This window comes from Acinonyx jubatus, chromosome D3, assembly GCF_027475565.1.
Source record: "Acinonyx jubatus isolate Ajub_Pintada_27869175 chromosome D3, VMU_Ajub_asm_v1.0, whole genome shotgun sequence".
Taxonomy (NCBI): Eukaryota; Metazoa; Chordata; class Mammalia; order Carnivora; family Felidae; genus Acinonyx; species Acinonyx jubatus.
In genome coordinates, this window is record NC_069392.1 from 79,218,800 (window position 1) to 79,269,725 (window position 50,926).

Consider the following 50,926-nt stretch of genomic DNA (forward strand, 5'->3'; position numbering starts at 1 on the left):
AGAACACAAGCAGGGGAGAGGGACAGAGGGAGAGGGAGAGAGAAAGAATCCCAAGCAGGCTCCATGCTCAATGTGGAGCCCGATGGGGGGCTCAATCCCACGACCCTGGGATCATGACCTGAGCAGAAATCAAGAGTTGGTGGCTCACCTGACTGAGCCACCCAGGCACCCCTTACTGATAAATTATTTTATGCGCAGTGTTCAAGTCTTCTGAGTATATGCACAGATGTAATTTGTCAACATGAAATCAAGCAACCCTTAAGTGCATTACAGCAAGACCCAAAAGTCTCTAAATACGTGTATGTATCTATGTATTTCTTAACTTACTGTTACGTGACTTAATCTTGTGACCAGTACCCTTCAAAAACATATAGTTATTTTCCTTAAAGATGGACATTTAGCTGGTTTCTGTTTTTCTGTTAGAAATAATATTATTGTGGATATTTCTGTACACTAATCATTGCCTTTATCTGTAATTCTTTCTTTTTTTGTTTTGAGAGAGAGAGAGAGTGAAAGCAGGAGCAGGGAGGAGAAAGGGAGAGAGAGAGAGAGAGAGAGGAGAGAGAGAGAGAGAGAGAGAGAGAGAGAGAGAGAGAGAGAACCGTAAGCAGGCACCATACTCAGTGCCGAGCTCAACTTGGAGCTCAATCCCATGACCCTGGGATCATGACCTGAGCTGAAATCAAGAGTTGGACCCTCAACTGACTGAGCCTCAGGCGCCCCTGTAATTATTTCCTGAGAAAATTTTCTAAAGGCTGTATTATTGGGCCAAAGGAGATGGACATTAAAAGTATTAAAAAGAGAACATCCTGAGCCCCGTGTAGGTAAAGGGAAGTTTTACTCTCTGACTTTACATCTAAAAGGAACATTAGGACAACAGGTCCAACCTTTGCCTCTTTTTTACACTGCAGGAGCCTGAGGTCCAGAGAAGCTAAGTTTCTCGCTGATGATTAATACTTACTGAGCCATGAGTGTGGCTCAGAATCGACTCTAAGATGAATTGAATTCTCTTTCCCACACTGTCACCTTCTTTTCCTCTACATCCATCAACCAAATGCAAATGATTTGATATTGAATTTTCTGCTTGGATATACCTTGACGCTCAGGATTAAGGATTATGTCACTTATACTATTTCCCTTCACTTTTTTCAGTGTTAGGTTTTTTGTTTTTTGTTTTTTTCCTGTAAGTTTGCATCTTAGTAGAAATTTCATGTGAGTGATTTTCCATTACAGGCCATCATTTAATATAAAATTCCTTCTAGACAGAATTTTAGGCTTCTCAAATGCCAGATATCGGTAAGTTGAGCCCGAAAGCCTGTTAAAGCTGTTGGACTCTTGAAATGGACATACTTTGGGTAAAGGATTATACATCTGGGGTTTTGAACACATGGTTTTGTATCTCAGTCAGAAGCTCTAAGGTAAAGTTGCCCTAACCATCCTGATTCAGTGTCTCCACATGTGAAAAGGAGGTGACAGTCCTCAGTGAGTAGCTGGGGGCCTTATTGTGCGATTCTGTGAGTAGTTGGAAACGAGCACGCTTCTCTGTATTCCTCTGCTGTACGCGAGAACTGTCGTGCCCATCGGTGGGAATCCTACCCACCAGCGGTGAAAAAGCACAACAAACACAACAAAACACTGATGATTTGGGAGCATACTCAAGAATTTGTGGCTGAAATTTGTCTTCTTGGAAGAGAAGAAAGAGGGAGAGACAGACAGACAGAGTAATTTTAAGCATGCTATAACAAAGCTCCTTTGAGAAGCTCCTGGGAGTGGCGGGGTGTGGTAAGCCAGCCCTCAGCCAGAATGCTGAGTCATCAAGTTAATAATGTTCACAGGGTTTCAGCCTATAGGTAAGAAAAGGCACACCAACCTACCAGTCTCCTAGGTTATTAAATATTTGGGCCGATGATTGCTTTCGTTGAACTAGAGAAAATTATGTTTGATAAAATTGTATGATGACTGAATGGATAATTCACTCTTTAAGCTGTGTTTTTTCTCCCCCCCCCTGCAAATATGTACCCTTCAATGGACAGCAAATAACATGGTTTTTGTGGCAAATGAAAGAGAAAGGGAAGAAAATTGTCGATTATTTAGGGGAATTAAAAAGCAAATGGTGCTTCTTACAAACCGGTGTATCATTTTCCACTAAATATCTTCAATGGAGTATTTATTTCCGACAGAATTATGGTCGGGCTTCCTCGGGCATTGCTAAATTCCTGTCACTGGAAGCATTTCCTTAATAAAAAAAATTTTTTTAATGTTTATTTATTTTTGAGAGACAGAGAGACAGAGCATGAATGAGGGAGGGGCAGAGAGGGAGACGAGGACACAGAAACCGAAGCAGGCTCCAGGCTCCGAGCTGTCAGCACAGAGCCCGATGTGGGGCTCGAGCCGTGTGATCATGACCTGAGCCCAAGTCGAAGGCTTAACCAACTGAGCCACCCAGGTGCCCCTCACTGGAAGCATTTCTGTTCAGGTTTGACAAGCACTGAGCAAGAGTATTACAGAGGGATTTCAAACACCAGAGGGGGGAATGGACAAAGCTCTCTGATTCAAGTGCACGTCTCTTAAAATCTTTGGGTCACAGTGGCAAGCAGGTAGCAGCTGCTCAATAAGTTATTGTAGAGACTAGGGTGTGAATATTCTGCACCAGGCTTTTGGCCATTATGATTATCCCCTGAGCCCGTGCCTGAGGAATAGACAAAGTGGTAAAATAATATCCACCGTAGTTAGGAGGCACACGCATATGCCGACACTTCATGTGTTTTCTGTCTTCATGAATATGTGTGTCTCATTTCACAGATGAGGACACTGAGGCTAGAGAGGTTAGGCACTTGGACTAGGATATCTCAAGCATCGAATGGTACAGTAGGTTTCTAAACGTATGACTCTGCCCCGAAACCCACATCTCCCCACTCCAGCTGGGGATGTAAGTTTTGAGAGGCAGCCTGCCCACCTCACCCTCTTAGGACCTTCTTGCCTCCACTTGCTCCTGAGATTCTCCTTTCAGAGTTCAACTCATTTGGTTTATGACTTTGATCCTGGTTAATAATAACCAGGCGTCGGGGGAAGGGAAGCGATCAGTCAATCTTAGTTTGGCAAAATGAGGCGCTCTCATTCATTTAGACCAGCATTTGTCGACTGCATGCACGCTGTCTCTCAAGCCCATACTGAGCTGGTGTTACAAAAATGAATGGGGCTTGGTCTTTCATCTGTAGGATTCTCCGTCTTTATCGTTACCATCTTGTGGTCAGATAGAAAAGACTGTACAATATATAGATGGTAATGGGAGCAGAGCAGAAAAATGAATGGCTTAGTTTCAGGGACTTTCCTGAGAACAGATTTGGTAGGAAGCGTGTAGGTCCCACCGAATGAAGGAGCCACAGGATGGCAGGAACTCTGGAACCTGCAAAGAGCAGGCTCCACAGAGAGCAAAGCTGTGTATCTTAATCATCGGGAACTTCATCAAGCGCTTTCTCCTATCAGTTTGGGATTACATATTTTGCTGAGCATACTTCATTTAATTTCTAGGCCCTCTTCCTTTGTGATCGCCATCCTGTTTAGTAGGGAGTACTCTTTCGCACCTAGCAGAAAGAGCTGCCCCAGTTTACGTGGAAAGGTGGGGGTTAGGGAGCCTTTCGGGCACCACCCTATTTGAGAAGTCTGAATCATTATGACCGTCACATATTCCTTCTATTTCGTATCATATTTCACCTTCCGGTCCCACGTGGCCTATCAGGGTTGCCCTGATGAATGTATGTACATATTTAGCCCAAGGCAGGATCCACCGAAGCCCTTCCTGCCCGAGCATGTCGGAGGCCTTTGGAGGCTGTGCAGACAACAGCAACTTCAACCTGAATCATTTTTTTTTTCCAGTCATGGACCGGCTGCCAAGAGGCATGAGTAAGAGCCGGGAGCGCAGGCTGGGAGTGGTCACAGAGGGAGTGGTGCCTGCTCAGGGGAGCCAGCCCTGCCTCTGCCCCACAGAGGGTTGCTCCTACATCAAGGTCCTTGGGAGGCTCTCGTGTTCCTTTTCCCTTGCTGTGCGTTTTCCAGGATAACTGTGACTCCAGGTGAGCAAAGCGCGGTAGCAGGGCGATTTTTCAGGGAGATTCTTGAAACACAATAATTATTTGAGCTGTTTCAAGATGGTGGAGTCGGTCGCCATGATGGTTACTGTCAAGGATAGGCTGTGGGCTGTAGTGTTGCCACATGGGCGGCACTTTGAGCTCTGGGTCCTTTGGGAACCAGGAATGCCAGGTAGGGAGCAAAATCACATCCAACTGTGAAGACGTAACCTGGCTAGGGGGTTCGGGTGGTGGTGGGGGGCAGGCAGCGCAACAGTGATTCCCGGAGGAGAAAGTATTCCTGAGGACATCTTCAGCCGTGCCTGGGAATTCAGAATGGATTTTGTGACACTAATTTCAGAAAGGGCCAGGTGTTGAAAACCGGAGAGACTGCAAAGGCGTTTGAGAGTCTGGCCCACCTTCCTGGTTGGGTGAGAGTTCAGTTTTGGAACCACTCTTCTTTTTGACAATTTAAAGCAACCAGTCACTGTTCACTTTACTAGCAACCACATTCTTCCGGGCGCAGACTATTCTCCCTCCCTGTTTATGGGTTTCAGGACAGTTGAAACAATTTACATATTTCAAATATATGTTCTTTTTTTTTTTAACATTTCTTTATTTTTGAGAGGGAGAGAGAGAGCGAGCATGTGCGTGTGAGAGCAGGGGAGGGGCAGAGAGAGGGAGGGACAGAGAGAATCCTAAGTAGGCTCCATGGAGCCTGACACGGGGCTCAAACCCACGACCATGAGATCGTGACCTGAGCCGAAATCAAGAGTCAGGTGTTTCACTGACTGAGCCACCCAGGCGCCCCTTCAGTGTGTGTTCTTTCAAATGGGCTGGTTCATGGTTTCTTCCTGATAGACACTATGGTTTTTGTGGTTTATTTAAGTGTATCATACTAAAGATCAATTTAACAAGCCAGGCTGTTCAGCTGGCTTGTAATCAGATTATACACGGATTTGCGGAGCTGAGGGGTTTAGCCAGACTACAGCTCGGCCCTTTGCTTGTGGATGAGGAGTGGAGGCTCACAGAGGCGAAGCACTGTCCGCAGTCACACGACTTCTAAGTGGGGAGATGAAGGAGATTGCAGGCCTTCAAACTCATAGCTTGTAGACTTTTCCACGACTCCACAGGTACCCTTAACTTTTTCACCCCAACGTCACCAAAGAGGTTTTGAATAGAATCAGGTGTGTCCCAAATCTCAGTCCTCACCAGTCTGTGCAAGTTGGATGGGTTCCTTGACGGGTGGAGAGATGGCAGCCGGCCTGAAGAAAGGCATTCGCCAGATGACTCAGCCGGTTTATTTCTTCGCTTCCTAATGCTTTCAATTCTGTCCCTTCGATCCCTCTGCTTGACTTTGAAACTATGCAGTCAGAGCAATTTTGGTCTTTCTGGTGTGGCAAGCCTGACTCTAGTGTTAAGCAGCAGTGGGAGGGCTCAGGGGTCAAGATCAGGCTTCCAAACAGAGTATCTGAGCACAGCAGACGCCCTGCCACCGGCAATCAAGCCATTGGCCTTATTACTAATAGCTGCGTTATCCTTTCCTGCTAACGAAGCACTTTTCACACGCATCTACTCATTTCATGACTTTGTTTAATCCTCATGATAACTCTTTCACGCTGCAGAAGCTGCAAGAACTCCTATTTTCTTAATCCGGCTCTGACTTTTTCTTCTCGGGAGTGCAGACAGCAGAGACTGGGGTTTTAGGCATTCTCCACTGTAGTTACTATTATTAGAGACAAGGTTTCTCGACACATTGCCTAGGGACTGGCTATACCGAATACTTAGAGGTTTTTTATTCACCACATTTTTCTTCATCTGTAAACTGAGGCTAAATGATTTCCACAATAACCTGACACAGTGAAAAGTTAGTTGGTAAGGAATGAAAAAGCTTATGTACATAGCTGTGTGTGTGTGTGTGTGTGTGTGTGTGTGTGTGTGTGCACATGCATTTGTGCATAGAAGAATGGGTCTGTTGGTAGAGTGAACTTATCTGGTTCAAATACGGCATGTTTGAGAGGGAAAGGGGCACTCTTGCTAATGTTAGGACAACACAGATAAACCAGGACTGTCCCAGGCAAAACGGGACATATGGTCGACCTGTCCATAAGGTCTTTATCTCAGCCAGGTGGTCTACAGATGAAAAGTTTGAGGACCATTGGCTTAGATGCATTAAAAACTTTAGGAATCTTGGGGTGCCTGGGTGGCTCAGTCGGCTATTAAGTGTCTGACTTGGGCTCAGGTTGTGATCTCACGGGTTGTGGGTTCAAACCCCATGTTGGTCTCTGTGCCGACAGCTCCGATCCCCAGAGCCTGCTTCAGATTCTGTCTCCATCGTCTTTGCCCCTCCCCCGCTCATGCTCTGTCTCTCTGTCTCTCTCAAAAATGAATAAACATTAACAAAAATTTAAAAAAAGAACCTTTAGGAATCTTTATGCAGGGGCCAGTGACCAGCTCTAGGTCTAGAGAACTGAGCTCAGTGACCCAGCTTACATCCTAGTACATGTGCCTGCTCTCATTTGGGAGTCACCTGCACTCTCTGAATTGGGTCTGTTCTCTCTGGCACACACTTTTGCATGACTATCTCCTACTTATCCTTTAGGACCCATCTTTGGTGGGACTTACTTGGATGGAACTGATTCGGAGGAGACCTCACTGAGATGTTTCTTTTTAAAAAAAAATTTTTTTTTAACGTTTATTTATTTTTGAGACAGAGGGAGACAGAGCATGAACAAGGGAGGGTCAGAGAGAGGGAGACACAGAATCTGAAGCAGGCTCCAGGCTCTGAGCTGTCAGCACAGAGACCAACGCGGGGCTCGAACTCACGGACCGCGAGATCGTGACCTGAGCCGAAGTCGGCCGCTTAACCGACGGAGCCATCCAGGCGCCCCTCACTGAGATTTTTCAATGAGTGAACTGCCTCTCCCGAAGTACTTGTGCCCCCGTCCAAACACTAATCGCACTATCACACGTGTGAGGCCACACGACAGCTCCTCAGAGGCAGGAACCAAGTGTGTGTTCCCCTGTGGTTCCTTAATGTCTAGCTCAGTGCCTGACACAAATTAGGTGCTCAGGCCATACTTATTAAATGAGAGCAATATCAAATTAATAGCTTGCGATGTAAATAGCAGAGAGAGAACAAGAACTTCTTCAAAAATGGGAAACAAAGTTTTGTGTTGATTTAACAAAATACGCAAAGTCTCTCGGTATCTCTAAAGGGGTAATTCAGGATGTGTAGAATTTTTGGAGCTCCGAAGACACGCGAGAGAACACATACCAGCCAAGACACGATTATGATGAGGTGTGGTCGGGAGTACCCGGCTGGCAGCTGGTGGAAATGAAAGTCTGGTTTTGCCACTTTCACCTCCCTGTGTGGGTGGCCTGGGACAATCACTTCATCTCTGCCCACTTCACTTTCCTCACTGGGACTTGAACAGGAGGAGCCGGACTAGATCCGTTCCAAGATCTGGCTGCACTTTCAAGGTTTACGATTTTAGGACATAACGTAAACAGCAGGCGACTTCGCAATACGTTCTTACAAGTGTTTGTTTGTTGCGTCTGTACTTGTGACTTACGTTTCCATCTCCCTTTTCTCTGGCTGAAATAAAAGTGCCTTTGAAACATTTAAGTGACTAAAACATGTAGCGTTTCCTACGTTGGAGCTGTAATGAAAATTCTCTCTTTTTGTTATAATTGTCAGAGGGTTTTCATGAAAAGGATAGAAGTTTTCTCTGTGACCAAGTGAAAAGTAAAACAAAAAAAAACCTGCGGTGATTTTTCGCACTCTGAACACAGGTCATTAGGCATGTACAATTATGATGGAGGACTTGCTAACCTCTACTCTTGGACCCATAATTTGTATAGCATTAGCTGCACAAAATGGCCCGTGTAGGACCGGATGCATTTTCCTGGGCTTGTATTGCTACGTTGCTGGGATTTGTTTGCATGCTTTGTCTTGCAGCACCTTGAGGTGGCGATGGGCTGTGGCCAAAGTCATCCCTTGGAACCACCTCAGACCAGACCGGCTTTAAGTGTTTTTAGGTGTGCTGGTATTAATCACCAAGCAGGTGATGAGGTCTGCCATGCGATATCTGGTGGGTTACTTGGTTGGTGATTGCTTGCCTCTACACAGATTTCCGTGTGCACCCATTTTCTGCTTCCTTTGTCAGGCATCCAACAATATTGTTATCTCTAGGACCTCAGATATTAAGGCCGTATGACTTTCCCTGACTCGTGGGAGAATTTTCTGAGAAAGGAGCCAGTCAGCACACAGATAAGAAGGCACACCTGTTTGGACGCCTACACTGAGGACTTTCATGCAAAGGAACAGACTCTTGAAAGGGAGGGTCTGCCCCTGTCGGGAAAGCATCAGCTGATAGACGTGTACTGATTTACATTTTCCATCAGGGACTGGAAATCCAAGCCTTGAATTGCAACACAGTGTTAACTGGATTGTGTAATCAGCTGTCCTAAAAACCACCATTATCTTGTATCGCATGGAACCATTTAGACTAAATTTACCCTCAGATGCTTTAAAGGATGAATGAAGAGTGCTTCGCTTGAACAATGTGGTAAAATGAACATTTCCTTACCCTTTGATCCGCTTCTAGGTGTTTGCAGTCAAAATTCCCTGAGTGGATTACTCCGAGGCCTTGAATACACAGAGGAAATCAAACTTTAAAAGTAAAGTTTGTATCGATTATGCAAAATTATTCTAATTTCTCTTCTTGAAGGGTAGGAAGTACATGCTGGGAAGGACTACTGATGTTTGTTCAAGCAGAGTTGGTATGTTTTCATCTTATTATTGATGTGATCAGGCCTCAAGTTGTAAAAGCTTCGAGAAGTTTGCAGTGGCTTGGGTTTTAGGCCTCTCTCTTTGGTGAAGAAATAGCTCATTTAGGCATCTTTATTTGATGGAGAAATGACTCATGTTGAATTTTAGTTGTTGATGAACTCAGCCCCATCCGTGTTAAATTTGCTGTTGGAGAAAGCCAGACTTCAAGTCCTGAAAGTCTGTTACAGGGATCCCCCAAACCTTTTGTGAAGTTTCTTTTAATTTCTTCGTGGTGGACGTACTGGTCAAAACACCCTGTGTGCTTCCATTTCTGTCTCATGGCCTTCCGTACCCTTGATGTTGGGCGGCTTTGCCTGGGAGTGCACAGTCATCCCGAGCAGATCCCGCCCCAGAGAGAGGAGAAGGTCTCGGGCCCCAAAGAAATGTAAGATTTAAGGTTACCTTGTGGTAGGTTTTCAGAACAATGACCTAAGTTCACTTAGCTGTTCTTATTGGGGGCATAAAACAAAGGAGGAAGAAGTCATTGGAGATGACCAGCGAGCATGAATGGGTCAACAAAACATTCTTTTTGGTAATGGATTTGCTTTTATAGACTCTGAGATACATTATAACCTTCTCGAATCCATCTTGCACACAAGCCACACGTCCCATAAAAGGCGGATTCCTATCCTGGGCTCGGGCAGGGGCTGAAGAGTCTATGCAGCCCAGTTCTGTTCAAGAAAGTGTTATGCCCTGACTCCTTCAGTTAGGTGCCTTCAGGCTTGGTCAGTAATGACTGGATTGAACAGAAAGGTCGACCTTTTCTTAGAATAACAGTTCTCAAACTTTTCAATTCCAAGATGTCTTTGAACTCTTAAAAATTACCAAGGATCCCAAAGAGTTGTTTTTCTTTTCTTTTCCTTTCTTTCTTTCTTTCTTTCTTTCTTTCTTTCTTTCTTTCTTTTTTTTTGATGTCAATTATATCTATTGGTATTGACCAAATCAGAAATTAAAACTGGAGAAATTTTAAAATATTTACTCATTTATTGAAGATACCAATCACGTGACCCTTACATATTAACACAAATAACCTATTTCTGTGAAAAAACCACTGTTTTCTAAAGGAAAAGAGGTGCAGAAAGAAAAGTAACACTGTCTCTTCATTTCCTCGAATCTCTTTAATATTTGGTTTAATAGAAGACACATCACGCAGGCTCTGGAAACTCTGCTGCATATTTGTGACAGATTGACAATGGAAAGACAAACAATGTCTAGAAACTTTTATGATGTGAAAAAAATCTCCGTGCCCCTCGAGGGGCTCGACCTCGACTCCGAGATCAAGAGTTGCATTCCCCACCGACGGAGCCAGCCAGGTGCCCCTGAAAGTGGTTTTGACCTCATGGACCCACCGAAAGGGTCTCAGGGACTTAGAGAACCTACATGAGAATAAGAGTCCTCAGACAGGACTAGGTGCCCGCTTGCTGTTGTCTCCAATTCCCCGGGCCCCGTATTTTTAGCTGAACCCACCTTTTTTCTCTTTTCATTAACTCCTATATGATTTGTCACACCGCTCGCACGGCATGGGCAGCCGCACATTCCCCTTACTTGTCTACGTATCTGCCCCCAGAGATGGCAGGCTCAGAAGAGGAGGGACTCAGTTGAACCTTCTAATACTTTGTGTAGTGTCTTCCACACTGTAGGTGTGTACTAACAACAAAAACATTAACAGCTGTATTTATTAACTACTGCTGTGTTCTAGGTGGCCTACTAAGGCATGACTGACTGTATGAGTCTCCTTGAGTTGTTATGACAAAGTACCACCAATTGCGTGGCTTAAACCAATAGAAATTTATTCTCCCACCGTCTGGAGGGGCCTGAAATCAAGGTACCTGCAGGGCCCTGCTCTCTCTGCAAGCCATAGGGGACAGTCTGTTCCATGTTTTTCTCTTAGGCTCTGGTGTTGCCAGTGATCTTTGGTGTTCCTTGGCTTGTAGAAGCGCCAGTTCACTCTCTACCTCTGTTGTCATGTGGCCTTCCCCATGGGTGCGTTCACACCATCTTCCCTTTGTGCACGTCTGTCTCAGTGTCTTTTCTCCTGTTTTTACAAGGACCTTGGTCATATTGGATTAGGGCCACCCTCACGACCTCAACATATCCTTTAGGGAGACACTATTCAACCCGTAACACTTACTAAATATTAAATTGAACCATACAAAACTGCTCTGATTTTTTGATTTATTTTTGAGAGAGGGAGAGAGAGAGCCAGTGGATGAGGGGAGGAGAGAGAGGGGGACAGAGGATCTAAAGTAGGCTCGGTGCTGGCCGCAGAGATCCCAACGCGGGGCTCGAACTCACAAACTGTGAGATCGTGACCTGAGCCAAAGTTGGAGGCTCAACCGACTGAACCACACGGGTGCCCTTAAGACCAACTGATTTTGATCAGTGCCATCAACTGTTCCGTCCACCTGCTGAGGAAGAGGTGTGCAGGCTCCTGAGGATGGCCTTTGTGGCCGAGTAGGCCTGAATCTGGAGATTCTGGGCAGAGCTGGACACACAGAGGATCCCATATGCTGGACTGTTCAGACCTTAGGACATTTTGCCAGAAGTTTCTTCACCATTGGCTTTTCAGATTGCATTTACTGAAAGTTCCTTCCTCTCTTCTACCCAAGACCGTTACTTTGTTTGAATAGAATCCCGTTGCATTGGCAGAATGCCGTTGAGAACACCTCAGAGACGCTTTAGAAATAACCTCATCCTTGTCCTTTGCTGCAGGCCCACAATGGACGCTCTACAACTGGCAAATTCGGCTTTTGCAGTTGACCTGTTCAAACAACTGTGTGAAAAGGAGCCAGCGGGCAATGTCCTCTTCTCTCCGATCTGTCTCTCCACCTCTCTGTCACTTGCTCAAGTAGGCACCAAAGGTGACACAGCAAATGAGATTGGACAGGTAAGCTCCATACCTTGTTTCTGCTTTCGGTGGGAACAGACTTACCAGAACACAGAGGCGGTGCCTCGGGAAAATGAATGGGGGCTCTTGGAGAAAATTCCTCAGGATTGAGAAGTATGCCATTTCTCGCATCGTCTTAATCTATCTTTAAGTGTGTCGTTAATCTGTCCTGCGACCCACATTTACAAGTACCATGTTGTGATGGACAACCTGGGGACCTGCTTGCTAGGCAATCACAATATTTACACTAACGAGTAGCCTTTGGGGAGTCTATCTGATACTTTGTGAAAATCAATCAAGATGGTGTTTGTTAAATGTGCCACTGCAGATACCCCGTCCAGTGCGTGTTTATTTATGGCATCATGCTTTACTTTAAGATGCAGGCTCAACTTCATTCTACGCTGTGATATATTCTACCCTATAATATGTCCATATTAGATAAATCGATCTGTGCTTATGTTGGTATAGAAATAACTTAAAATTTTTTCTGCCTTCAAGTAACAGGGATAAAGAAGCAGATGCGTTGTGCTTACTTCCGTTCCAGAATACTCCCTGGGGCTTAAGTATCCTATTTAAGAAGAATGCAATGAACTGATGTCGACCCTGCCCCACATATGCATATAGTTATATGTATATGTGTGTGTATTTTACTTTTTTGTTGTTGTTTGAGTTTCTTTTTGGCTATGGCTGACCATCTAGCTTTGTAAAATTCTTAGACCTCCAAATGGAGTGATCTTCTCTATCTTGCTACGTTTCATATTTGCTCACTTACCTTTATTTTAGGTTATCATTCTTTTCAACTGTGATATAATTGACATACAACATATTCGTTCTAGATGTACCATATAATGATTTGATATCTGCACATATTGGAAATGATCGCCATGATAAGTCTAGTTGACATCTCTCACTCTACATTGTTACAAATTCTTTTTTCTTGTAGGAGAACTTTTGAGATCTAGTCCCTCAGCAACTTTCAAGTATATAATACAATGTTATTAACTACAGTCCTCATGCTGTACATTACATTCCCATGAATTATTTCTTTTATGCCTGGAAGTTTTGTCCCCTTTTGGGTCATAGGTGGATGTGCTCCTAATTCCATTCCGTTATCTTCTTAGGTTGATGGTTTTATGTTCAGTAGAATCTTCTTTTCCATCAACTCACAAGCATTTCAAAAATAGGGACCTCTTCTTATATCCACAAATCCCTACAAAGTAAGACCCACAAGTATTATTTTGGTCAGGATGAACAATTCACACTTGAAATTGAGTGAGGCTTGGAAAAGAAACTTCAGTTGTGGAGAAAAGCTGTCTCTCTCTTCTCCGTCCTTGGTTCCTCACCCCCCACCCCTCCATTCCTACCCCCTTTTACCTTCCTTGTCTCCCACTAGAGAAGGGATGGTAAAGAGACCTTCCTGGTGGTGGGTCTGTTCTCAGTAATAATAATAAAGCTCTTTTCAGTACCTACAATGGTTCCCCCAGTAATGGTGACCTGGGTTCTTTAATTTTTTGGTCTTTTTACCTGTCATTAGGCAGGAGAGCTACGTACTGCCTTGGATCAGACATCTAACCCTGCAGTACTGAGGCTTTGTGAGTCACAGGCACAATGTGCCCATTTAGTGACATTACCTAGGGTGTGGTGTCAGGGCAGTTATTATGACTTAAGAGTCAGGAAAGAATCACCTTATGCAGACATCGTTTTGGGGCACCATGAAACACAAGAGCTGCTGGGCTATCGGTTGGAATGAAAGAAAAGTTAGGAACAAAATAGAAGGGGACTTCTTCCAGAAGATAGCATCGTGGTTTTAAGTAGCTTAGAATATAACTGTAAGAATAACTACTAACTGACTAGGGAAACAAAGGCAAGAGACACGTAGCTTAAATTAAATTTCCTTACAGCTTGCAGCCCACTGACACCTGAAACCTCCAGAGTGTGACCTTCCTCAGGGACTCATGGCTGCCTCAATGTTTATATGTCATTAAAAACTAAAAGTAACTTTATCTTAATGGCACCTAAGCCCCACAAGGTCCTGAAAGCCTTGCTTCAAAATCCTCAGAAACTTACTTTATCTCTATTCTCCTTCCCACCACAAACTTAAAAGTATACAATCAGTCCTTCACAACCCCAGTGCAGCTCTTTCTGCCCACAGGTCCTGTCCCTGTGCTATATTAAAATTACCTTTTTGCACCAAAAATGTCTCAAGAATTCTTAGCCGTTTGCTCATGAACCCCACTTCCTAATTTCATCATTAAGGTTTCTTTTCTTTTCTTTTAAAATTATTTTTATTTATTTATTTATTTATTTATTTATTTATTTATTTATTAAAAATTTTTTTTTAATGTTTATTCATTTTTGAGAGACAGAGAGAGACAGAGCATGAGCGGGGAAGGGGCAGAGAGAGAGGGAGACACAGAATCCCAAGCAGGCTCCAGGCTCTGAGCTGCCAGCACAGAGCCCAACGTGGGGCTCGAACTCATGAACTGTGAGATCATGGCCTGAGCCAAAGTCGGGCGCTCAACCGATTGAGCCACCCAGGCACCCCTTTTAAATTAATTTTAAATGTTTATGTATTTTGAGAGACAGAGTACAAGTGGGGAGGGAGAGAGAGACAGGGAGACAGTGAATCCGCAGTAGGCTCCAGGTTCCGAGCTGTCACCACAGAGCCGGACGTGGGCCTTGAACTCACGAACCATGGATCGTGACCTGAGCCGAAGTCAGAAGGTTAACCGACTGAGCCACCCAGGCGCCCCTCATCGTTAAGGTTTCGATATGATGTTTTAGATGGTTTCCATATAATGTCTGCAATGATCATAGCAACGCTGAAAAATAGGTATTCTCAGTCCATTTTACAGAGGGGAAAGGGAAGCTCTGAAGGGCTGGGCAAGATTACGTTTCTGGCGGGTACAGGCTGGGATTCCAAGGCAAGGGTGTCTGACTGTAGCCCACCCAGGGCAGCCACCACTTGTGCTGACTCTACCACCAGTGATGCAGCAGCTCACGGTTAGAGCGACTTGTTGGAGCAACTGATGGGGTCACATAGACCTTGCTAGAGACCCTCTATCCCCGAATCTGACATCTGCCTAGTGATGGTCTCTCTTGGTGTTAATCTCTCTTTGCTTGCGTCTAAACTAGATAGAAGGGGGCGCGTGGGTGGCTCGGTTGCTTGAGTGTCTGACTCTTGATTTCGGCTCAGGTCACCATCTTGCCGTTTGCGGGTTCAAACCCCATGTAGGACTCTGCACTGACAGCGCTGAATCCCTGCTTGGGATCCTCTCTCCCCCTCTCTCTCTGCCCCTCCGCAACTTGTGCGCACATGCGCATGCGCGCGCTCTCTCTCTCTCTCTCTCTCTCTCTCTCTCAAAAATAAATAAATAAATAAATACATAAATGTCAAAAAAGTAATAATAAATTGGATAGAAGTTATACCCCAGCTTCACTCTTTCCCATGTTTAGAAAGGCCTTGGTCTGAACCTCAGAGGCATCATTTTGAACAAAGGGCAAAATGCCCCCGATAGTTGAGTAAAGAGAAGAGTATCATTATGGCAGTATTTCTCAGCTGGGGACGGTTCCTCTCCCTCTCTTCCCAGGGACATCTGGCAAGGCCCGCAGACATGTTTGGTGTCACAAATGGAGGGAGGACTCCTACTGGCAGTTAGTCTGCTGCTAAGCACCCTCCAGTTCCCAGGACTGCACCCCCCACACCCCCAAGAATTATCCAGCCCCAGATGTCAATGACACTCAGGTTGAGAAGCCTTGCTTTATGAGGACAGTTGAGCAGGAAGATACTGCTCCCCCGAGGCGGCTGACCATGGTCCTGTATCCACCGCAGTGGGAAGAGACAAAGCTTGGGGGATGACGGATTGTTTTCTCTTCACAGGTCCTTCATTTTGGAAACATCAAAGATGTACCCTTTGGATTTCAAACAGTGACATCGGATGTAAACAAACTTAGTTCCTTTTACTCCCTGAAACTGATCAAACGACTCTACGTAGACAAATCTCTGAATCCTTCTACAGTAAGTGGGTTAAAGCAATTCGCACGCTTCGACTCTTTACCAGGAGTGGCATTTTCACGCGGTTACACCTACCACTTTGTTTTCAGCGAAATCCACTTCTAAGATGCTCATTTATGATTTGAAGCTTATTAAAATAAATCAGTCCTGGTGGGGAGTGTGGGGTCTCTTGATCAGATGGGGGGGGGCGCCAAGTGTGGTGTGGTCCAATCTGATGGGGGCTGGCAGGAGGGTAGGGGGGTCCGGGGGGTGGGGACGGCCCTGAGGCAGAACAAAGAAGATAGAAGTTTATTGATACACCGCCAGGAGGGGCAGACAGGACAGCCAGGGAGAGACTGTCTGCCCTGAGAAAGTAGTGGGGGGCTTAGTTAGGGGGGGAGGTGAGGGGGTAAGGGAATGTATAGAATTCTCCTTTTTTAAGATCTGTGACCATTGGGTCAGCTAGGGTTCTCCTTAAACAGCAGGGCAAATGACCTGGATGAACATTTTGAGTTCTCTAAAGTTCTCCGCCTCATCTGTTTCTGCATACAATATTCTCTTGATGTTTCCCAAATCAATGAGAAAAATAACAACTGTATGAATTAATAGTTTTCATCCGTCACAAATTGGTTTTGTTTGCTTTACTCGGCTGGTCGCGTGGGTATCTGTACAAGGTAGCTCCAGGTATTTAATTTTAGCTGTTTCTTGAAGGAATCATCTAAAGTATACTGTAGTATCCTTAGATTTGATCCCAGAGTATATCACAATATTTCTCAAGTCTGTGTTTGAAACACGTAGCCAGCATTCTAGACTACCACATAGACGTTCTTTCTCTACTTTAACAATAAAGAATTGATTCAGTTTGCGGTTGCCTGTTCAAAACTGCAAGCTCTCCAAATCTAAAAGGTAGACTGTCGGTTAAATAGCTTACCATAGTTTTACTAACTGCTACTGTAGCTGTCTTTCTGGTTGAGATCTTTTGAGGACATCCATCACTAGATTATTGTTGTGACTTTATTCTTAAAAAAAATTTTTTTAATGTTTATTCATTTTTTTGAGAGGGAGAGAGAGAGACAGAGCACGAGTCAGGGAGGGGCAGAGAGAGAGGGAGACACAGAATCTGAAGCAGGCTCCAGGCTCTGAGCTGAGCTGTCAGCCCAGAGCCTGACTCGGGGCTCAAACTCGCGAACCATGAGATCACGAGCTGAGCCAAAGTCGATGCTTGACCCACTGAGCCACCCAGGCGCCCCATGTTGTAACTTTATTCTTATTGCTTGAAGACATATATACACAGCCTTCTTTTCTGCTAACAATCACCCAGAGAATTAAAAAAAAAAAAAATACTGAGATGTGAGCTGGGGTCCGAGCATGGAAAGTTTTTTGAAAGCTCCCCACGTGGTCCTTACGAAGATGCTGAATACATTTTGCGCCAGCAGTGAGGACAGTGGAGGTGTCTTTATCTTGGTGAGGCTCTGATGTTTTGGGGTGGCCCCAGTTCTCTCAGTCAAGGGCAACACGCAGTCCCAAGGTTGGGTTGTAGTTCACAGATGCAAAGTGGCTGAGGCTGTCGCTGCTCTGAAGAAATTCAAGGGGCCCCCTGTGCTTAGGACGTTTAATCAGCTATGTGTCATTTGGTGGAACTTCTGTTCAACATTTTGAATTATTTCAACCAAACTTGAGTTTGGAGTTGAAAGAGATTTTTTTCAAAGCCGGTTTAAAGAAATTTTTGAAGTTTAAAGAAATTTTTTCCATCCTTCTGTTGGTTGTACATCACTTGCAAATGCACCAAGAATAGAACAAAGGAGCGCGTGGCCTGAGGGGGGCTGCCTGCCTCAGAACTACCTGGATGTTTGTGAAAAGTGCTAATTCCTGGCCTCAGATCACTCAATGGGGATGGGTCTTGGGGTTTGGCATTTTTAACAATAGAACCCCTGCCACGTTCACTACGGAGCCGTGTTTCAAACTTAAATGTGAGAAAAGTCCCCCGGGGAATCTTGTTAAAATGCACATTCTGGTTCAGTAGGTCTGGGGTGGGGCCTGAGAGCCTGCATTTCTTTCTTTTTTTTTTTTTTAATTTTTTTTTACCGTTTATTTATTTTTGAGAGAGAGACAGAGCGGGGGAGAGGGGCAGAGAGAGAGGGAGACACAGAATCTGAAGCAGCCTCCAGGCTCTGATCTGTCAGCACAGAGTCCCATGCGGGGTTCAAACCCTGGAACCTTGAGATCATGACCTGAACCAAAGTCAGATGTTTAATCAACTAAGCTACCCAGGTGCCCCAAGATTTTGCATTTCTATTAAGATCCCAGGTGATGCTGTGGCTCTTGGTCCTTGAGCTCCACTTTTAGTAGCAAGAAATCTCTAGAGTTGGTATGAATTTCAGTAAGAGTTTTCTGCTCACAGAGTTCTCTTTTCTGTACATTTCTTCTGTTCTAAGATATCTATCTATATCTATATCTATATCTATATCTATATCTATATCTATATAATATACCCTTTAATGTTTCTAAGTTGGAATTCATATTATAACTCTTGTGTAGCGTAATGTTTCTTTCTTTCCTCCAAAGCTGCTACTACACTGAGAGAGGCATTTAATAATAGCTATTGTCTTAGAATTGAAGAAATGAAACACTTTATACGAAGGGCATTTCATTGATTTCCACACGAAGCCTCCATTTATAGTATTTACAGATGCTGAAAGGGTATTCACCCACCTGGACATTTTACAAACCCCAATTTAGTTGGAATTGTGGAAGGGCACGATGGTTTGACTGCAGAGTTCAGGTATTTTGTGATTTTATGAGCTGGACGTTTTTCAGGAGTTCATCAGCTCTACAAAGAGACCCTACGCGAAGGAAATGGAAACCGTTGACTTCAAAGATAAATTGGAAGAGACGAAAAGTCAGATCAACCAGTCCATCAAGGACCTCACCGACGGCAAGTATCTTTTACTTACTTGGACACCGCCTTCTCTTGACTCTTTCTGCTAAGCAGAGGACTGAACATCTGGAGGCTTCCTTGGATGCTTTCAGTAGACAGGCTAAATTCTTGCCCTTGAAATGCCAGACATGTCAACCACGTGACTCCTGGGCGTGTCGACACCCTTGTCATCTAAGGCTTGGCAGGAATTCCTGGTTCTTCAGTTCTGGTCCACTTTGCTGTGCTGCCCAGGGAGCTGCTGGCTGGTCCTCCTGGAGCCCCAGCCCTGCCTCCAACAGAGGGTGGCTTTGGGCCACTCACTGGCCAGCTTCTCGATGCGGAGACGAAGGGCTTGGGCTTTAACTTAATCCCTGCGGCCACCTTCGGCTCAAAAATTCTGCAAATTTTTTGAAGGAAAAAAGGACAAAAGCTCCTAGGCAATCAAACACACGTCCAGAAAAAACAAAACAAAGCGAACTGAGGAGGAAACTTGTCCTCAGACCCACCACTCCCAGTGCTGGTCTGCCCTCTGCTAGCCTCAGGGTCTCTTCCGCAGTATCTGCCTGGTCCTGCCCCTGGCTCAGTGCTCTCCTCCTGCACCGACCCTCCCCGCCCCACCCCACCTCCATGGTGAGTTGTCCTCCCCAGATAGGAATTGGAGCTGGGATGAGTCTGAGTGCCGGTCAGTGTCCATGTGTACCTTCCCGGGGACATGTTTGTGTTGTACAGAGTGGACTTGTTGGGACACAGCACTTAAATGTGAAGGACTGACTGTGCAGATGAACCTTTCAGGTCCCACCTGCAGTCCCGGGAAGGTCACGCTTCTCGGCAAGGGAGACACGCTTCCTGTAGGAATGGCCAGAGGGGTCCTGTCATGCCGCTGACTCAGGAATGACAGGTTCCACGCTGTAACTGCAGAGTGAGGCCATGGAGAGAACGTGGTCTCAGAGTCATGGAAGACCCAAGTTCAAATCCAGACACTGCCACTTTGCACTGAGTTACTTGGATAGAGAACCTCAGTTTACTGAACTGTAAAATGGGGCATATGTTACTTGGTTAATTTTTACACGGTTGTTGTGAGAATCAGGTTAGACAATATAGGTTAAAGAATAATATAAGATAGCGAAGGTAATATATGGTAGCCATAGCTATGCATGGACACACGTGCATATTCATACATATATATGTCCTTGAAATGACCTTTTCATTGCCTTCATATGTAAAGAAAAAACAGGTATAAGTAACACCAGGCTGCGCACAATTTAAAAATGTATAAGCAAAAGCAGCTCCGTTTAAATCGCTGTGTAATTGTTTTGCTTCTAGAATTGCCATATAATTGTATTTTGCTCTCCAAGGGCCTTTAAAAGACCTTCACAAATTTAAGGTTTTTATGGGAGAAGGTAGCTTAGTGAAAAGTCCTCTGAGTTTAGAATCAGAAATTCGAGGTTTCAGTTGAAATGACCACCTGCTGGCTCCCCTTCTTCTCTGGTCTTTAAGTTCCTTCTTTGACATGATTACGGATTCAGCACATCGTGTGATGTTGGCGGGACTGAAAATGCGGGGCTCCTTATTAAAAAAGGTATTACGCATTTTAAGGTGGTGACAGGGGAGCGTGAAGCCAGTACAAGGCCCTGCACACACACCGCCACAGGTCCACGAAGCGGGTCCTGAGTGGAGAGACGTGGCAATCCGAGGGATTAGGTCAGTGAGAATCCCTTGCTAAACATGTCAGTACTATTCAAATGTGAGGACTTTGCTCTATCAAGGCATTATCACCACTGAACTGTTGTGGCTGTTGGGAGCTTGATCTCTGCGGTAATTACAGTGCTGACCTTGACACAAACAGGTGTCTGCAGCAATGTAATCTTTGGGTGGGGGAGGGGAGGGTGGCAAGCTGTTTGGCCAAGAGCGCAGCTTGGTTCTGTGCGGATCTGCTTTCCAGCCGCGGGCACGAGGAAGGCTGCTTGGCTTTTCCGAGTCCCAGGTTCCTCAAGTATAAAATGCGGCGGACGATCCTGGCCTTACAGGATCATTGTGAGGGAATACGCATGAAAAGGCTAAAATTACACTCGTGCATTTTCATCCCAGAGCACAGGCTTTGCAGTCCAAAAGACTCATTAGAATCCTGAATCCCTCCTTGCTCATGTGTCATCTTGGCAAGTGACTTAACAGCAAGTCTCAGCGTCCTCATCTGTAAAATGGGGAGAAATACACGATATCGTGCATAGGAAATCGCTAGCACACTGCCCCACACAAGGCATTCAAAAGGGGTAGCTCGTGTTTTTCTTCTTCCTGTTCTTCCTGTTCTTCTCCCTCCCTTTCCCTCTGCTTTCTGCCTGCCCCACCCCTGCCGCCAGATTTCTTCGGTAAGTCTTCTCGCAACAGGGTCAAAGGAGAGAAAGGAACCCTTGTGAGGCATTCCGGGCCATCGATCGAACCTTGCGTGGGTGGCTCCAGCCGTGACAAATACCCAGGGAGCAGATGTGGTGTGGATCCCAGGTGTGGTGTTGAAGAATAACCCTGTGCAATCTGTGGTTTCCTACAATTGTTTGCAGGCCGCTTTGAGAACATTTTGTCTGACAGCAGTGTCAGTGACCAGACCCAAATCCTTGTGGTTAATGCTGCCTACTTCGTTGGAAAGTGGATGAAGAAATTTCCTGAATCCGAAACCAGAGAATGCCCTTTCAGAATCAACAAGGTACGTAAGGCCGCGTGTCAAAGGCTCCCAAGTACAGATCTGAAAAATTATGGAAAATTGAGGCATAGGAGGTAGTGTGCCTTTCCTGAGACCAATGGTTGGGAGGGGAGGGGTGGGCAAAGAACCATAATCCCCTCTTGTCATAGTCAGTGAGCACGCCCCCATTGCACCCAGAGGTGTAGTTTTTATATTTAAGAAAGCGTTCATGGGCGGAAGGGAGGGGGAGTGCGGGGGACTCCTTTACTGTCATTAAATCATAAAGCTGGGAGGTGTCAGATCCTGGAGACTCAGACTCTAGAAGAGAGTCACTCAAGATTTGAAATGTCACTGATTTTTCAGCGTGGCCTCTAACCAAGCAGGAAAACACTGCTCCAGGCTGCGTGGGGATACGCCCTCCTTTTGAATGCGGACTTTTCCTTTGTTTCCGTTGCATTACTTTTGTCAGCCTCTGAACTTTTTCACAGGTCTTACTAAATAAACCTTTTCTCCTGTCCCATGGTGTCTTCTTTAAGGGTAGACTAAATTGAGGAAGTTATATTATGAAAGGTGTAAATAGTGCCTGTTCGGACAAGGTGAACACACACACACGTTTTTTGGAAGAGTCTGTATTTAGTCCTGTGTTCAGAAGATATGTCTCTCGATTTATATTCTAGAAAACGGAATTATTGTATCCATCTTCGGTGCTGATAAATGAAATAGACGACTGTATTTGGTGGCCACAACTATATGCAAATTCAGATGACTAGCCGTCTAACGTGATGGAGAGTTTTAGACAAATCTAGAGCGTCTTTAAGAGAAATAAATGGAAGCATTAGCAGTAAATTTCAAAAGTAGTGTGCTTTTCTATCCTAATTCTATTTCTGGTTGTACCTAGAATGGAAGTCTTTAATTATTTATTGACCAGATATTTAGTGAGCAACTACTACGTGATGGGATATATCAAGATAATAAGACATAGTTTCTGCTTTGACTGTAGTCTAGTTAGGGTGAGGGGTGTGTGTGTGTGGGAAACAGTCACATAAACAAACATTTCTAACCATGTGACAAGTATTGAAATAGAGGTATTACAAAAAGTAAAATTAGTACAGTCTAGCTCTGCTGAGAGGTGTTGGGGGAAATTCAGTTTACTGTTTGAAGATCCCAGATAGAAGTTTTACTGAAATATTATCTCCCAGGCCTTAGATATGAAGTTTAAAATCTCCCCTAAAAGAGATCCAGCTAACAGGCAAATATCCTGAGGGAGGTATAGATCGAAATAATAAGCTACAGTAATTTACTGTCAGACTCTTACTCTTTAGTATGAACTAATTTTCCTTCAGAAAATCAGTCATGTCAGTAGCAGAGGCACAGTCAGATATCAATGGGGACAGAGAGAAGGAAGGGCCTGGGATGCTGCCCAGAGAGAAAAGCCTGGGCACCAAGACCCTTTTGGAGGAGTGTGGAATGCATTGGAACTAGAAGCGACTTAAGAGATAATTTGGTTACTTAATATTCTCATTTAAGAAATTATGAAATATTTTAAACATGTAGAGTATTCTAGAAAATAATAAAACAAACTCCGATGTACTCAACAGTCAGCTTTGTCAATCTTTATATTTTGCTGTATTTATTTTAGATCTTTAAATTTTTTTTTAACGTTTATTTATTATTGAGAGACACGGAGACCCAGAGCGTGAGCAGGGGTGGGACAGAGAAAGAGGGAGGCACAGAATCCAAAGCAGGCTCCAGGCTCCGAGCTGTCAGCACAGAGCCCCACGTGGGGCTCAAACTCATAAACTGCGAGATCGTGACCTGAGCCGAAGTCGAAGTTGGACGCTTAACCGACTGAGCCACCCAGGCGCCTCTATTTCAGATCTTTTAAAGAAAAAAAAAAATAGAGCAACAATAGCACTTCCCCTGGGTAGCCCCTCCTTCCCTGTCTCAAGGTTCCTCCCCAGAGGCAACGACCATTCTGAAATGTCCAGTTCCCTCCTGCTACTGACAAGGAAACTGAGGTCCAAGAAGTGAAGTGATTCCCTTAAGATCACACCATCTGTTTATGTCACATTTGAGACTGAAACCCCAGGTTCTTATCTCAAATCCAGACTTCTTCACAGCTCAGATCAGAGTAGGCGGCCGTACAGGGAGAGGGGGATTAAAAACAAAGGAGGACAGAGGACCAAACAAATGTGATTTGTGTCTTGCTGTGTGCTGAGTGTTCCCTCATATGTATTCGACTAGCAAACGCTGCCTAAGTAGCTATGTGGTTTGCCCTCGAATTTATTTCCACTCCACCAGGAATAAAGAGCTGGCAATTATGAGCATCTATAAAGACTAAGTCAAAGTCTGCCTCTGTTTTCAGTCTTACTCTCTTATTTTCAATGTTTTGTATAAGCAAGTGCCGTATTACGTATAGTTCCCGAAATATATTGGAATGATAAGGCATGTGAATGGCTTTTCAAAGGAAGTCATTGCTCGTCCGGGGACAGTCGGTGATGGTCTGGGTCCAGTACAGTTGGGATCCCAGCGGAGGGATGATTACACCACAATGGTCTGAAACTATAACAAGAACAAACGTGCGTGTGTGCGTGTGCGTGCGGGTGTGTGTATTTATGCTTGTGTGAACTGAAAAGCAAGTGATCCGAATTTCTTCTCCTCTTACAGACAGACACCAAACCAGTGCAGATGATGAATATGGACGCCACGTTCTGTATGGGCAACATTGATGGTATTAATTGTAAGATCATAGAGCTTCCCTTTCAAAACAAACACCTCAGCCTGCTTATTCTGCTCCCCAAGGATGTGGAGGATGAGTCCACGGGCCTGGAGAAGGTGAGGAGGGAGAGGGGTGTTCAACACAAAGGTGCCACCTGCTGTGACAAGGAGCCGTGTGGAGGGCGCTGTGCGTGGCTGTGACGCTGCCCTGCCTTACACATCACTTGCTCAGTCGTCTCCAAGGGTTTCGTGGTCCTTTCTGGGCCTTTGTCTTTAATATGAAAACGGCCAGCATGTATTTGGCACTCGTGACCAGCCAGGAGCTGTGAGGTCCCCATGTACGCCTTCTCCTCGACTTCTTGGGACAGGCCTATCTATTTATTAGAAGCTGTCACGGTGCTCTTGTTGACTGAGGGACCTGAGGCACAGCAGGGGAGGTGACAAGTCTGTGGTCACCTAACTCATCGGTGGCACGTAGAATCAGAATTGGAGCCCGGAAAGTTGGAATCTGTGTTCTTAATCTAGCCCCGAGTGCCTATTATTAGCATCTTGCGTTAGTGTGGTACATCTGTTACAACCGATGAACCAGTTGTCCACACATTATTCATAAAGTCTGCAGCCTGCTTTAGGGTTCACTTTGTGTTGTACCTTCTATGGGTCTGGAAAAGCTCTTTTAATGCGTACACACAGAGGAGATTTTATTATGCTTCATCCTTTATGGAGGTTATTAGAGGCACGAGGTGTAGATAACAGTAGAGGTTCATCTCCTTGTGAAGGATGCTCTTGCTCCCCCTCTGCTCTGGCAGCCCCATCCAGCCACCCAGGGCCACCTGCTCCCCCCTCGGCCCCGTGTTCCCAGCTCCCTAGCTCCCCTCCACCGGGGCCTCGGCCCTTGGCCAGGGAGAAGGACAGGCTCGTTGAGGACCCCAGAGGTGACCTGCTTCATTTCCAGTCATGCCTCGGTTACTCCCTGGCTTTCCAGGGAGTGGTCTCAGTCCATGTCCGTCCTACCTGCTGCTTTAATGGTCATTACGCTTTATCCATCACTGGCCTTCGTTACTCTTTTTCCTTAATGTTTGTTTGTTTGTTTGTTTGTTTATTTATTTATCTAGAGCTCGAGCAGGGGAGGGGCAGAGAGAGAGGGAGAGAGAGAATCCCAAGCCCTGATGTGGGGCTGAAACCCATGATCAAACCGTGAGATCGTGACCTGAGCCAAAACCAAGAGTCGGACGCTTAATGGACTGAGCCACCCAGGCGTCCCTGGCCTTCATTATTCTTTTATTCACATTCACTGCGCCTTTTCTTTTTCACTCCACTCCATGCCCTATCTCCTCTTCTCTCGCTGTTGTTATTCAGCTGTTTTGCACTTTGCCACTTGCGTGAAAGACCCTCCTACCATTTTTTTTTTTCTGATTAAAGTACAGAATGGGAGATACTGAACTTTTGAGCCTCAGAGAAATTCCAGAACACGCTTTGTGTTCTTCTCCAGGGGCCACCATAATAAGTACCACAAACTGAGTAGCTTAAACAAGAATGTATTCTCTCACAGTCCCAGAGGCTAGAAATCTGAGCTCAGGTGTTGGTTCCTGCTGAGGGTTGTGAAGGAGACTCTGTCCTATGCCTCCCCCCTTAGCTTCTGGAGATTGGCCGCCAATCTTTGGTGTTCCTTGGCTTATACATGTGTCACTTCAATCTCTGCCTCTGTCTTCACGTGGCTTCCCCCCTGTATGCGTGTGTATCTGTGTCCAAAATTTTCCTTTTTATAAGGACACTGGTCATATTAAGTTAGGGCCCATCCTAATGACTTCATCTTAAGTAATGACACCTACAAGCATTCTGTTTCCCCATAAGGTCACCTTCTAAGGCACCGTGGGTTAAGACTTCAATATAAAAATTTAGTTTTTTGTGGGGAGGGGGCACAATTTGACCCATAACACATATATAATGGAGGAGGGGAAAAAACTTTTTTTTCCCCTCCTTCTCACTAGTCTTTTTGAATTATGCATGGATATTCTTCCCTCTCTTCATTCTCAGATAATAAATGGGCAAGAGAATATACCTTTTGGCTGAAAAATTCTAGTTACTTCTGGCAATCTTTTGGTTCTAATAATGTGCCATAAGTAAAAACAGTAGTCATTGAAAACCAGATTATCATAGATGAACAAGAGAATCCAACGGTGCCTTCCCCCACTAAACACAAAACAAACAGACTTGTGACCAGTCTGTGACCTTGCCATGTTGCTGATTTTTAGGAGTTTCATGTGAATAACTTCAGTGCAAGATTGTCCCATGATAGTACGGTCAAGGCACTATCATTCTCAGCTGTATTCTTGTTTCTTCTCCAGCCAGTGAGGGGTTGGGAGGCCAAGGAGCAGTTTCAGATTTGTTCAGTGAAGAATTTTGTGACTCCGCCATTCCATGTGTCATGGCATAGCTCTCATTTTTAAAATAACCAACTGAAACGGATGCATTCACCACCCCCGGTCTTCGAGAATGACCATAGACAGCGTAACAAAGAGTAACTCATTTTACAAAGAGTAACTTTAGATTTGATTTGAGTTACTTTTGATGCCAGGCCAATACCCGAATATTCTGGATTTCCGAGAGGAGAAATTAAAACCAGCATTCAAGCAACAGTATGGATAAAAGCCCTCCTAGTTTTATGTCTATTTTACTCTTATTTATGCAACATCATCGGCCACACATCCATTTCTACTCTATAACTTGAAAGAAATAGCCTGAGACATTTCGGGGCAAGGGGACTGTGGTCGGAGCATGGCGGGGAGGAGAGCAGTGCTGGCTGGCTGGGTGCATCTTTGATACGGGAAACCAGTCCCACACCCAGACTGCAGGGTTGATTCCATTTTCGGTGGTCCGAGGGCACTGCTTCAGCACTGGACTCACGATGGCACTTTCTGTTGCCAGTCAAGCAGGATCTTTCACATCTGGGAATAAAAAAATAATTTCCTTTCCTTTTGGTCCTTCAGATTGAACAACAACTCAACTCAGAGACGCTCTTGCAGTGGACCAATCCCAGCACCATGGCCAATGCCAAAGTCAAACTCTCCATTCCAAAATTTAAGGTGGAAAAGATTGTTGATCCCAAAGCTAGTCTGGAAAATCTAGGGCTGAAAAATATCTTTAATGAGAATACATCCGATTTCTCTGGAATGTCAGAGACCAAGGGAGTGGCCCTCTCCAATGTTGTTCACAGAGTGTGCTTAGAAATAACTGAAGATGGTGGGGATTCCATGGAGGTGCCAGGGTCACGAATCCTGCAACACAAGGATGAATTCAATGCCGACCACCCATTTATTTACATCGTCAGGCACAACAAAACGCGAAACATCATTTTCTTTGGCAAGTTCTGTTCCCCTTAAGTGGCAAAAGCCCAGGTTAAGTCTCACCTGACTTTTCTGTAAACTCTGCATCCAAAGAAACACTTTCTAAATACAATAAATTGTTAATATTGCTGGATCTGGAAGCTGCTGGTACTTGACCTGTGTAGCCCTCATACCAATAGACCCTTCTTTTCCAATTCTTTGTTTTGTTCTCCCTTCACCTCCTCCCCATAAGACACAATGCTTTTAATGAAAAGGAGTTACTCTGGAGGAAACCTATGTATTCATTGTGTGTCAGCTTATCTCAGGTTGTTGGCAGGAATACAGTCTTTCACAAAGAAAATCCCCGGAAGGGGGATCTGGAGGATTTTAGAGCTTTACCTTCCTTCACTGGGATCAGAATTCTGGGAACACCAGAATGTTCCAGACATTCTTACTTCCCCGAAAGACTAAAGAAACTGGTACACGGGATCCACAAAACTTTCCTAGCCCCGCTGGAACTTGGGCACACGTTCAGGCTACTGTCGGTCCACAGTTCCTTATACTAAACGGTGGTACCGGTGTTTTCCTCAAACTCTGACTTTTTGGGATTTTAGAAAGCTAACCTGTTGCACATACTATGTGTTTCGGAACTCCACTGATAGAGTCTGGGACAGCACCCTATAAATCAACACCTTAATATTTCTGCCACAACCCATACATATTCACACAAGCTGGATAGACGGACTCTGAGCAGCCCATAAGTACCAGGTTTTGCCACCAAATGAGTGTGCCAGCAGCTCATGAACAGACTGTGTTTTCAGAACTTTTGGAAACTTTGGAGTGTTGGAGAAGGGATTGCAGACCTATAGCAGCTGAAGCGCAGCACCTCGGTGGGGGAGGCAGGATTTTACTAAAAGCCCACTTTCACTTTAAGCAGGACACCCACCCAGTCACTTGGTTGGTGGTTAGACCAGTGACTGGCAGTGAACGCTGAGTCGGCAAGGTCTTGGGTATCTGATAACCGGGGACCTCAAACCTGAGGGGACTTTTAAGGGAGCCAATGAGAGAGTAAGGAACTTTTCCGTTTGTCCGATGTGATAGTGGGAAGGGGAAAGGAGTTAATGCCTTTGGGAAACCTTTGGGAAACAGAACTAAAGCAACCCAGTGCTCTCACTGCCGTGACATGCACGTTTCCAGACTGTGGCTTTAGTTACCGTGGATGGCTAGTCAGTAACTTCCATGAACGTAATTTGGGAAGGTGGCCTGTCCAGTAATCTATGCTGCAAATACACGGATTAATTCACTGGCAAGGAGAGCGCATTTACTGAAGGTTTCATGATATTCCTTTGCTCATCTCTTCTCTGGCATTCGTTGTAAATATGTTCAGCTTTCTTCTTGCTCCGAAGGTTCAATATTGAATTTCTTGGATGCTATGGACAATAAAATATTATGGAACCACGTGTCTTGTTTCTTCCATGACATCAAGTTTCCTATTTTGAAATAGACCTAAGCCAGCGTTTACGAAAGCATTCCTGTATGTGAGTGCTTTTTGAGGGGGCCGATGTAGAATAAAAAGGAATAAGAATAATTACTGTCCTTATTCCTTGTCTTCCTTTCTTCCTGCCCACCAAGCTTGCTTCCTCCCCCCATTCCCTTTCATCGTGGGGTGGGGGTGGGTGTGGGGTTGGGGTTAGGGTTAACTCCCTCTTCAGCCAGGGGAGATCTGGGATGCATTTCCGCGGCATGAAAGTGTGCAATGACATGAGAGGCACAGGACAGGAACAGGACACAGAGCTTTTCTCCTGCAGTTTGTACTGAAGGCCCAGCCCCAAAATCTAATTTTATTTTTTTCTCTCTCTTTTTTTAATGTCTATTTATTTATTTTGAGAGAGAGAGAGAGAGAGAGAGAGAGAGATCTGAGAGCACTCACGTGCATGGGGAAGGGGCGGAGAGAGAGGGTCCCAAGTGGAACCCACACTCAGTGCAGAGCCCGACACGGGGCTCAATCCCACAAACCGTGAGATCATGACCTGAGCCAAAATCAAGAGTTGGACGCTTTACTGACTGAGCTACCCAGGTGCCCGCTCAAAATCTAGTTTTATTAAGTAAGGTGTGTATACTCAAAATATTTGCTATTAAGTACATGTTTCTCAAGCTACATTTGTTTTCAATCAGTTACAGTATCCCTGAACCTAACATCCAACATAGTTCTTTTCCTGTCCTTGTGCTGTGCCCACATAGAATGTGTCCTCTCCTGCAGGAATGGTTGAGCACAAAAAGTGGAAAATGCTCCCCATTCCCTCCAAAAGAAAGAGCCATTTGTGCAGGCTTGCTTGGGGGGGGGGGGGTGGTCCAAACCAGGTTTTGCCACTCTTGGCTCATTACCCCCTCTAGGCTATGAAACAAAGTATGGGTTAATGCAGAAAGGTGTAGTGAGTATTTAGAGGAGGGAAGGGATTAATGCCTCTTTAAGCCAAGTGTTCAGGGAGCTTGAAATGTCTCCTGGAATTTGGAAAGCACCAAAACTTCGGATTTACTCTTGCCTGGGATGCTCTAATCCAGTGGTCTTCAACCAGGGACAGTTCTGTCCCCTAGGGACATTTTGTTGTCACAACTAGGGTGGGGTGCTGCTGGCATCTAGTGGGTAAAGGCCAAGAATTCTCAATATTCTACCATGCCCAGAACATCCCAGAGCAGAGAATGGCCAACACTGAGCACTGCTGAGGGTGAGGAAGCTGGGACCCTATCTAAAGAACAGATGCTGGGGAGGGGTCCCCTGGGCAGAGCAGGGAGAAGGGGGTGCAGGGGGCATGCAGAGAGGGTGCCTGCTGTCAGCGGCAGTGACACGTGCAGGGGGCCACGCTGGAGTATTTTAAGACTGCTCAAAGGTCCGCCCAGTGAAGGTGTGCGTTCTCCCGGGAGCCCACGGGAGCGTCCTGTGAGAAAGAGGCACCTCTCGCCCTAGAGTCCAATTGCACCAGTGAGGCGAGGTCCTTCCCTTCTCCCCTTCCCTCTCCTTCTTCCCCTCGCCCCACAAGTTGCATATTATAAGGAGCAGCAGAAGAGCAGGGTGGGTAAGTGGGGGAGGGGGGATGCCTCCCTCCACTTCCGTCCTCTGTGGGTTAGTGAGCCCCAACAGACCCCAAGCTGTGATGGATGGAGAATCTGAAGTTCTGATTTAGCAGAATTCTGGGCTTTTTCACTTCTGAAAATGTCTTTATTAATACATGAAAGTGACCGGAGAGGCATCAGTCTAGGGCATTTGGTTTAGGGGGTGCGAAGGACGATGGAGCAGCGTGGACTTGAGAAGGCATCAGAAGGGAAGCAGTAAGTGCCTGGTTCACCAATAAACCCGTTACGGGTATATTACCTCATTTAATCATGGCAACAGACGTATGAGGAGGAAACCACAATCCTGTCTCATAAGTGAGGATACTGAGACACGGAATGGGTACATCACCAGGGCAAGGGCACAGAGCTGATGAGAGCTGATGGCCAGATTGGAACTCCTGCAGACTGAGTTCAGAGCCAGGGCTCTGACCTCGCTGCCACCAACTTCCGCCTGGCATTGGCCCCTGGCGAGCGGCCACTGCAGGTGCCTGGGAGAATTCCTCCCTCCTCTGGACCTTCTCTATTTTGGAGTTCCCCGAGGTTTGTCTCTTCCTGCCAGGTTTTGCTGTCAGCTCAAATGTGCCCAGGTGTAACCGGCTCAGTTGGGTACATTGATAGAACATCCTCTACGGGCCAGGTGTTGTATGTGAAAGTCTTTATGGATGTTACTCATTTGCGTATTCTTACAATAACCCTAGAGTTAGGCGCGATGCCCATATATTTCAGGAGGAAATATGGGCTTAGAGGAATTGGGCAAAGCATCCAAATCGGTGATTGGCAGAGTATGTCTGCAGCTCTGTCTGACCCCAAAGCCTACGGTCCTTCTGTGGTGACTTACGGTCCTTGGACCATGTGGGGCCATGTGGGGCTCAAACTCATGAACTGTGAGATCATGACCTGAGCCAAAGTCAGATGCTCAACCGACTGAGCCCCCCAGGCGCACCACAAAATTTCATTTTTAACATAAATCGAACAAGATCGGCCCTTGAAGCAAATTTAATGGAATTCATCAAGTAAGAATTGTTAATGGAATCAAATGCACTGAGGTTAATAGTATGGGTTCTGAGTCCAAGAGTGAGGGTGTCCACCTTCATAACACAATCTAGCAGCCACATGCGCTCAGCAAGTTTCTTCCGTGTCTCTAAAGCCTCAATTCCTTTAGCCGGTCCTCAGGACTGTTGTGGAAGCTGAATTAAAATACATGTTATGCTTAGCACAGTACCCAGCTCCTAACTGGCAGTGGGGTTGATAAAAGTAAGAGTTGAAAAAATGCTCATTAATAATAATGATTTAATAATAATGGTACTAGTAATAATATACTAGCACTATTTATAAAATATTACTATTATAATTACAGTAATAATTATAATGTAATTATACTTTTTTATACATTTAATTATACATTATTATACATTATATACATGTATATATATAATATATACATTATTATAACTCATTTGCATGAGTTAGTGCAAAGCCATCCAGAGGGAGCCTGCCCTAGTGCGTTCCTCCAGTGAGGAACCTGGAGAACAACTTTGGAAAACTGGCTGAATATTTGCATATGGGTCAGTAATTCCATTTCCCAAGTATGTGTGTGTATAAATTTATACAAGTTATATATATATATATATATATATATATATATTTTTTTTTTTTTTTTTTTTTTTTTTTTGAGAGAGAGAGAGAGTGTGTGAGTGCGGGGCACACAGGGAGAGGGAGAGAGGGAATCCCAAGCAGGATCCACTTGGGAGACGGTGTGGAGTCTGATGCAGGGCTCGATCCCACAACCGTGAGATCATGACTTGAGCAGAAATCAAGAGTTGGATGCTTACTCAACTGAGCCACCAGGGGCCCCTGTAAGTTATGTTTGTATGTGCCCTTCTTATACACGGCCATTGCAAGGCAGCTCTGGGTCAGCCCTGCAGCCCTGGACACAGATATCATCAGGCCACCTGGTGCCAGGACCCCCCATCCAGCCAGTTTCAATCTGGACTCTTGCTGTTTCCTTCTGGTTCCACATGCACTCTGAGCCTCGTGTGCAACACTTCATTTTCCTAACAGGACCACCGAGCACGTGCTTCTTTCTGTGGGGTCCCTGCCCTCTCTCTCTTTGCACATCTGGACTAAGGCTCCAGGCCCTTCTGAAATCCCCTCTCCTTCCCACTGCTTTCTGGGTGCAGCCACCTCAGCAGAGAGACACTACCCTGTCACTGAGTGCCAGTGAGCCTATGCAGCCCCTCAGGGCAGGGGAGAGGTGCTCCTGGTGTCCTGGTGAAGACCAGCACAGGGACTAACCAAGAAGTTTTGTTCTGTTCTGTGTTCTTAAAGGACAAGAGACAGGCATTTCTTTGGCAACACTGGGTGGCCAGAGGTCCCATGTGATGCATGAGTTAGTGCAAAGCCATCCAGAGGGAGCCTGCCCCAGTGTGTGGTTCAAGGGCCGTAAGTCACCGCAGAAGGCCCGTAGGTTCTGGGGTCAGACAGAGCTGCAGACATACTCTGCCAATCACCGATTTGGATGCTTTGCCCAATTCCTCTAAGCCCATATTTCCTCCTGAAATATATGGGCATCGCGCCTAACTCTAGGGTTATTGTAAGAATACGCAAATGAGTAACATCCATAAAGACTTTCACATACAACACCTGGCCCGTAGAGGATGTTCTATCAATGTACCCAACTGAGCCGGTTACACCTGGGCACATTTGAGCTGACAGCAAAACCTGGCAGGAAGAGACAAACCTCGGGGAACTGACGGCACAGAGCCCGCTTCAGATCCTCTGTCCCTCTCTGTCTCTGCCCCTCCCCCACTCATGCTCGCTCTTTCTCTCTCAAAAATAAATAAGCATTAAAAAAATGAAATATTGTGTTAAATGTAAGACAAACGAATGTAGGTAAAGATAAACCTTAGCTAAATATTTCCCTCAGTAAGCAAACCTTGTAGGAATGTTTACTTTTCAAGCATTTCTGGGTAAATGTAATCTATTTTTTAACAGTTCGGAGCTCTTTCCTCGGGGGTCATATTCAGTCACCTGTATGCCATTTGCTCTTCCTACCGGATTTGAAAGGCTTCCCTGTTTTAGTTTTTCGCTCTTAGACCTGAAACTGCTTCCACAGCATTCTTGCCCTCAGCCCCACCCCACGGCCACAGAGGATTTAGTAGATGGGCGTGTCCCTGCTCACAGGTTTCTCTCCCTGTTTCCATCCTCTGGCCCGACTGTAATAGCAGCTCCAGTCTGTGGGGGCTTTCAAGTGAGCAGATCATAGGGAATGACTCTTCCTGACCCAAGTCCTGGAACAGAATAAGTAGACGGCGCTATTCTCTGTTAGAGACACAGTAGGTACAGCCGTGTCACTGGAACTCCTCACTGCCTTTTAGGAGCCTTACCAGACCCCTGCAGTTGGACTAAGTCCTCTCTATCTCTACCATAAGCTCCGTGCCTTCCACAAACAGTGAATATTAATACATACTTCTGATTGATGGAAAAAGAGCATCTGATTCTGCAGGTAATCCACACGTTTGAGTTGTTTTGCTCTCAGAACAACGCCTTCTTTGCTGACTTAAAAAAAAATCATTCAGCACTTCTGAAATGAGTCTGGAGGATCAATAGTTCTCTGGGGATGAGACGATGCTATGAAAATAGGAATCCATGCTTAAAGAGTCGTGCACAGATTGTGTTGAATGAGATGAAAGAGGTTCCTGCAGTACTTTCTAAGCTTTTGAGAAGTCAGTGGGCTTTGTAACTCTCTGGGGAAGCATGTGGGACCTTGTTTCTTAAATTTATTCATTTTTAAAATGTTTATTCATTTATTTTGAGGGAGGAAGGCAGAGAGAGAGAGGGATGAGAAGGAATCCCAAGCAGGCTTTGTGCTGTCAGTACAGAGCCCAACTCAGGGCTTGATCCCATGAACCGTGAGATCATGACCTGAGCAGAAATCAAGAGTTGGTCACTTAATTGACTGAGCCACCCAGGTGCTGCCTTGTTGCTTCAATTCCAATGAACCCTACACGTGCTAGTTACACTCTATCTTGGAGGGCTATTGTTTCGCGGAGCAAGTTTTGGACAAAGTAAACTTACCTGGAACATCAAGTTGGGGAGAAAAGACCAGATTTGTCAGCTTGCCAGGTGGGTGCTGTGAAAAGAATGCTGGCATGGGGAGCAGGAAGCCTGGATCCCAGCATCCAAACCATGCACCCTTTCAAAGGCTCACATGCTACTTAAATATGAGGGAGAACCTTTATCTCAATGATCTCTTAGATTCCTACTGATGGCAGTAAGTCCCCCCCACAGGCCAACACAAGTCTTCTCCATCGAGCAAGTCCTCACTCATCCATCTATGCAGAGCCAATCACCACCTCTACCCTTGAGAGCATGGTCAAGGAGCTGGCTCTCCTTTTTGTCAATGGAAACCAAGGTTGGCCTTTCCAGGATGGAGAGGCATGATTGCCATGGCCCTCTCACTTAGGTAGAGGATGGAAACACCTGACGCAGAGCCTCTTCTGTGCCGATTCTAGGACCTCACGTTAGTGGTAAAATGAGTCTTCCTCCAGCACTCCTAGAAAGGAGGTTATTGAGGCAGCCAGAAAGTGTCAAGGCAATGAAACCAGCTTCTTCTCCTTGGCATCATCTAGTTGTTGTTGTTTTTTTCTGTCTGCTTATAACACAGACCTGGCTCTTTTCCTACGGACCACCCAGTCTTTTCCCCTTTATTTGGATGTCCCCCAATGCTACTGCGTGTGGTTGTGCGGGTTGCTGGCTGCACAAGGGCACCTCGTGAGAGGGCAAGGGGGTGGACATCAAGCTGGCATTCCCTTCATAGCGCAGTGCGCCAGGGTGTGAGGCTGTGTCAGTCTGAGGAAGAGTCACCTCTTCTGAATTCATACAAAGGTGCTGTACAGGCTAAAGGTGGCCCTGTTCGGTACTCGGTGACATTTTCAAAAGAAGTAAAAGCATCATCACACCATCATTACTTCTATTATAATTACCATTGTTGATGTCATCATCACCAATTTAATATTCTACTTTCTTAAGATAACGACGCTTATGTAAAGTCAGGCCAATTAGAAGTAGATAGACTTTCCCTGTGCGCTGTTGGTGGGAAGGTAAAGCGATGCAGCTGCTGTGGGAAGCAGGATGGAGGCTCCTCAAAAAACTAAAGCTAGAACTACCGTAACGATCCAGCAATGCTGGGGCTGGGGACTTATCCACAGGAATTGAAGTCAGGATCTCGAAGAGATAGTTGCACTCCTAAGTTCACTGGAGCACTATTCAAAATTCCTTTTTCAAGAGCCTGGTGTTGATCCCTAAGTTTGATCAAACACCGAAGGCAGGTCATGGGGAGCTGACATGAGCTGTGTTCCCCTGCCCTTAATTCTTATTCTTTGCTGACTGTGGAAAAAGCAGAAACTAAATGGGTAGGGTAATTAGGTCGATGGCTTTCCAGGTAGAGAACAGGTTTTCCCATTCTTGGCGAGGCATCATTGCAAAGTTGCTGGCCAGAGAGTGAGCCTGCCTGAGCTGGGTAAGTGGCCATCCTGAGCGTCGTTCTCTTGCCATAAAATAAATCCCAGCAGGAATTCAAGCACTAATGATAGAGTTACAATAGGCAGTGAATAAGCTTTATGCTTCTGTTGTCAATAATTTTAAGTGCACCAGACTCAATAATGAATTTCTTTTTTTAAAATCAAATTGTCTCGAGCATCCAACAGGCAAAGATGCTTGCTGCCCTAACGAAATTTCCTAAGTGGGCGATCATTTCCTATCTCCGTCTTGTCCACAATGTTATCAATAAAATTTTCATTAACTCAATCATTCAATTATTCATTTGATAGACATTGATTGTGTTGGACACTGGACAAAATGTGGGAAATCAAGACACAGAGGCCATAGTCACGCAGGAAATGAGCAGCCACTGGTTAGGAGGAGGTAATCAGGGAGACCTCTGAGCACCAATGGAGGGCTCCCAGCCCAGCCCAGGGATCCTCCAGAATCCAAACTGAGTTTTAAAGGACAAGTAGGCATTATGTAGATGAGGAAAGTAAGGGAGGGAACAGTACATGCAAAGCAGAGAGGCAGGGGATTAGGCTAGTTGTTGGGTGGTAGGGGTGTGAAAACCCGTGAGAACATTGGCAGTTTACTTCACTTAGCATAATGCCCTCAAGAGCCATCCATGTTGTTGCAGAAGGCAAGATTTCCTTCTTCTTATGGCTGAATAGTATTCCATTGTATATAAACACACCCCATTGAGAAGGCACTTTTATGGGGCACTTTGGGAAATGTCTTTTTTTTTTTTAATTTTTTTTTAAGTTTATTTATTTTTGAGACAGAGAGAGACAGAGCATGAACGGGGGAGGGGCAGAGAGAGAGGGAGACACAGAATCGGAAGTAGGCTCTAGGCTCTGAGCTGTCAGCAAAGAGCCTGATGCGGGTCTTGAACCCACGAACCAAGAGATCATGACCTGAGCTGAAGTCAGATGCTTACTGACTGAGACATCTGGACGTCCCAAATGATGTCAGCTTTATATCAGTGTCTCCAGCTGCTTCAAATAGAAAATCATTTATGTTAATTTCAACAACCGTTCTCTTTTCCTTTTGTCTGGTTCATAAGCTTTTCGGATTTCAATTTATCAAATGAAAAACTCCTGACATTCTTATGAACTCCACTGTAAATTTAGTTAAAAGGCTCAGCATTAAAGATAAAATTATTTTTATACTGATGACATAAATAGAAACTTTGGTGGACCTCAATGTTTTAATGAAAACAACTTTCTCTCCTAAGTGAAAAAAGCCTCTTAAAACAGCAATAGACTTGGAATTGTGTGTGGTGTTCATAAAATTCATAAGGGTGTCCAAATATGCTGTGTTACTCTACCAAAATAGAAGTTGCAGTTGTAAAAATTTAGATTTTTAAATACACACAGAGTAACTACAGAAGTTTTGTGACGCCATCATCAATGGGAATTTGGAAAAGCTTGATGTAACTGGGGTGCAGGGGGGTAAGAGTGTCTGGGCCTAGGGGGGCCCAAACAGACCAGATTCAGCCATTTGCCGCAGACAAAATCCAAAGGCGGAGAGATGAGGGGTGGTGAAACAGAAAGGAATTTATTTCAGTGAGGCCAACACCTGGGAAACAGTGAACCAGCATCTCAAAGATTGTGCTCCAAAGTGCCAACAATACTTCCGGGTTTATACAAGGAAAATGTGGGACGAAGGTTGGTGGCTACATGCAGGTGAGCTGTAAAAGTCAAGTTGATCATTGTCTTGGGGTCAAGCATGTGGGGTCTTGCAGGCTCAGGACGGTCCTTATTGCTTGACGTGGTAGTTTCGGCTCCCATCAGGGGATGCTTTGCCTGCCATGTCTTTGGCCTTTCCAGCCTGAGATAAGCTGGACAGAACTTAATCAGTTAGAAAGTACAGACTGAGGTCGACATGGAGGTAGTTGACGTCGTCTTTCATTGAGTCCGTGAAGGGCTATGTTGTAAACCAACTCAAGTTCTCCTTATGTCCGCGTCTTAAGGTTTTGTTCTTGGTTTTGGCAAGTGGATTCTTTACCGTTTGGTTGTGTTTTGTTCACTACTCGCTGGAAGTCTCTGATCAAAGCATTTAAGGAACAGCGCATCCCCAAACCTCAGCTTTTGATACTTTTGGCTAACTGCAATTACTGAACATAAAACCTGCAGACAGGAAAGCATTTAAATTAATTACTGAAGAAGAAAGGGGGAGCTGACTACATTTAGGAACAAGAGTTGCTCAAAGGTGTATAAGACTTAAATTCAGAATTCTGTAACTGCCCTTTAGAAGATCTCAACTTGTGGGAAGAATCCTTTGATAGAGCTTGGATTTTTAATTCTATATCCATTTATATTTTCATACCAGGATAGAATAAAGGTGAGACCCTCAGTTTTGCATAATCTAAATTTGGTGGTATGTTCAAAGAGATCCACAGAGATAACTTATTCGGCACGTTTGGCTTGTAGGATAAATGTCCTTTGAGTCAAGGCAAAGACACTGTACCTGTGACACTGTTGGGGCTGGATTACTCTAGTACTGAGATACAGAAAGTTCGAATTGAAAATATTCCTTCGCAGGAGAACTAGCTCTGAGCTTACCAGCTACCTTGGCACCTGTAGCGAGATGATTTTCTCAATAATATTAATTTTATTAATTATAAGACGCAACTTTGAAGAAGATTTCTGCCGGTTTCATGAAAGAATTAAAAATAAATCATATTGAAAAACTACAGTCTTCAGAAAAATACAATTGACACAGGTTTGGAGAGCAGTGCATCTCAAACACTGTTTAAAGTACACAGTAATTATCCCGCTTGTGTTTATGTTATTTTTTTAACGCTCAGATAATCAAGTCAAGGGGTTTTTTCCTCTTTCACATTTTGCTTAGTGTGCATCGGCACATATTATTTTAAAAGATAATTTTAATTTTGAAAATGGTTTTATTTTTAAGTTTACTTTTATTTATTTTGAGAGAGAGATAGAGAGCAGGTGGGGGAGGGTCAGAGAGAGAGAGAATCCCAAGTGGGTCCGCACTGTCAGCACAGAGCTCAACTTGGAGCTCAAACTCATGAACCGTGAGATCATGACCTGAGCCAAAATCAAGAGCTGGACCCTTAACCTACTGAGCTACCCAGGCGTGCTGAAAATAGCTTTTGTGTAGAACTACTTTAAGGATCCACCAATAAAACCAGTTTGGCAGTCAAGGAAAGACATCATAGATCTACATCTATGCCCTACTCTGTCTGTCTGTCTGTCTGTCTTGAATCATTTTTGGTGCTTTTTTTACTTTCAGAAATGTCTTGGTTTGGAGGATTAATCGTATGATCACACTTTTTATGAAAGACAATGTGGAAAAAATGGTTTTCTCCTGAAAGTGTCAGGGGAGAAAGCAGAGAGAAGGAAACCCATGAAATGTGGTGGAATTGGCAAAATACTGTCAAGACAGGGCTTCTTAATGTCCAGTTTTTATCTCCATGTTGACGTCGAGTGAGGTGTTTTGCTTGTTGTGGTTTGTGGTGGTGTGGGGCTCGTCTTGGTTGTTCTCTCAATGCTGGGACCCTCGACAGGGTTTATTTTCAATCTGGGGGTGATGCAAACACAGAGATAAAGTTGAAGATGGGAACCGGTGAGAGGAAGATTCTGGATATCCCGAGGTGTTCCGGAATTTACACAGGTCTTGGGAGAGCGGTGGACGTTCTACAGGGCGAGGAATGGGGATTTCTGATCCAAACATTGTACAGGCACGAAGGAGCAGAGAGACCTCAGGGACACCTCGGTCACAGTTAGTCTGGGTCTGACTGTTCTATGACTTACAGTCCCCTCAGAAGCAGGACAGTGTAATGAGGCTACTGGCTTGGGAGCCCACAAGCCAGGTACTCGCCCCAGCTCTCACTGGAGAACTTACATGACTCGTGGGGAAGCCAAACTTAGTTCTTGTGGCCTATGCTTCCTCTGAAAATATACCTTTAAGATTCTTTCCAACCCCAAGTCAATGTGACCCATGATCAACAAGCAAGAAAATCAGTCTTCTCCCGGCTGTTCATCTTATCTTCCACGAGATGGCGCTGTTCATCACACTATCTCTGCTGCTCCCGGTCTCAGACCAGCAGTTTTAACAGCTTTTCTTAAAGACTTAAAACTCCAGCGGTGCCTTGGACCTCCTCCCCCTGCTTCTCTGCGGACGTTCTTGAAGTGCTTTCTTCTCTTTGCTGCCCAGACACAACACCCTCCAACACTCCCTCTGCCTACCCCTGAAGTGTTAACATTCCTTAAAGTTTTCTTGTGGGGTGCCATTTGTTACCGATAACAGTGACTTGGCTTCAGTTATTAGTTCTCTGTTGACCCGCTCTCCAATCTTTATCTCCTGGGTTTTCTTGCTGAGTTCCAGCCACATATCCAACTGCTCCCATGGACACCTACAGGTGACACAGACACCCCACACTGAATTCACCCACCCCTCTTTCCCTATGCTCTTTGTAAAATGGCCATACCATCTACCCAGAGGTCCAAATGGGACTCATATATCATTTTCCACAGTGATTTTCTTCCTTTGCCCGTATCAGGATGACCAACACGACATCCTGGTATCTTTCAAATTCACCCATTATCCTCCATGGTCCCTCCTCTGGATACCAGAAACAGAACTCCTAACGTGCATCCTGTCTTTTCCTCCATCCATTCTTCACAGTGCAGCCACACACACACGTATACAAATATATGCACATATGTAAGTATACGTATACACAGATGCATGTATACATCTATATGCCTGCCTAAAGAGATGTTTATAAAGATGTGTATATAAACATATTTGTTTATTTATATATTGTGTCCACCTCACTCCAGCATAAGGTCCATTAGGGCAGAGATCTTGTCCACTTTGTTGTGTGCTGTGTCTCCAGTGCCTGAGGCATACTAAGTGCTCAACAAGTATTTGTTGAGTGGCTGCGTTCCCCGTTGAACCAATAGTTGTGGCCAGAGAAATGCTGTGTGTCAGTTGTCTTAGACATTGGTCATATATGCCATTTATGGGGTTGGGGGATACTCTGAGAGATAAGACATATTGATTTCCATCCTCCTAATTTTGATAATAAATATGAAATCAGTTCTCTTGGATGATGAAGGACCCGCTACCCTGGTGGGCTAATTTTACGTGTGGGTGAGTTAGACACTCATCCATCTTAGGAGTTATCTGGCTGGGTAGGGCCCTCAAACTGAGAACACTCAGAGTCTTTTTCTCTTTCAAATCTTCTTCTGGCACTGTGCCTTGAATTGCAATAATTGTGTCACTCCTCAAGGGACATCCGTAACATAAAGTTATTTTAAAGCATTATCTAATGGGAGAGGCAACCCATTAGCTGGAACATATATAAGCACAAGCTGGTTTATCTGATTATTTCATTACCGTATCTTGAAAGATGCCTGTTTGGATGAGGGCACGTGTATAATAAATAAACTTGAGTGGGCTGGGGGCAGTGTGGGGGAAACTGGGCATTTGGAAGCTTGGAAGAGGATCCTTGAAAATGAGAAGAACATTTCCAAGAATAGGAGGGACCGAGAAGATAATCCATTTTGTAATTCTTTGTGGATCTGGTTCTGCTCATAAGACTGCTTTCAAACTCTGTGGATTCGTGTATCTCATAAGCTCTGAGAATTTCTCAGCCACATCTCTTCAAATTTGCCTCTCATTCACTTTTTGTATTTTCTGCTTCTGAGACTTAAAATAGACGTAGAATTTCTTATTTTATGTTCTACGTCTATTAATCTTCCTTTTGTATTTTTCATGTCCTTACACTTTATTCTCAGCTACTTCTTCATATCTATCTTTTATCTCACGAACTCTCTCGTTAGTGGTGTCTAATTTGTTTAACCCTCTGTTCAATTTTTAATCGAAATACTTACATATTTCATCTCTAAAATTTGTTGGTTTCTTTTAGAATAGGCTGGGTCATATATGATGGTCTTACCACTTGTTCGTTTTGGAAACTCTTAATTTTTTTTTAATATTTCACCCATGGTTATTTTATATTCTGCATGTGATAATTCCAGTAGCTGATAATCTTAGGCTTTAAGTCTGTTTTTGTTTGTTTGTTGTTTCTGCTGACCTTATTTCGTGGTGGCTTGTTTTACTGTATGTTTGGTGATACTGTATTATAAAATCATAGTTGGTTGATAGTAATCTGTGGGAATACTGGAGGCATTTATTCTCAAATGATTTGCGTCTTCCTTTCCTGAGAGCCAGGGGGCGCTACTGAGCCATAATTGATCTAGCCTGGGCACCCAGTCTTGAGCACCCAGGGCTTCATGTGGAAGTCTAGGAATCAGATTTCCCACTTCCTGAGTTTGCTTACCCTTTGAAGCTCAGATTTCAGCTCACAGTATGACAGCCACAGGCTATTTGTGGTAAGTAAAATGAAGTGAAATTAAACCTGTGGCTTCTCAGTCACACTAGACACGTTTCCAGAGATCAAAAGCTACGTGTAGCTAGTGGCAAAGACACTGGACAGCAGAGAACACTATCATCACTGCAGACATTGCTCCTGGACAGTGCTGTTCTTGAACATCACTTCTACGTCACGGGAGACCAACGATGCATTAAAGGGTATGCTTTTCAGGAGTAAGCTGTTTTGTAGAGAAAGGAACCTAGGATTCCATACTGCCTGAGGCATGATACAAAGACCATCTTATGTGTCTTCCTGAAGAAAGCAATGCACTAAACAATGCAGAAAATAGTAGAGATTTTTTTTTAAATAGGAGGTACGGTACGGTTATCTCGTTTATTAAGAAGAATCACTACGATGGTCCTGTGGCAAATGTATCAGAGGGGAGAAAGATTAGAAGTGGGAAGTATAGCCTGGAGGCTCTGGCAGTATTCTGGGTGAGCAATGTCGAGGTCTCAACTAAGTCAGCGACAGTGCAGGTGGGGAGGAGAAAAGAGCTGTAACATTCAGTGAGAGTTAACATCGACAGGATGTTTTGGGTGCAGGAGAAAAGAGGAGGAGAGTGGAATGTGATTTAGGTTTTCCGTTGAGCCAGGAGCCCGATGGCGAGGCCGTCAGTCAGAGTTGGCAATACCAGAGAAGGGGCAAGCTTAGGGGAGAAGATGGGTTGACTCGGGGACATTTTGTGTCGGAGGTACTTCTGCACCACTTTACAAGGACCTACAGGTCACCCCGTAGGGGTCAAAGGGAGCCCCAGCCAATAGATACTGAACACCAAGAGTGGATAAAAACCTACTCTGACCCTCTTCTGTGACATTTGAGCCGCTTGGCATAGAGGAAAGCCGGAAGACAGCTCCGGGCCCTGTTCTGTGACAAACACCATCATCTTTAGCCTTCCATGCAATTCTTGTGAAATTTCAGAGCTTCACCCCTTTCAGCCCTTCTGGACCTCTCCCTGCATCCTGTGCTCCCCACAATTCAGGGCGGGGAGACCAGAATATTTGGTAGAGTGGCTTGCAGAGGCCAGTGGCCCCGGGGCCCTAATGAGTAGGAGCAACACTCTCCCCAAGAGCACCCCTATCTGTGAGAACACCCCTCAAGGGTGAGACGGTGAACTCAGCCCCAGTCGCCTGACGTACATAGCTTGTGGGCACCAGATGTGTGCACTGGGGACGGTGCTCATCCTGGGTGAATTCCTCGGAACCTTCTCCAGACTCAGCAAAGTGCACTTGAAAGGAAAAGTCGGCGGAAACAATCCCGGGGCGGCTGACGTGTGTTGAGAATCTGCTCTGTACCAGGCACGTGCCAGATGCTTCCATACACTACTTTGTGCGTGTGCGGCACAAAAGCCCTGTTGGATGTGGCCATCTGCAGCCTCGCTCAGCTTCTCGAACTTTTGAGTTCCTTTGCCTCCTCAACCCCACCCCTGCTATCTCCTTCAGCTTGAAAAACCAGTGGATGGCGTTACTAGCTTCGTTGCCTGGATTCGTACCATGCGCATTATCGCAGTTCAGTGATGGAAAGAAGGAATCTCCTTTATGTCAGGGAACCGGGCTTCCTGGGTGGAATCCAGTGCAGAGGGCTGGGTGTCGGTGGGCTTCTCTCTTCACTCGCTGTCGTGAGATGCCTTATTGCTCGTCTAGGAATATGAGAAGTTTTGCGTGTGTCAGAATCTGCTGGGAGCCTCGTGGAAAGTGCACGTTGGAGGTGCCATCCCTGTGGGTTCTGATTTATCATCTAAGGCGAAAGTCAAGAAGAAGTATTTTGAAACAAACACCGCCAGTGACTCTGAGGCAAGTTTCAAGGATCCCGCATGGAGAAGCTGTGTTAGCCCCGTGGGGTCCGCGCTTCTTCACAGACGCCTGGCGTCTTGGGTCCCCGCGGTCCCTAAGAGTGGTGGTCTACACCAAGCGGACCATCAGGGGGCCGTCTTCTAGTCCTGGGAACCTTCTGTCGTCTATACGAGCGTCTTCCCCTCAGCTGGATGCTGGTGTCAAGTTCTATCAGTCAGTATTGTCAGTCAGCAAGTACTTATCAAGTTGCTGCAGATGACGTAACACATCACGCGCCTAGACTCAGGCCCTCCCTCAAGGATTTACAGAGACAAGTGTATAATTAAGTGAATTATGTTCACAGAAGGGCAATAATTGGAGCAGTAGTTTTCAATGGGAGGGGTAGGTTAGAGAAGGGGAGAATGAGTTGGGAAAAAAAATGGAGGTATACACTCTCAACAGTTCGGAGACTCAGATAATATTTAATAAACATTTGCTGATTAGCCTCTAGGAGCCAGGCACGTCCATACGCATTGCTTTTGTTCTAAGAAATAGAATGAATGCTGGGGTGCCCGGGCGGCTCAGCTGGTTAAGTGTCTGACTCTTGATTTCTGCTCAGGTCATGATCTCACGGTTGGTGAGTTTGAGGCCTCCATCGGGCTCTGCGCTGACAGGGAGGAAACCTGCTTGGGATTCTCTCTCGCCCTTTCTCGCTACCCCTCCCCTGCTCACGCTCTCTCTGAAATAAATACACTAAAAAAAAAATACATAGAATTATTACTTATGTCCCTATGAATAAAATTCATACTTATGAATTCATAGTCTTCCCATTGGCAGAAACAGCCACTAATTCTTTATAATCATTGGGGTTCCACAAAGCACTTTAGACCTAAGTCTTTCATTACAAAATTGTAGCCTGAAGGGCATAGCATGCGTGCCGAAATATGCAGTGGTCTGCAAGGGGTTTGCCAAACCCCAAATACTGGGGGGAGTTCAATGTTTGTTGATAATAATCCATGCAGACAAATAGATTAAGAACATTTCTCCTTTGTCCTTCGATTTTCTCTCACCTGGCAGATCTTGGGATCTTTCAGCTTGGATGCTGAAGCCTTTCTTCAATTCTAGTCAACACACAGGTTAGTAATTTGTGCCGACTTGACAAGGAGAAGGAAAAACTTCCAAAGATCTAGGCTGGGTCTATGGTTCATTCCTGAACAGTATATGATTTTCACTATTAAGTAACACTGTTTTATGGATGCATAATGCAGGCATATGGTTTTTGAGGCAAGACAGACTCTAGAGTAAGAAAGACATGAGTTTGAATCACACTATTTGGAGCTCACTATTTAGAGACCTTTAGCAGCTCCCTTAACTTCTCTGACCTATCATTTCCTGACCTGTAACATACAGAGAATATTCCCTATCTCTCATGGAGGGTTACATGAGATGAACTAATAAAACACCTCGTTTAGTGCCTGAGGCTGGGAAACATTCAAGAAATATGTTAGGGGTACCTGGGTGGCTCAGTGGGTTGAGAGTCCGACTCTCGGTTTCTGCTCAGGTCGTGATCTCATGGTTCATGGGTTCAAGCCCTATATTGGGTTCTGTGTTGACAACATGGAACCTCTCTCTCTCTCTCTCTCCCCCTCCCTCCCCTTATACTCTGTCTCTCTCTCTCTCTCTCAAAATAAATAAGCATAAAAAAATTTACAAATAAAAAATGAAAGACATAAATGTTACTTCTTTCATTTGTCAAAATTAAATACCATTTTATCTATTTCTGACGTAAATAACCTTCAATAAATGACAGATTTAAGAAATTATGTAAATCGTATCTATTAATATTTTATTTCCTTGAATGGGGGAAATGTTATTTAAGTGCAGTCGAGGAACATTTTGATCCAATTTGTGGCACCCAGGACACCGTGGGAGCACAGTTTGAGAACCTCCAGCCAGTGTGGTTTTAGGAATGGTGTTTCATGTGATACGGATATTTGCTTACTCTCCAGTTTTGTCTTTCACCCCTCCCTGTCTTCATCCTCAAGATTAGGGTTGTTTGAGATTGAAGAGATTATCTCCACGGTAGATGCAAATATTCTTGCGGCCTGGTATGAACGAGTTTGCTAAAGGGCTGGTGCCACGAACAACACTGTGCTACCTCTAAGGTGGCACAAATTCTGCCTTCTGGGCTATGTTTGCAAATGAGGATGATTGCAAAATAAGGACAATGGCAGCAACAGAAATAACAGCAACAGTAGCAAACCCTACCACCATTCTTGCTTTTTTACCAGGATATGTTTGCAGTGTACCCCCAACCCTTCCTGAGCCTGAAAAAGTTGACCTTGGGAGTAACAGAAGCTCCTTATAACACAAATTCTTGGTATAGAGTGAGTCTTCATGCATGTTTATTAAATGAATGGATGCAAATTTGAGTTCTCATGGTGGAGGGTGTGTAAGAAGGTTGAATCATGAACATGGCTTTTGATGAGATCTTTCAACCCTGACATCTTGGTATGATCACTGGTCGATCCAGTCATTGTCCTCACATTACACTCCCATATAAACAAATATGACACCCTATTATACTTCACCCCGACTTCAATTTCAGGTCTGAAATTACAGAATGTCAGGGCTGAAGTTCCCATTGCACAAACCCTTAATTTCACAGATAATTAAATAGAAGCATAGTTTTAATCCTTTTGAAGACATGTTAATCCAGATACCTCATGGCTCTAATAATGAATAGGTGCTGGTCTTCACTGTTGACCCAGAGCTGGGGTTGTAGAGGTTAGTTTGGCTAACTCCATCTATAATGGCATATTCATAACTTTGGGAACCTCCTACCTCCCCTCTGTAAAATTGGTGGTTTCATGTATTTAATATATATTTATGCACCTTATGACATATGTGACATATGTCTTTTTTTTTTTTAACCGAAGAAACACTAAGGTTTGGGTTTATTTGGATCTATATAGTAAACACTTACTGGAAAAGCAAGGCCTCTAAGTGCCATTTCAGATTCACTGCTCTGCTTTCCTCTTAGTTACTTGGTTGTCAGGTTCATTCTGGGAAACTCCAGAGACTGCAATATACCAACCACAACTACTGACGATTTTTAGATTCTTTTTTTTAATGCTTATTTATTTTTGAGAGAGAGAGAGTTATTTATAATTTTTTAAATTTTTTTATTGTTTATTATTTATTTTTGACAGAGACAGACAGAGCACAAGTGGGGGAGGGACAGAGAGAGAAGGAGACACAGAATCCGAAGCAGACTCCAGATTCTGAGCTGTCAGCACAGAGCCTGATGTGAGTCTCAAACCCACAAACTGGGAGATCATGACCTGAGCTGAAGTCGGACGCTTAACTGACTGAGCTACCCAGGCGCCCCTCTTTCTCCCTTTTCTTTCTTTGTTTCTTTGTTTCCTTCCTTCCTTCCTTCCTTCCTTCCTTCCTTCCTTCCTTCTCTCTTCTTTCCTTCCTTCCTTCCTTCCTTCCTTCCTTCCTTCCTTCCTTCCTTCCTTTCTGTTTATTTGTTCTGAGAGAGAGAGCATGTATGTGAGAGTGTGAATGGGGGAGAGAGCAGAGAGAGAGAATCCCAAGCAGACTCCACGGTCAGCACAGAGCTCGATGTGGGACTTGATCCCATGAATCATGAGATCATGACCTGAGCCATGATCAAGAGCCAGACACTTAACCAACTGAGCCACCCAGGTGCCCCTTTATATTCTGTCTTGTGTTTTAATTTTCTCAAAGCCATTGTTGAGGTCAAGCTTTTGCTTTTTATTTCCATTTTAAACCATTCATCTAAATTGTGATTTGAAATTTTAAATTTCAAAGCATTTTGTTTCCAAAAACTATTTGAAAAATGATGCTAAAGTTGTAAAAATATGGTTTTGAAAATATATTTTGATATAACTGAGAAACTCATTGGAGACATGAGAAATAGTGATCTGAAGACCTATTTGACTGAACATAATTCTGGAAGCAGGTGAACTGATTTGTAGGACCTTGTGGTTCTCTGTGCCATCAAAAGCAACTGTAAAATTCATAGTAACTTATACTCTATTTCATAAGGAGATAACTCATTAGAAAGCAAAACTAGTGTGGAGACCTGTAGGGACTTATCAAGTGAGAGTACTCTGAATTTTTCATACTATGCTCTCCCGCCTTATTGTGCGTTTTTTTTAAAAAATTATTTATTTTTTGAGAGAGAGAGAGGGAGAGAGAGAGTAGGGGAGGGTCAGAGACAGAGGGAGACACAGAATCTGAAGCAGGCTCCAGGTTTCCAGCTGTCAGCACAGAGCCCAACATGGGGCTCGAACTCGTGAACCATGAAATCAAGACCTGAGCCACCCAGGCACTGCCCTTATCGTGCTGTTAATTACACAAAAGGATTAGATTTTCCAATCATTTACTACTCAAAACAAAAATTGTTTTCTTCTGTGAACTTTCATGAACAAGCATGGTGTTGGCCAGCACAGGAGAGCTGGACTCTGTAGACTTTGATTGTACTCTTGTACTCTTGTAATCTGAGGATTAACTCTATTGGAATTCACAAGCTTTCTTTCCCCACTCTTTCTTCTAGCACAAAGAATAGATGTTGAGGATATACATAGCCAAGTAAAATCCCCAGTAATTTGTACTCATTCATATTCTAATACAAAATCTTTGTACTCAGTCATCCGTACTTGTCTTTTGAATTTCTTTTCCAGACTGGTTAAGACTTTGCAATCGCACATTTGTCTTACTGGGCTTCTCCTGCTATAATGACTGGGTGGCTCAGGAAGGTAAGTGTCTCTGATCAAGCTGATTTGGAAACTGAAACTGTAAAACATAGATTCATCCATACCACATTATGACCAACAAACTAGAATAGGCCAGAGTCACATAATCATGTGGGAAACCCTTAGATTTTCTATGAACAGAGGCAATGTCTCAGAGAAATGACAATCTTTTTCTTAAAAAATTTTGGATGACAGGTTGAAACAAAATGTAGATAAGCTATGCTCAATTAGGTTTTTTTTTTTCTCTAATGGTTTACTGATTTTAAGAATGGCTTCTTGGAACACCATCTTATAAATATAGATGAAATACTGAGTAGAAAATCACTATTTTGAAACAGTTACTGTAAAAATTGATCCAAGCAAGAATCACTAATGGGTGCTAAAATTTGAAAATATTTGGTGAAGACCAAGATAGTTATAGTTTCAAAAGATCTCTTTCCTTTCTGTTTTTATGATAACTGTAAGAGATGTCATTTTTCTTAAGAATTATGTACCAAAATATTTAGGAGCAAAGGGGCATGATGTATGCAGCTTATTCACCCATACTTCAAAATAGATGTCTGTGTGTATATAAGTATATATACAAGAGGAAAGCATTATAGAGCAAATGAGATGAAAAGTTAGTGATTGGTAAATCTGGGTAAAGTATATACAGTTATTCTTTGTAACATTCCTACAACTTTCTGCAAGTTTGAAATTAATTCTAAATAAAAGTAAAAAAAAACCCCATTTTCCTAGAAAAGTTATAAAGAAAAAACAGACTTGATTTAATAAAAATTAAAAAATCTATATTTTGAAAGTATAATCAATTAAAGGTCAAATGACAGCAATGGAAAAACACAATAGATAGAGTTCATATATGTTTCTGATATCAAATGAATATCTGTAAATTAAGAAAATATAGGAGCACTTGGGTGGCTCAGTCGGTTAAGCGTCCAACTTCAGCTCGGGTCATGACCTTGCAGTTCGTGAGTTCCAGCCCCATGTTGGGCTCTGTGCTGCCAGCTCAGAGCCTGGAGCCTGCTTTGGATCCTGTGTCTCCCTCTTTCTCTGTCCCTCCCCCCTTGTGTTCTGTTTCTCTCTCTCTCTCAAAAATAAATAATAAACAATAAAAAATTAAAAATATATAAATAACTCAAATATTAAATGTAATGCATACAAAAATGCACTTAACAGAAAAAAATAAATGCCAATGAATGTGAATAGATGCTTAATTTATAATGAATCAAAGAATTAAAACGAGGGTAATTTCATGCTTACCACTGTTAGCCAATTAATAAAAATTGATTATGTTAGGGAAAATTGAAGGCGTCTTTATTTTATTTATTTATTTATTTAATTTTTGAGAGGGAGAGAGAGAGAAAGAGAGGGCAAGAGCGCATGAGTTGGGTAGAGGGGCAGAAGGAGAGACAGAGGACCCCAAGCAGGCTCCACACTAACATGGTGGCCCATGCAGGATCGAGTCAGCCACTCAACCAACTGAGCCACCCAGGTGCCCCCCCTAGGGCTTCTTTTTCTTCTACTCTCATGAAGAAAGCACGAATGGACTAACACTTCTATATTTTTCCACTCCTGACTCATTCTACTCAATGAAGATTGGTTAGATTGGACAGAACCTGATCTGCATTGGGCTAAGCTAATCACTATATTACAGTGCGAGCTCCCATGAGCTAGACACAGGGTGGAGTACATTATATACATACATTATTTCAGTCAGCCCTTAAAACAGTTCTATAAAGTTGGTAATATTATTATTTCCATTTCATCAATATTTTAGCTTTATCATATATTAAAATTAATTAACCATAAGAGAAGTAATTCCAACCACAGGAGAAAGGGTTGGTAATTTACCAAATAGTGCTGGACACACTGGCAAGGTAGTTAGGGGTTTT

General features: G+C 44.3%; 1 protein-coding gene across 1 annotated transcript; it reads left to right on the forward strand.

Annotated features, from left to right (window-relative positions):
- Nucleotides 1-3,864: 3,864 nt before the first annotated feature.
- On the forward strand, nt 3,865-27,568 carry SERPINB5 (serpin family B member 5). Its single transcript, XM_015083239.3, has 7 exons — nt 3,865-4,073; nt 11,614-11,788; nt 15,669-15,806; nt 18,600-18,717; nt 21,255-21,397; nt 24,041-24,208; nt 27,079-27,568. Exons 2-7 carry the CDS (start codon nt 11,621-11,623, stop codon nt 27,469-27,471), a joined length of 1,128 nt encoding a protein of 375 aa, XP_014938725.1. The 5' UTR covers nt 3,865-4,073; nt 11,614-11,620; the 3' UTR covers nt 27,472-27,568.
- Nucleotides 27,569-50,926: the final 23,358 nt, after the last annotated feature.

Excerpts from the sequence above, each read along its gene's own strand:
- SERPINB5 (XM_015083239.3), top strand. The coding sequence starts at position 11,621 with ATGGACGCTCTACAACTGGCAAATTCGGCTTTTGCAGTTGACCTGTTC. Across the intron at positions 11,789-15,668 it reads CAGCAAATGAGATTGGACAG|GTCCTTCATTTTGGAAACAT; the intron begins GTAAGCTCCATA and ends TTCTCTTCACAG. Across the intron at positions 15,807-18,599 it reads AATCTCTGAATCCTTCTACA|GAGTTCATCAGCTCTACAAA; the intron begins GTAAGTGGGTTA and ends GACGTTTTTCAG.